Source organism: Mercenaria mercenaria, chromosome 13 (genome assembly GCF_021730395.1).
Source record: "Mercenaria mercenaria strain notata chromosome 13, MADL_Memer_1, whole genome shotgun sequence".
Lineage (NCBI taxonomy): Eukaryota > Metazoa > Mollusca > Bivalvia > Venerida > Veneridae > Mercenaria > Mercenaria mercenaria.
The window spans coordinates 63,198,999-63,271,087 of record NC_069373.1 but is presented as its reverse complement, the minus strand read 5'-3'; the positions used below and the strand labels follow the sequence as shown (position 1 = coordinate 63,271,087).

Below are 72,089 nucleotides of genomic sequence, written 5' to 3'. Positions count from 1 at the left end.
TCATAAGCTGACCCTGTATAGCAAGAAACATAACTCCATCTTGCTTTTTGCAAGATTTATGGCCCCTTTTGTACTTAGAAAATATCAGATTTCTTGGTTAAGTTTTATGTTTAGGTCAACTTTTCTCCTAAACTATCAAAGCTTTTGCTTTGAAACTTGGAATACTTGTTCACCATCATAAGCAGACCCTGTACATCAAGAAACATAACTCCATCTTGCTTTTTGCAAGAATTATTGCCCCTTTTGGACTTAGAAAATCAGTTTTCTTGGTTAAGTTTTATGTTTAGGTCAGCTTTTATCCTAAACTATCAAAGCTATTCCTTTAAAACTTGCAACACTTGTTCACCATCATAAGCTGACCCTGTACAGCAAGAAACATAACTCCATCCTGCTTTTTGCAAGATTTATGGCCCCTTTTGGACTTAGAAAATATCAGATTTCTTGGTTAAGTTTTATGTTTAGGTCAACTTTTTCTCTTAAACTATCAAAGCTATTGCTTTAAAACTTGCAACTCTTGTTCACCATCATAAGCTGACCCTGTACAGCAAGCAACATAATTCCATCCTGCTTTTTGCAATAATTATTGCCCCTTTTGGACTTAGAAACATCATTTTTTGGTTGAATATTATGTTGAAGTCAACTTTTCTCATAAACTATCAAAGCTATTGCTTTAAAACTTGCAACAGTTTTTCACCATTATAAGTGGACACTGTACATCAAGAAACATAACTCTATCCTGCTTTTTGCAAGAGTGATGGCCCTTTTTAGACTTAGAAAATCATGGGTAAGACAATATTTCTATTATACAAAAAAAAATCAGATGAGCGTCAGCACCCGCAAGGCGGTGCTCTTGTTTTGTATTACACCCACAATGAATTGTTCAATAAATAGAATTGAAAACCACTATTCATGTTATTGCATTTTATATTTCGTATCCTTTTTTTAACTATTAGCCTGCTGGCGGCAAGTGATTTTGCCTTTGCGACCGGTGCAGACCAAGACCAGCCTGCACGTCCTTGCAGGCTGATCATGGTCTGCACTGTTCGCTATTCAGTCACTGAATTTTCATTAATAAGTGATGCTGCCCAAATTTGACGATAGACCAGTCCATTTTAGAAATTTAGTAGGGTAAGAGTTAAATATTCATACCGATAAACTTGTCTTTTTTTTTTGGTATTTCAATTTACTTCTTTTGTCCGATCCAGGACCGTAGGAACAGGGGGTGGGGGCACCCAATAATTTGACCGACTATGGTAATTATCTTAGCAATATTTTTACAGCGAATCAATTTTAGCTGATTTTCATAATGTGTGCCCACCCCCACCCCCCACACCCAATCTAAAAATGCTTCCAACGGTCCTTACAAAAGGACGCTAGTCTTGCTACATGATGATGCTTACTTTAACTATATAAGTAATGAATATCTTTGATATAAATATCTTGGCTATAAGTATATAAGTTATAAAAGGAATTTCTGTCTTATGTTACAGTTAAAAATGAAAACTCAACTACTAAACGATCAGTTTATTCCCAGAACTGTAGTAAATTTAAACACAATGCACATTGGCAATTTAAACTTATGATGATACCAACCTTTAGCACTATTTACTTTCGTCTATATTTTTTTTTTGCAATATATAGTACAATGTTCTATAAAATGACACGTTCTACATTTGTTTACTATTAAAATGAACAGAAAATAAACTGGGACGCTCCGGTATTATAGATATAAATATCGAGCGAATACTACCTGACAGTTATTCTCAGCGTATCTAACTATATTTATACTTCTAATATTGAGTGATACCTTAATTAATTATAATAAAATAAAATGGCTACTTACAAAGTGTCTTATTTCCAAGGAAAGGGTGGTGGTGAAATAATACGGCTGGTTTTAGTTGCTGCTGGAGAAAAATTTGAAGATGAAAGGCTTTCAAGAGACGACTGGCTGAAAGTTAAGCAAGGTAAGTCTTTTTTCTTTTGTATGTACATTTAAAGCGACTCGAGCCTCTCGAATATAGCTTTTAATATGACTCGGTTGTACAATAATTTTCCTCAGAAGGCAATTTGTCTGATTAAAATTGGGGAAGAAGTGCGTTGTCAGTGCTGGCAAAGTGGGGGTGGAGTTGCGCAGTTTAAAGAGAATTCCTATAGTTTTTTTCCTTTCATGGAATTTTTTCAAATTCACATATATGATAGGAAAATTTGTGCTGAAAACAATGAACAGATGAACAAATAAAAACAATGGGTCACCAAGCTTGTTTTTGTGAAAAATTGTTTTGAACACACCCACAGGGAAGGGTCTAAATTATTCACCTGCCATCTTGTAGTATAGCCGTATTATACCTGTATTATCAGAATGATTTGGAAACTGCCAACTTTATCTGAAATGAAATCACTTATCTCCCGTTTCCGCTTATGTATAGAGAATCTGTCAGCAGTTTCTGAAATCACTTGTTTCTCACTTCCGCTTTTTTGTGGGAAAGTTGTCAGCTGTATCTGAAATCACTTCTTCTCCACTTCTGCTTTTTTTGTAGGGACACAGCTATATATATATGAAATCACTTCTATATCTTCTTCAGAACCTGTGCATATAATAGGGTTATTATAACAGTAGCTCGGTCTGGGATGCTGGGATTTTGTCAGGGTCCACGAGAGCCGAATACAAAATCGCAGATCTAGCTACTGTTATTATATACCTCCACCTTTTTTGTTTGTTTATTTGTAATCGAACGAAATCTTAAATGTTTGTTGATATTAAAGTGAAATGAGTGATGTTTTTGTGTGCGCTATTTATATAACTGTGTCAGCTCATGCATATTCAATAAAAGTAATCCGGCAACATGCAATACAAAAGGTACAATACGGATTTTTTTCTGCCTGGTCATAATTATTTACTTGTGAAATACAATCAAAATTGTTGACAAAATTTATATAGGTATATAATAAATCTCAATACAAGTCTGATGATCTACTAACGCATTTTTTTTTAAAAATAGTATCCAGTGTCATGATTCGAGCACATTCTAGCCCTTAACCAGTGTAAAGTTAGTCGCAGAATTAGTTAACCGCTCAGATGGCACTACTTGCCAAATAAGGGACAGCAATAAGGTGCACTAGTTTTGCCACTTTTTATTTTAGGGTTACCGTAATTGAACTGTCACGGCTCAATGAAGTTACGTCCGATTGTTATTGCTGTTATGTTTTATTTAACTCAACTGACAGTTGAATAGTGTGTTAAGAAAGTTGTTGAGTTTCAGGGAAAAACAGTTTCAGGGAAAAATGTTTATATATATATAGTAGATATATATATATTAGGGATATATATATATATATATATACTTTTCAAGTAATTGCAGGATACATTTTATGTCATATTTTTGGACTACAGTCGGCGTCAAAAAACTAAAATCTCCTCTATAATCTTTTCAGATTCTCCCACAAAACAGATGCCTTTGCTCACGGTATCGGGAAAAGTGTACGGGCAGTCAGGGGCCTGCGCTAGATACCTTGCAAAGAAATTGGGTTCGTATCTTTAAATAAAATATATTAATATATTTCATGGCTTGTATTTACAAGAATAACAACAGTCTATTCTGTCACAAACTACTGTATAACGTTCTCTGAAAGCTCTCGCAAAAATGTTTCTATCAGACAAAAAAAAACTGTAACAAAGTAGCAGATAACTGGCATCGGTCATTAGTTTCATTCAAAACAAATATTTCTACTATAAAATCCTCTTTAATAGCACTATTTTGAAACATTTACAAAATCTCTTGTCTCTGACTCTAACGACTGTTGAGATGAGCCTAGAGAGAAAATGGTTTTCTGAGAAAATATCAGTGACAGTATGAAGAAAGAAATTAACATTATTATAGATTATTGGATCTCAGCAGACTTTGTAAGTCAAAGTAGCAGAATGAAATGGGTTTTGACAAAATTGAGATATCGCCCGACATGTTGTTTCAGGTCTGTTTGGGAAATCACTAGAAGAAGGATTGCTAGTAGACGAAGCGTACGAATGTGTCATGGATGTACAAAGAGAATTTTACAAAATATATTTTGAAAAAGATGACGCAAAAAAGGTTTGTTCTTACATACGCGATCATTTAAAGTGGAAAAATGCGCATTTTTCAAGTACAAATCAAGCTGAAGTAGATGTGTGAGAAAAAAAGGGTGAAGGAAATTACAGCTTTAAACCCAATATAACAAACTCTTCCTGTTACCAGTACAAGATAATTACTTTCCAAATATGACTTTCTTATTTTGACTGGGGCAGTCTTCTTAAAAAGTCAAACTGCAGCAGAGTTGTTCCTTCAACTCAGAAATCTCTACCTATAGGTAAGGAGATCACTGCGCAGAAGACTGAAGAAAAAAAACTATTATCTTATTACTCTGATTTCTTTATTTCTAGAGCATCAACTTCAAATACTTATGCGGCATTATCGTTAATTTAACACATTTAAATGCACAGCAACCGAAAATTGCTTTTATAAAACATTCACCAAAAACACACTATGTGCAGTAAGATGCGCATAATGCCACTTTAAGTAGTTTATATAAGCATTGAAATATTTGTTAGCAGTAGTAACTGTACTCAAGTGATTAAAGGTACTCAAGTGATTAAAGTCTCCCTTGTAGCTAATGAGATATGTTTAATGTCTCCTGTAGCTAATGAGATATGCCTAATGCTTCCTGTAGCTAATGAAATACGTCTTATGTTTCCTGTAGCTAACGAGATACATCTAATGCTTTCTGTAGCTAATGAGATAACTCTAATGCTTCCTGTAGCTAATCATGAAATACGTCTAATGCTTACTGTAGCTAATGAGATATGTTTAATGTTTCCTGTAGCTAATGAGATACGTGTAATGCTTCTTTAAGCTAATGAGATATGTCTAATGCTTCCAAAAGCTAATGAGATATGTCTAATGCTTCCTGTAGCTAATGAGATACGTGCAATGCTTCCTGTAGCTAATGAGATACGTGTAATGCTTCCTAAAGCTAATGAGATATGTCTAGTGCTTCCTAAAGTTAATGTGATGTGTCTAATGCTTCATGTAGCTAATGAGATACGTGTAATGCTTCCTGTAGCTAATGACATCTGTCTAATGCTTCCTGTAGCTAATGAAATACGTCTAATGCTTCCTGTAGCTAATGAGATACGTCTAATGCTTCCTGTAGCTAATGAGATACGTCTAACCCTTACTGTAGCTAATGAGATACATGTAATGCTTCCTGTAGCTAATGAGATATGTCTAACATTTCTTGTTGCTAATGGGGTATGTTAATGAGATATGTCTAAAGCTTCCTGTAGCTAATAAATTATGTCAAAAATTCATGTAGCTAATGAGATACTTCAAAAATTTCCTGTAGCTAATGGAATACGTTAAAAAATTTCTATGGCTGAGACACGTCTTGTTTTGCCTAAAGCTAATGGGATACGTTTAAAGATTTTACTCTTCATACTTGTGTAAATGCACTCACGTTTTTTCATCATATCGTTTGATTAAATTACATTATTGAATCTCATATTATATCACTAATATGCCGAGTGAGCCAAACTAATTAGATTATATATATATCTTCTCTAGTCCCATTCAGTTTAAAAGACTAAAATGTCATTATTGATTTGTGAGACATGAAAACAGAGATTTCAGTATATATGCAAATGGTGAGCCAGTCCGAATGTGTAGTACAATTCGGGCGTGTATTAAAGTGGAAAAATGCGCATTTTTCAAGTACAAATCAAGCTGAAGTAGATGTGTGAGAAAAAAAGGGTGAAGGAAATTGCAGCTTTTAACCCAATATAACAAACTCTTCCTGTTACCAGTACAAGATAATTACTTTCCAAATATGACTTTTCTTATTTTGACTGGGGCAGTCATTTTAAGAAAAGTCAAACTGCACGCAGGAGTTGCTTCCCTTCAACTACAGAAATCTCTACCTATAGGTAAGGGAGATCACTGCGCAGAAGACTGAAGAAAAAAAAACTATTATCTTATTAGTCTGATTTCTTTATTTCTAGAGCATCAACTTCAAATACTTATGCGGCATTATCGTTAATTTAACACATTTAAATGCACAGCAACCGAAAATTGCTTTTATAAAACATTCACCAAAAACACACTATGTGCAGTAAGATGCGCATAATGCCACTTTAAAGTAGCATCGAAACTAATCTTATTGGGTTAGTGGACTTGCTGTGGCATGTGCATGTTCGTTTGTACTGCTAGGCCCTTTGCCGTAATTGGTCTGGTATATCGTGGTGGTGATTTAGTTCGTATAAATTCTCTACTATATATAATTTATAATGCGAACTTGTATACTAGCGGGTCTCACGTATGGGAAAGTCAACTGTTCTGAATTTAATGATATCCCTTAATGAAAACTATCTCTATATATTCAGTCTATCCTTGAGATCCAGTTAATTTTCAGAGAGAGAAAAAAAATATAGCTTCTCTGGTCTCAATCAGTTTAAAAAGACTAAAAAGTCACTACTGAATTGTGAGACATGAAAACAGAGATTTGAGTATATATGCAAATGGTGAACCAGTCCAAATGTGTAGTACAATTCGGGCGTGTATATAAAGCAACATCGAAACTTATCTTATAGGGTTAGTGGACTTGCTGTGGTATGTGCGTGTTCGTTTGTACTGCTAGGCGCTTTGAGGTAATTGGTCTGGTATATCGTGGTGGTGGTTTAGTTCGTATAAATATATATAGGCTCGAGCGGTCGCCATCTTAATTCTGGCAGGCAGACAACCGGATTTGTGAGGGCAATTTTCCGCCGTCTTCTGAGCAATGTTTAAGAATTGTCAGTTACTTGCGATGAACGAGTCGGTATTGGTACAGAATTCAGTAAAATCAGTCAAATTTCAGCCAATATATTACTGAAAGACTTATAAAAGTCTCGTTAACATGGTTAATCACAAACCAAAGGGACAAAACTGTATTATATACAAATATGCAATTCTACTAAAGATATTTAACGAATTTTGAGCTGGCATTGGAAATCACGCTAGTTTTTATATCGATAATGCCGAATTTCGTGGTGGTGTTGATTTTTTTTTATCTCGGAACATAAACCAGTACTATTTCTGACAGTGTCTTCTCCATCAGTTATTTCTGACCGCGCGAACTTTATAAATTATTTCTGACGAATGAATTTTACCATTATTTTCAGGCTGAAATTGTAAAAAAGGTACAAGAAGAAAATCTGACGAGACTGAATGATTACCTCAAACTCAGAGCCGATAAAAGCAAATACATTGTTGGAGACTCGGTAAGTATCTTCTAATTACAAATCCATTTTAGTATTTGTAATATGCTCACCGGAGGTCACATAAACCGGCCTATGTCAGATTCTGTGCCAAGAATAACCTAAAATAACATAAATATATCTTCACGACTTATATTAATATATCCTTTCCGCAGCCTTAACGTAATAAAACGTATTAGCGTGTGATGGCCCTTTCACGCTTCCGTAGAAACAACATTAATTACACGAAATTTATTTTGAAAATATTTCTGAAATGTCTAGGTCTGCAGCTCTCAAATACGGTTATATCTTACATCCGAGGCATATACTGACACTCAGACAACATCAAAAACGACCTATTGCGCATACATTTAGACGGGGTGACCCCTGCGCGTGACCCCTGACAATCTAGGAATCAAAATACGGCTTTCGTTTTCAAGGTAGCAGGGTACACTTTGAATTTTGGCCCCCTCAATATTTGTTATAAATAGAACTTCATGATTTTGGATGTCTGTAAATTAAGGTGAGAGATAATGATTATTAATTCTTTAGAAAATTTATACAGCCGATACATGTAAAATTCTGATGTCAGTTGGAAAACTAACTGCTGGTAGCTTTGTATGATCAATGAGACACCTTTTCGCGGAAAAATTCAAATCACGGAAGGGTTCTGTGCTTGTTGATTGATACCCAGGAATATTTTCGCTATTTTGTGAAAAAACGAGCTGGTTGGGCCCCCATTCCGTTTATATCCTGACGTTCAGTAAGGACTATTAAATTGAGAAATGCAATAAAATTGGGCATTGTTCTTGCAGCGGGATCATTGCAGGCTGTTCAAAAAGTGCAAAATTGATGATTTTGGCATGCTATTTTTCATGGATGGTGTAAACCTTTCGTTTTGATAACTTTCTTTATTCTTGTATGAGAATCCTGATCTTGCCATTAATTAAAAGCACAAAACGGCCACCCTGATTCTGCTCATAAGGGAAGCGCAATATTGCGACTCGCTACATGTAAGACCGTCCGTGCCCAAATTTTTCGCATCTAAGTCTACCCTGCTACCCCAAGTTTAGCATTTCTACTTTCATTTTCTTTACTTCCGGAAATAGCTGAAGGTCGAGTGACGTCATTTTCTGTGTTGTCAAAAACATATAGCCTATATGCCTGGCGAGATTGCATAAAAATGTGCTGGCCGTCCTAAGGATATAAGATGTGGACTGCACACGTGTACAGAAGAGCGTCAGACTCGGCCTGAAAGGTCTGGGTAGTCGTGTACAGAGCGAAATTAATATAGTTCGTGCGAATCGGTATTTATACTAAGTGAAATAATACACATGTAGATTTTCTGAAATTTCAGATGACACTCGCTGACTTACAGCTGTATAATCTAGTGGATCAATGCTCGGGTATGGTACCGGGTGTATTTTCATCATTCGCAGAAATTCAGAAGCACGCTGATGTTGTGAAATCAGACTCAAAAATAGCAGAATGGACAAAGAAATCACAACAAACGAAACAGTGAACGTATCTAAGATATTGGAACAAATTTACATGAGATTGATAAATATACATTATTTTGATTATTCCGATATCTCCTTAACGACATCAAAATCTCCATCTATTTTTCAATCTTTTTGCCAAACGAAAGAAAGTGAATTACGTTTTTCTATAAAACCGGAGGATATGACATCATTTTAAAAAGTTACAGTACTGTTATATTCTTTGACATTTATTTGTTTATTTTTAGTTATAGTATGAAGTTATTTTTTTTGGTTTCAATTTGATATTGTCGTGCGCATCATCATCGTTGTATTATTTACACCCACTATGATTTTGTTCAATAAAAAGTATTGAAAACTAGTAAACATGTAGTTACAATTTATATTTTATACCTTTTTCAAATATTCATACTGAAATTTTGTCTTTTTATGGTCTTTCCGTTTATCTTTATGGGCGTTTATTTCTTCGTGTGAAAAAACCATTCAGCTGGCTTGCGAAAGGTAAGTGGTTCAACCCAAATGCCCGCTCGTGGTGAAGTAATGTACGGAGGGGCACCTGGGGTCTTCCTCCACCACGAAAGACATAAGCATATGGATTGCAAGTACATAGGTTATAGGTATCTAGGTTGTGCGTATATAGGTTAAAGGTTTCTAGGTTATAGGTATCTAGACTATAAGTATATAGGTTATAGATATTTAGGCTACAGGTATCTGTAGGCTATAGGTATCTAGGTTATAAGTATATAGGTTATAAGTATATGGGTTATAAATATATAGGTTAAACGTATGTAGGTTATAAGTGGTTATAAGTGTGAAGGTACCATGTATATAGGTTAAAATGTTGGTGCGATCTAGTATTTTCGTGCATATGTAAAGATTGCAAAATTCTTTGATACCCTTTAGACCCGGCCAAAATCTTAAACACAAATCATGAAATTAGCTTTCATTGACATAGATCACAGTATCAAGGGTTTAACCACTTGGTTCACGTAATACTAGTTAATGATTTACTGTAAAAAACGGAAAAATATGAGTGACTGTATAATTGCTGTTTGGATTTAAAACATACGACGAGATAGATTATTTGAGCCGCGCCATGAGAAAACCAACATAGTGGCTTTGCGACCAGCATGGATCCAGACCAGCCTGCGCGGCGCAGGCTGGTCTGGACCCATGCTGGTCGCAAAGCCACTATGTTGGTTTTCCCATGGCGCGGCTCATATTTTATTTGTTGCTCGTTCACTCAATTGAAGAGCTAAAGTACAGAAAAGCAGGTTCTCTTTCAAAATTCGTCAGAGAAAAAAATCAGTACTAAAGGTAGAAATGCATTAAACTATGATTAAAGATATGACCCTGTCAGCATATGTATGAATTAAATGGTGATATTAAATGTATGCCATTATAAATTAAATATGATTTATATTCAAAGATATTAAAAGGATTGACTACCAGAAGCAATCATTTACAACCGTAAAAACCGCGATAAAAGTACAAATCTATAGTAGCCCGAGTTTTCCTTCACTGTAAAAAGCTGGAAAAGTCGCCATACGATCTAAATTTCACGGGTGGTAAACGCGCAATCCAATTCCTGCTGGGAATACGCTTAAAATGGGTTGCGCAACGTCCGGTGCTGGTGTTGCGCGTAAAAAAAGACAAAATTGAGGTATGTTAAGTTATGATTTTGGTTAATATGAGACAAGAATAGATTTCCTCGAAAAAAGCAAAATGCTTTTCGACACAAATATGATAATACATCATATATGTAAAATATCTGGTTTGTAATTTATGATTCGGCTCTATTATCACAAAAACTCAGGCGACACGAAACGTGAAAAAGTATGAAATCAACAACAATAGAAGTTTCTGACCTCATATACCTAATCTGAGGACATCTGATGCTATTTATGATAACTCAACTATTATAAAGTAACGAATATCAAAATTATTTGCTTCAAATCCTGCTTACGGGGATATAATTGACAAAAATTCATCAGAATGGGGTTGCGCACCGGGAATGGAGTTGCTCTATACATCATGTGTATATAATGTATAGGCGCAACTCATTCCCGGGGCGCAACCCATTCCCGATTATCTTTTGCAATCTTTCCCCCCCAAAGCAACATTTCATTCAAGTGTATGTAATATTCATGACAGTTTTACACGTGTTTGATCATTAGAAGCGTCACATTTCCAGAAAGAAGGCACAAGAGTTAGAAAATTTTCATTTTTCATAATTCAATGTTTTTTTGACAGTTCGAGCCAGCAGAGTTTTCGTGATAACAGTGCTGATTCTTAATTTAATAAGTTGGTATTTCACACATATGATCTTTATTCATTTTTGTGTCGAATAGCATTTTGCTTTTTTCGAAAACACTCGTAAATATGTCATTATTTACAAAAACAAAAACCCACCTACCTCGATTTTGTATATATTAATGCGCAACACCAGCACCGGAAGTCGCGCAACCCATTTTTAGCGTATTCCCAGTGGGAATTGGATTGCGCGTTTACCACCCGTGAATTATGTCAGTGTGACTGTAAACCCAACAGACTAAATAAAAATTTCTATAGTATCGAAATGGCAATAACGCGAGTGCTTGGTAAAAATTTAATCAGGGTGCGAAGGAAAATAGCCCTATTTGACAAAGCTACTTGAAATAAACTTGAGTATTTAAAATTTTCTCTCATATATCGGAATATGTTAACATATAACGCCCTGAAAGGTCAACGGACATCGAAATGCAAATAAACACACAAAGGATGTTCTATAAATTGAACTGTAAACTAGGACGCGACGTTGCATATTATCATATCAGTTCATTATTGACGGGTGATATTTAAAATGGCTACTTACAAAGTGTCCTATTTCCCGGGAAAGGGTAATGCGGAAATAATAAGACTCGCTTTAATTGCCAGCGGACAAACATTTGAAGATGAGAGGTTAACCAGAGAAGAATGGATAAAAGTCAAATCAAGTGAGCATGATATTTTATGCATGTCCTACATAATATATTCAAGATGTTTGTAGATAGATAACAATTTACCCACTGTGTGCGCCTGGCATGTGTACCGAGCGTTACTCCATATTTATCTGTATAAGCTGCCTTGCTTCTGATTAGTTTGGCCAATGGTTTGAAAATGATTGTTTAAAACATGAATCAACTAAAATTCAGGCAGATAATCAATTCAATATATAATCCTTATTGTACAATAGCTGGTATCAAACAACCTAAATATTTCACCTTTTACCAGCTATGTTTCAAACCGAACACGCTTCAACACCTTGTCATGAACCACTAGACCTAAAATGAGAATATGGATTGGAAACCCCTTCAGATATGAGCATACGCTGCAAACACGAGGGACAGACCTTTCCACAACCCAGCTAGGCCTAAACCTTAACACTGTTTCAAACCAAAAGGCTGTTTCGGACTTGAAGCATGACAATGGTTCTTCCCAAACATGTGTTTCAAACCTTGTCTCAAACAATACCAAGCTTCAGCACTAAAACTATAAACCATCAGCTTATACTGCGACCCGGAACAATATAACAATATAGTTATCAAGAGGACACATCAAACATGCGCCGAAGCTGCAAATATGAAGGAGCCCCGCCTAAGTTATCTATACCAAAGTCCCGGTAATGATTATGGCTTATTATTAATTATTTCTCTGCAAATTCCCTCGATCTTTACTCTTTGAATTCTGTCGACGATCGGACCAAACTGAGTGAGTGAGTTTGTGTTTAAAAAGAGTCCATCTGTTCTTTCAGGCACAGTATAGTATTACGCTGTAAGAGTACAGACCCCGGCATGTCACCAGACATGCCGTTAAAGAGAATTTTTGAAGCCAAATTGTGAAGAAAATTTACCTCTACGTAGTTTCCGTAGAGTATTAAACAAAAAAATCCAAGTAATTTTGAAGCCAAAAGTGGATCACTGTCACGGCCAAAGAAGCCATAAACGACAGAGATACAAGACATGGTTGCAGACAATATAGAAAGTAAGGCGACAGACTCGCCGCTATAAGGGCGGTTGACCACCGCATGGAGCAGGCTGGTCCCTTGTCGCTGAAATAATGCCCTTCCCCTCTTGCATCCCACATTGAGCGTAAGGATTGAGAAACACTGGGTCTTCTCTTCATGCCGTCTGGTGAAGCGCCGGTGTGGTGAAAGTCTTCTATCTGGTGAACACATCCGTGCCACTCGAAGTGTCCCACTAAATGTCTACCGCAGCGTTCATCGTTGCCTGTGCCGTCTATCACAATACATGAGCCCGACAGCACTACACGAGGTCCTGGAACCGGGTGGCCAAAACCTTTTTGTGACAATATAGTTGGTTCCCCCGTGCAGAGTCACCGAGAGTCTGTATGACCCATCCTCGTCGTCCCAGGGCCTTTGTAGAATCACTCCCTCCGGTCTTAATCGGGACACTTACAGCTAGACCCCCATACACTGATGGTCTCCGCAACGAGCACGCTCCGGAGGGAAGGAGAAGTCTGACCAAGCTGGATGTGAAGTGTATATTTATATGGCCGTATGACGTCACTTGCATACGAACATACCTCCGACTTTTACATTGATAGACCACCTTATACCAATAATTTCAACCGTCACAACGGCGCGATGGGAAAACACACGTATACACAGACATGCAAATATTTGTTGGATCTCGTCAATGATAATAATCCTTGATTTCGTGTTATGCACCTATCAATGTTTTGCCCCAGGGAGGGGGCGGCGGGCTAACCTAGGGGAATTTGACATTTTTGTTTTTCGGATTGTAAATCCCCACTCTAGAGCAATGGTAATTTGTCAAAATCCCAACAGTTGGAGACGTTTTACATATCAAGTGACCCGGGGGACTGACTTTAATGAGCATCCATGAATTTATATAAGGTTATTGCCTTTTCACATACAATCATTAAAAGGCAATATGTCAGCAAGTTTCAATTCAATTTCATTACATTTGTATATTAAAAATTTCACTCTGCCTGTATATTAGAAACTGCCTCTGCCATCCAAATCTTGATACACCAACTGTGATACATTGAACCAGAGGCCGGTGATTTCCTCTTTTGGAAACTCAGTTAAAATTGATAATACAGAATGTCAATGATTGTTTATATATATATAAAGAAGAGCATTGCCTAATGGGGTGGGGTGTGTGTGTGTGGAGGGGGGGGGGGGGGGAGGGGCAGATGCCAACACTCGACAGTGTTTGCCCATAAAGGGGTCAACTTTAAGGTCTTTCCCCAAGGGATATTGTGTCAAAATATCATTTAAATCTTATATGGCATATTCAATATGCCTCAAACCTGATTGAGGTTATTTTAAATAAAATATTTACAAAAAAGCGTCAAAACGGCAATTTTTTTCGTTCAAAGGCGTCGTAATTAATCACTCAGGCCTTCGGCCTTCGTGATTAGATTACTACGCATCTGAACTTTAGGCTACTGTTTGCTGATTGATTATCAAGTTTTATTTTAGTTTTTTTTTCCCTTTAGTTGACACTAAATGTTTTTTATGTCTTACCTAATAAAGTCTGTTGCAGAAATCATTTGAATACGAAAGTATCTTGGAACTAACTTATTGACTGGATCTACCGTCTTACACTTAATTTGATATTTACTTTGTAAGATTGGATTCATCCATCATTACCTAAGTTTTGGACTAATTTTATATTTGCAAATTTATACTGGAATAACAGTAACTATGTCATTACAATACTGCCAGTCATTTATTTTGTGGACTAATTCGTCGTCTATAATTGAGCCGTGCCATGTGAAAACCAACATAGTGCGTTTGCGACCAGCATGGATCCAGACCAGCCTGCGCATCCGCGCAGTCTGGTCAGGATCCATGCTGTTCGTTTCCAAACCCTATTGCAATTAGAGAAACCATTAGCGAACAGCATGGATCCTGACCAGACTGCGCGGATGCGCAGGTTGGTCTGGATCCATGCTGGTCGTAAACGCCCTATGTTGGTTTTCTCATGGCACGGCTCAATTAAAGAAAATAAACTTCAGAAACAGCATCACTGTCTTCAGTTTGTGTTCGTCAACTGGACTATTTACTGCAAACAATCACACACCACTATACAAGAACCAATACCTAAGACGAACCAGTATGTAAGCTGTTCCTAATTTGCAGACACATTGCTTCCGGTCTCATTGTTAATAGACCTTTGATCTACCGACCATCAAATTACTTTTATTTTCACGCTTATTTCAGACTCACCTACGAAGCAGATGCCCCTTCTAACAGTAAATGGCACAGTGTACGGGCAATCTGGCGCCTGTGCCAGATATATAGCAAGGAAATTCGGTAGGTTTCTTAAAAAGAATGTTACCAATATCAACTTTGATTGCCAAGACTAGCACGTGTATTCCACATATTTGTATATTGAGATACTTCTCAGACTAATCCAAGGACGTGATGTTGAAAGTTGTAAAACTGATGATGGGACAGTTTGCATACTATGATTTGTTCAGCACATTTACAGCTAAACTGCTGAGATACATTTTGCTAGGCCTAAAAAAATTCTTTGTTTCCGGTAACATGCTCAAAAAAATTAGGGTAGGTAGGTCGGATTTTTTTTTCTGTCAAAAATGAATACAAATGGGAGGGAGGGCGGGTTATGCCTTTAGAGCATCAGTAAGTTGATTTCTAACATCACTGGCCATGTTTAAAGCATAAAAAGTGCAGCTATGCAACTTTTTGTCAAAAAGTTGAAAAAATATTCTCCAAGGCCATAAGAACATTTAGGGTCGGGCCAAAAATTTAGGGTAGGTCGGGATACCGGAAACAAACATTTTTTTTTTCACGCCCTACATGTATTGTATTTTGTAATTAGCCTACACTATAAAAGACTATTAAGTCGCACCATAAAAAAACCCAACATAGTGCATTTGCGACCAGCATGGATCCAGACCAGCCTGCGCGGATTAAAAGCGAACAGCATGGATCCTGACCGCGCAGTCTGGTCTGGATCCATGCTAGTCGCAAACGCACTATGTTGGTTTTCTCATGGCGCGGCTCATTAATACTTGTCGTAAGCGATTCTTTTCACTGTTATATAGTGCATCTAATATATAGTATGGCCATATCGGACCTTACGTATTTGGATTTATAGAACATCTTTTCCTGCACCTGCTTTTTATACCAAGTTGAAGAAAATATGGAACAGTTCGTACCGAAATGCCATTGTGGTGTGTTACCATAGATAAGCTTAATCTTCCAAAAAATGCTTTTTCTATTTTAGGTCTGTTTGGAAGAACGCCTGAAGAGGAACTGTTGATAGACGAGGTGTATGAATGTATCGTTGATTTTCAGAAAGAAATTGCCAAAGTTATATATGAAAAGGACGACACAAAAAAGGTTAGCTTTTACATATGCGTTCATTTAAATCTTAAAACAGTGTCGAGATTGTCAGCTAAAACAGTGTCGAGATTGTCAGCTAAAGTATTGTCGAGATTGTCAGCTAAAACAAAATGTCGAGACTTACAGCTTAAAACAATGTCGAGAATGACCGCTTAAACAATGTGATTGCACTAAGTTTTTTGTGTATTCTTTGTATATATATATATATATATATATATATATGTTACAGGCATTTTCTAAATTTAGGCATTTTGTATAATGCCTGAAACTTTTAGGCATTTTGAAAAATGACTGTAAGTTTTAGTCATTTTACAAAATGACTGAATTTTCAAGGCATTTTGCAGAATGCCTGAAAATATTTGTAGGCATTTTGTAAATTACCTAATTGAGATAAAATAAAAATAACACAGTTTATTAAACAAGAGTGTTTATTTACACACATTTCTCGACCTTTGGATACTGTGCTTTTAAAGAGTCACTTATTTTTACATGACAAATTAGGATGACACCTGCTGTTACAAAGCTGTCCTGACTTCCGACATAAACACCGTTTAGTGTTACACCGAGACTTTATATTTGTACTGCATCCACATTTAGCAAAGCCTTGTCCATCGCATAATGAACCGGACTTAACAGCCTGTCTCAGAGAAATTTCATTGTGCATATTCACATGTAGGCGTCAAAAGCATACTATCAGCGACATCAAATTGATTCCTAGTATACTTTCCAATCAATTCACCTTCTTTCGTACCAAGTTTATAACCTGTTTCAGATTTTAACAGAATTATAGTCAGCACATTCTTTGGATCACCCTTACCGAGAGCGACTGAAGGTATTGGAATTAGAACATTTGTACCAATTTCAACGTCTGATAAGATTTTTTCTGACAGACAGACAAACAAACAGACAGTAGGGGCACAGGAGGTATTTATTGAACGTGATTAGGTATAAAACAATTTTCAAAGCTTACTCTTATACTTATTTAGGCAAATACAAAATAGTAGCGTATTTACTTTTGACTGTGATAATAATCCGATGTACAAGTTTACTTTCCGGTAAGAAGTTTTGCTACAACTTCATCATATTTCGGCCTAGGCCATACAACACTCTTGTTATTTTTCTCTATGTTTTTAAATAAATTAGTTGTAAACTTTTGTTCATTAGACATGCCAATCTGTGCCTGTGCCATTTTGTCTAGCACTGAACATGTCAGAATGAGAAACTACAGTATATTTTTTTTTTTATTTAACAGTAAATGTGATTTTACATTATGCACATGTAAGGGGAAATCTGCCCTGAAAACATCTCACTCAATGACCAGCAGGTATACAAAGGTCATTAACGAGGATTAAAATCTTATAATCGATATGAAAATGGTCATACATACTATCGATACCAATTAATATGCCTTACTGTAATGACAGTCAATCTAACAAAATTTAACAAATTGCCGGAGTATTATCAGGCAATATCTTAAATTGGCCATTGATTTTCTAGGCATTATACAAAATACCTTAATATTTTTAGGCAATTTACATAATGACCAACAACTTTAGTCATTTTGTAAAATGCCTTAAATTTTAGACATTATACAAAATACCTAAATTTAGAAAATGCCTGTAACATATACATACACTGAACTGTAAAAAATTTTAAAATGCGATAAAATGAATAAGAAACAGGACTTATAAATTATTACAGCTTCAGGCGGTCTTTAGTATTTTCCAAAACGAGCGATGTTAATTTATTGCTCTTATTTTAGGCCGAGTTGAAAGAAACTGTGATGACTCAACATCTTCCTAGACTTAATGAATATATCACACTAAGAACCAAGCAGTTTGGCGAAAATGGATACATTATTGGACCAACGGTATTTGAATTATGCTTCCTCTAGCCGCAGTCTAAAAACAAAGGAAAAGAAAATGATATAGTCGAGAGAGAGAAATAAGTGCAAGGGGCGAGCCCTTTACATAACACGTTGGAAATGGACGAAGTCCAGCTCCTGGAAATTTGCCGCCCTTACAGCCTTTACGGTGGTAGTAAATGCACGTACTAGATCTAGCTATCTAAATGGTGTCAGTAATAAATGAACCTACTATTTAAGGTGGCGTGGGTAGCAAATGAACATACTATATAAATGGTGGAGTACTTATATGTTATTAGATTTGTATCGAGAAATATGTGCGAATTCTGCAGTGGAAATATTGCGCGTCTTTAGGACCGCGGAAGAACGAATGCATATTTCTGGATATAAATCTAATAATCTTTACCACACACACACACAAAAAACATCTGTCATCAATCCATCCTTGATCATGTCGCATTACAGCATCCGTCACCCATTCCTTCTTGACCAAAACTAAAAAAACACCAGCCTCCATTCCTGCTCTACCATACCTAAAACAATCGTTCGTTTCCCATTCCTAATGTACAATAACACAAACAACCATCCTTCATCCATCCCTGGTCAAGTTAACTATAACAGGAAAACAGCCGCCTATCCCTGCTTTACCAGACTAAAACAATAATTCGTCCCCCATTCCTGTTCTAGCATAACACAAACAACCACCCGTCAACAATCCCTGTTCGACCATAACACAAACAACCACCTATCAACCATTTCTGCTCGACCATAACACAGACAACCATCCGTCAACAATCCGTGTTCGACCATAACACAGACAACCATCCGTCAACCATTCCTGCTCGATCATAATACAAACAACCACCCGTCAACCATCATGCTTGGCTGATGGTTACACAAAATTCTGGACGACTCATCAGCTTCCTCAGTGCTTTGATTTTTTCTTATTGTTCTATCTTGCAAATTAGTTACCTTTTATACGGACATTTGTCAACTTTAAAATACGTTTTTTATTCTTTCGTTTCCCTAACTTATGAGCTGACATAGTTATATTATACTGTATTTATTTATGATCTACCTTCCATAGTTTCCATTGCGTTCCGCCAATTTATTTCGTTAGCAATTAATTATTGTTACTTTAGATGACTCTGGCTGACTTACAGTTATATAACACAGTGGACCAGGTTGGGGACAGAGTAGATCTGGGTGTTTTCTCGGCATTCCCAGATCTACAGAAGCATGCAGACCTCGTAAGATCAGACCATAAGGTTGCAGAATGGATAAAGAAAATGCCGGCACCACAGAATTAATCAGTGAATGTCAATGAGCTGAAATCCTGTTTTCAGTTTTATAAGAACTGACAAAGCTAATGTAACGATCGGTTTTATTATATAACTATATAAATTCTTTCAAAAATACGGCATGTATTTCACATGTAAATTTATACGAACAGGCAGGAAAAAAACGTATTTTACATTTTGTATTGCATGTTTCCGGACTATTTTTATTAATTACGGGATTAATATGCATGACCTTACCCAGTTCTAATGAAACACACCAACAACGATAGACTTTGAAGCAAAACTTTTTTTACCGTTCATGTTACCATTCTGTTAAATAGATATTATTTGTTTGAAATTGCAGTAGACAATAAAATTAATTTATCAACAAAATTCTTCTAGAACCGTAAACACACGAAGACGCGTGCCACCGATACCAGTCGAGAAACATCGGGTATTTCCGTATTCTCAACATAAAGCATAAAGGCCGAAGTGACCAGGTTATGGGCGATCCTTAGTATGTAGGAGGAGCGATGATATTATGATTTAAATTGTCATCGTTTAATGGGTGGCAACCAATGGCTGGAAACAGTTCTTTGATCAGAAAGACGTTAAAATATTTGAGCTCATTGAAAGGATATATCAATGATATTTAAATTGAGTTAAATTTGAATTTCAAAACTGATCACAATTTATACTTTTACATTCCTATAAAATTAAGGCTCCGACACGACAACGATTTTGAACGGTTGGCAAACAATGCTTTCACGGACCACGGTTTTTACATCATAGTTATATTAATCATAATATAGGAAACTTTGAGAAAATTAGAAACTTTGAGAAAATTAAAACTAAAACAAGGGTGTGTGAACGGGGCGTGTGTGTGTGTGTGGGGGGGGGGGGGGGGGGGGGGGAATGGCCATTTTTGGAATCGTCAGGGGATTGACTAGGGTGAGTTTACGGGGGTCGGTTGCTTCACTTACTAAATATGAAAGAGGCGCTACTCATCAAACGAAACGGCAAACAGTAAAACGATAGTTTTTCCCCTTTACGTTGAAGCCCAGTCGATCAATTTTACTAAAACTTCAAGACTGAAATTGACCATTAATACTGAAAAGTCTTTTGAAAATAGTTATTAACTTAAAAGTTAGTTTTAAACATGCTAATTAGATATAAATGGCAAAGTTTCATTATCAAACTCATCTAAGACTGAAAATGTTTTGTGAACACGGGACCAGGAAGGGTTGATGAGTAGGGAAAATATCTCTTTTTTGAAAAATAAATTTGAAACAAAACAAATCTTTTTCGAGATACTCTACGACCATTCCTATCTTCGAAAGTGAAACTATCTTTCTAGATGAATCTGTTAACTTTCATTAAATCTAAGATAAAACGTTTTTTGCCTTGTTTATTGATAGAAACACTTATTGGATTAACTATGTGTGGAGTGAAAGGGGTTTCTATTATGCAATGATTTAACAGTACCTTCTCCACAAAATTTTCGACGAATTCAATATTTTCTCGTGCAGATTTATTGTTTTAAGAAAACGAACGTTTCTAATAAAGGCAATCTATACCCATACTGAATAGTTCCAATAATATCTGCGTTCGAGCCAATATTTTCAACAACTTGACTTTTCAAACGACCCTTGACTTTCTTGCTCCTTAAGAAATTCTGTATCTGAAAAATAATTAAAGTACTTATCATATTCTTTTCTGTTCTTGTGGCTGTAAACTCTGGTTCAGACTGCGTGTCTACCTCCGCTAAAAGTTTGCAGTCTTTCCGATGTCCCCTTGACCACAGCTGAAACACACATCTTTTTGGGTTTTTGGGTAGCCTGCCTGGAGCTTCGAAAAAGCCAGATGGAAGTGGTTCTAGTGGGTGGACCTGAGAATCTTGAGGTCGTGTACATAGCACTTGCGTTGTTTCTCCCAATGAAATAAGAGACACGCATGTATGGATTTTAAAAAGGAGGACTCTCTAGGAATAGAAGGGGTAGATTTAACCTTTAGCCTGCTGGCGGCAAGTGGAGACCAAAATATCGCAGTCAGTAAATTTTCAGTGAACACCCCTTCGAATAATAAATGGTATTGCCTGAACTGAATGATGGACCAGTCCATTTTAGAAATTTAGCAGGCGAAAAGTGAAGCCTATTGACTGCTCTATACTTTGTTTAATCTTCTTATCGTCACCGCTATCACTGCCAAGTTTAGGTTTACAGTCAACCAGCTCCCGGGGGGTGGGGAGGGGGGGGGGGGGCACTATCTGCAACATTGATTAATTTAATGCTGTGTTTGAGTTTAGCAACTACCTCGTTCACAATCTCTGTAATTCCTGGAGAATTTGACAGCCCTACTACAACTTCCAGGCTTTGAAGAATGTAAGAGTTGAATTCCTATTGAATACGGTTGGATTCCTTTTTGAACTGATTTCTTCAGCTTTCTTTACAGATCTGACATTTAAATCTTTCTTGGAATCTTTAAGGTGTGAGTCAAGATAAGTCCGAAGTAAATCGAAATCTTCAAAAAGCTTCAGAATGGCAATTAGCCCACGGGGACTTACCGTTACGGTTATGAGAAGCCTCTGTGTCGTTCGTGTACTCGTTTCCGCTGTTTCTGTCGTCTTTTGAAGACCCTTCCTCAACTAATATACTTCTCAAATGCTGAAGTTCCTCGTACTCTGGCAAGATCAACGTATAGAACTGGAGTTTCCCCTCCCTTCATGTCTGCTATCCATAATTCAATTCAATATAACAAAACTGTTCGCCCGTTGAACCTCGAATAATCTATTCCCGCCTTTTCTGTATCTTAAAGACACGCAACAGAATAACTGTATTCTTTTGTATTTCCATGATGGTGATTATACATGATTTGTCTGAAAAAATAGAGAAATACAAGTATCAAGTTACAACTTAAAGGCAACATATATTAGACTAAGGCAATTTGTTTAATGTCTAAACATTTTATTGAATGAATGTAGCATAATGCAGTTTTGTTTCTACAGGGTACTATACTGTAGGGAATTATGTATTTTTTCGGCGAACGTCGTCTAAGAACGAATTCGTGACCTGGACTAAACCCATACCACGTGACCTATGTTTGCAAATCAGATTACTTGATAACGCATTTAAGATAATTTATCAAAATGAAAAATTTATGCAACACTCTTGCGAGGGTGTCTATTTTTTCACTCTGCTGATTGTGCAAAGCTGAGTGAAATGTCTTTTAGCGTTTATCCTTAATGACGCTGTTTACAGTTTTAAAGCTACGTTTCGCTCAGTATACTTAGCAAGAATATTGATAATATCTAAAATGATAAGTAAGTTTAATAAATATAATAAAAACCTGTTCAGATACCAACAGATATCAATTTGCTGAGAGAGCTGAATACGGTCTGCGTATCACGGGAATAAAGGTGAGATTAGACGAACGATTAAAGTCTTCTAGACAGAGAAGTGTCTTCCACACCACTGCTGTAATTATTCGTCGTAGAAAAGAAACGAAACAAAATTGCACCCTTAACGAAACCTTTGTGAAAAATGAAAAGAGAACCATTTAAACTGTTAAAGTGTCGTGTTTAGTTTTGCTATTTGCAAAATGTTAGATAAATGATAGAATAACACAAATGATATGAACACCTAATAAACTTCTTGTCTTATTACAATTTGCCGACCATCTTTTTTAAAGATATTTTTTGTTAAAAATATACTGAAAAGAGATTGACTTATTTAGTTTACAGATAAAGTTGTGAAAACACATTGATTCAGGGAAGGCCTAAATTGTCCACCGCCATCTTGGAGTATAGCTGTTCTAGTTTGAGAAGAAAGTAGATCACTAGGTTGTGGTACTTTCTTTATAAGGAAATTAATGAACCAAGAAGAACTAGTTATTTCTAAAAACTATTTGATCGTAAAAACGAAATATTGAGTCGTCGTAATGAGACCGCATCTCGTTGTTACGTGATACCTGTAATTATATTGTAATCAGGATAAAAAAACTCGTAATAACGGGATAAGAAGCTCATTTTCCTAATGAAACTTTTCGACTTTCATAAAATGTGTAGGCCTACTTTTGAGACTGAGGCCAAAATGCCATTTTCAGTTATTCGAGATGCATTTAAAATCTATGGTGTCTGATTTCTGCCATTTCGTGTTGGCGGGGCGAAAACACGACAACAAGAAAACACGAAAACGCCCTTTAAACGTTGAGTTTTCGGGTTTTCGTGTCGGTGTGGCGAAAACACGACAACATGAAAACTCGACAAATTAGGTATTTGTCGTGTTTTAGTGTTGTCGTGTTTTCGCCTCGCCGACACGACAACATGAAAACTCGACAAATTAGGTATTTGTCGAGTTTTCATGTTACGTGATACCTGTAATTACACGAAAACACGACAAATTCTTTTCAGACATCTCTTATAAAATGTAGAGTAATATGAAGTGTATGTATAATTGACCTGCTTCCAGAAATAGCGGGGAGTGGCAACAGTTAAAGTATGAAGGCGGCATCGGCGAGCCGAGTAGGGTTAGGTACGGAAAGGGTTAAACCCTCATGTTAGTTGGGTCAGGGCGTATCTGCCTTTAAATGTTTGAAATATATGTATAAAATGGTCGCCTCTGCTGCATTTTTGAGTCCAAATTTTGAGGTACGGGGGTTGGGTATTTCGTGTGAATAAGTTAATCTTCATTGAAGCCCACGCATATATGTAATTATTTTTCTATTTGTACAGGCTCGGGTCCTGGACAGGGGCCGATGGCCGTGCCATCCCTCAACTTAAACCCCCAAAGTGACCTATACTCGTCATAGTTGCACTCAACCCAACTAATTTGGCAAAGGAATAATTTTTTTTTTTCACAATTTAGACCCAAAAATGCAACAGAGGCCATCATTTCATACCTATATTTCAAAAATGTCAGTGAGGATACCCTCTGACCCCCTAAATCGAAGGGCATGACCCCCTATCGTATCTCAAATTTTGGAGAAAAAAATGCAGCAGGGACCACCATTTTATACCTATATTTAGAAAAATGACAAGGGAAAGACCCTGCGACTCCACTGTCAGGAGGGGGTTAACCGTAACTCAAAATTTGCAGCAGAAGCCAACAATTTATATATGTATTTCAAAGATTTAAAGGTAGACACGCCCCAACCCACCTACACAACTCGGCTCGCCGATGCCGCCTTCGTTCGTTAACTGTTGCCGCTCCCCGCACCCCAATGAAATATTTCTGGAACCAGGTCAGTAATACATACACTTCGTATGCTTAAAACGATAACTGACATCTGACATGTTATTGTACTGTTTTACAATCTCAAATCTCCTAATGCAGCTTAAAGGAATATAAATAAATTTTGAATTGGCGGTTCGTTCGAATAGAAAGAAAAATGTTTCTAAAACCCTTTGCCACGGACTTCAGAATAACTCTACATTTTATAAGAGATGTGTAAAAAGAAATTTGTCGTGTTTTCATGTTGTCGTGTCGGCGAGGCGAAAACACCACAACACGAAAAATCGACAAATACCTAATTTGTCGAGTTTTCGTGTTTTCGTGTCGGTGGGGCGAAAACATGACAACAAGAAAACTCGACAAATAATGCATTTGTCGTGTTGTCGTGTCGGCGGGGCGAAAACACGAAAACACGACAAATATAAGCGGTCGTGTGTCGGATCGCGACAAATATACCGACAAAACAAGAAAAACCGACAAGATAAATCTGTATCGTGGTCGGCGCCCTTTAAACGTTAAGTTTTCGCGTAAAATTTGTCGTGTTTACGTGTTTTCGCCCCGCCGACACGACAACACGGAAACTCGACAAATTAGGTATTTGTCGTGTTTTTGTGTTTTCGCCCCGCCGACACGACAACACGAAATGGCAGAAATCAGCCACCATAAAAATCGCATTTTTTTTTGTTGAATTTGATTTTCTCATACAAAGTACAGTCAAAACAGTAACAAGTAAAACGTTTGTATTTTTTTTTTTGTAAAACAGAATGTAGCAATTTTCATGAGATTTTCCCTTGAAAAGTACATTTGCCTATATGTGCTTTTCCTTCATTATTTAACGAAGAAAAAGAAGAAGAAAAATGTATAATCCCTGTTACAGAAATTTTAAATATTGAAAGGTTTCTCTCCTGAAAACAGAATTTAAAAACAAGAAATAAATTGAACTCTGTTTCTACTTTTTTTTATAACTTAATACTTATAATTGAAAAGCGATCTTATGATAAAATAACTTTTTCTGAGCATGTCTGTTTCATTGTTTAAATAAAAATGTAGAGTATGTTTTGAGAAATATAACTGTACATACATATTGAATCATATTTGAATATCTTTGCCAGGATCCTTTACTTTATTAAATATCTTCACTTACATAAAACTACGGTGGTATGTTTAGGACATGCAATTATTTTTTTAGATTAAATTATCTCGTGCGCACGACATCTTATTTCAAGCGCTCGACATCTTATCTCGAGCACACGACATCTTATCTCGAGCGCTCGACACCTTATCTCGAGCGCTCGACATCTTATCTTGAATGATCAACATCTTATCTCGTGCGCACGACATCTTATCTCGAGCGATCAACATCTTATCTCGTGCGCACGACATCTTATCTCGAGCGATCGACATCTTATCTCGAGCGATCAACATCTTATCTCGTGCGCACGACATCTTAAAACATATGGCACCCTGTATATTGCGCTGTGATGCTGGCACAGAAAACTGTGTTGTTTGCCTTCTACAACAATCTTTTGGCATTATGCAACCGACCCCTTTGCTGGGAGTCGAAGCGTTATTATTGGAAAAAGCACTTCTAACCAGCGCATTGAACGATGTTGGGGCACTCTACGGCAACAAGGATTACAGTGGTGGATGAACTTCTTTCAGGACTTGCATGATTCTGGACGTTTCAACGAGGTCGATCCGATATACAGTGCGAGAATCTAGTTTTGTTTTATGCATCTGATACAAACCCATCTGGATCGAATTGCACAACAATGGAATGTACATGATATACGACCCATAACCTTATTAATTGGGCTTATAGGGATGACTTATTTTATGATCTGTTACTTTATAGTTGAGCCTTATCCGTATCTGAACATACTGAAGAACTGGATAAAAATCGATTCTATTATCTTCCCTTGTTTATTAAGATCAACGCTATACATAGTTGTCTCCCTTCCACCGTCTAACTCAATAAACAGATCAATATCGGATGTTTTAAGCTTGCCGAACATAAATAACAGGATTATAGATACTATAAAAATGTGGGAATAGGGAATTCATTTTATACCAATTTTTAATACCGGTACAAAAACAAATACAGTCTTCTTTAAAATGATTTCTACCAGGTTACATACAGTATAACAACATTTATTAAATTAATCATTTTAATTTATTCAATTCGGTTTTACAACCCGGACCATCGGACAACCCGGACAAGACAACCCGGACCATTATATGGACAACCCAGACCACGTTTTATGACGACCCGGGCCATGTTTCTGAAAATTGTAGGAAACTATTTACTTCAAAATATATGTTATTTTAATGTCTTAAAATTACCAGCAGAGTCATAGATGAACATTATTCATTGTCACTAACATTTTCCAGTTACCGACAAATGTTATGCACGACCTATATAGACCATCATTCAATATGTATTTATTTATATACATTGAAGTTTTAGAATCTTTTTTTTTTTTGTAATCTTGTAAGGAAGATAGTCATGTGATCAGGTGAAAACAGCAGAAAATTTCAAGCTGATGGATTCTTGAACAAAAACTTTGAATTATTAAAATATATACATCCCCTGCTTTTATTATATTTCAACTGGCATATCATATATGGTAGGTTGTCGCCCATAATCAATATTGGTTTCCTGATTGATTAAACTTTGAGCAATAGATCATATAGGAAAATTATTTTCAATGGTTAATTTCAAATATTTCTTTACATTGCGAATGTTTTTAGCAGATATGACATTATATATCAATATCGTCTCTTCATATAAAAATATTTGAGACGTGCCATGAGAAAACCAACATAGTGGGTGTGCGACCAGCATGGATCCAGACCAGCCTGCGCATCCGCGCAGTCTGGTCAGGATCTAGCTGTTCGCTAACAGTTTCTTCAATTCCAATAGGCTTTAAAAGCGAACAGCATGGAGCCTGACCAGACTGCGCGGATGCGCAGGCTGGTCTGGATCCATGCTGGTCGCAAACCCACTATGTTGGTTTTCCCATGGCACGGCTCATTTATTCTAACTGAATATCTTCTTGCTTCAAGTTTTGCTTTAAAAGTATCATCATCACTTACATTGAGCAGTTAGTGAAAATCACTACAATTTCTTTCACTTTAGAGGCAAATAAATCTTTTTTTTTCCAAACATGATAACTTATTATCACATATGTAGGTGTTCTTGACTTAATGAACCTTATGATGACATATGTACAACTTTAAAAAGATAAAAGCTTCTTGCTTCCATTTAACGTCAACGTTATTCAAGAAGATTTCTCAAAGCTCTTTTGTAACTTACGCGGTGTTGATTTACAGAACTACACATACAAACAACTGACAATTCTATCCAGAGATGTGAAATGATAACGCTCATAATATGAGGAAAGGGAACAGAATATAACATTCAGAACAGAACAGAACCATGTCCAGAAATGAGACTGTGTTTTGAAGAGTACTGTCCCTTAATTATTAAGCCAAATTGTTTCCCTTTATACCATCTTAACGCGAGTATCGATTTTTGTGGGCAGCGAAGCGTGACCACAGATTTACCATACCACAAATTTACAGTCAAAATGCTTATCCGAAACCGAAGAACAAGTAGTTCTATGTCCTCCATAAATTTTACGTAATTCAAGTCAGTTTAACTTTCAGAAAGCTTCTGAGATTCAACTTTATCAAAAAATGAACTGCTTAAGTACCAATTTGCCGTAATCTATATTTTATAACAAAAACGCGTATGAAAATGAGCATGCTTGCTTTGATCACATGACCAAAACAATTCTTCGTCACGTGACCAAAATAAACTATAAATAACCTACGAAAATATAGTATAGTAGGCTACTTCAGCACCATCCGCGTACATCTATAATCGGTATTAAAACCAAGTGATATTTTTGTAAATCCCTGAAATGGGATTGAAAATACTGCATTGCTTTATAATACAGATGCTGTATAATAAGCACTTTAAATTGGAATTCAATTAAATTTTGATAAATGCAAGTTGTTGTCAAGCATTATCTATAAGAAATGATGGACTGTTTTGATCAGTGTTGATTCACTCTATTTTGATGAGGATTTTTATATTTCTCATAAACCGTTCTTGTTTCTAAGGCTCTCAGATTTTCTACCTAGTGTATGAAAAGTACAGTACTGCTGTTGGAAGAGGAGCAAACAGTGTGGTATCTATGGTCCACCATCACTTCAAGCATCATGGCTATAGATAAAAGAAGGTTTCATTACATATGGACAATTATATTGGACAAAATAAGAAAAGTGTTCTAATAAGGTAAGAATTTCCAATAAATAAAGAAATATTTATTAAGCACACAGAACTTCATGTTGAAATATTTAATTTCACGCTGTGATCATACACTTCAAGTTGGAAAGTCACTGGTTTCCAGTTTATATATATAATGTGCATACTTTTATGTAAATGAAACATCATATCTCCACTGATAAACATTGATTTACAATTTGAATATTGCATACTTACATAACATATTGTATTAAACAAGAGCTGTCACTAATGAAGACAAATGCCCCCGTAGCGCCTTGACCTTTAACCTTGACCTTTGACCTGGTGACCCCAAAGTCAATAGGGGTCGTGTACTCAATAAGTATTATCAGCATGTGAAGTTTGAAGGTCCTGGGTGCAGTGGGTCCCAAGTAAAGTGCCTTCATGCAAAAAGTTAACATTTTGGCCCCTGTGACCTTGACCTTTGACCTGGTGATCCAAAAGTCAGTAGGGGTCGTGTACTCAATAAGTACTATCAGCATGTGAAGTTTAAAGGACCTGGGTGCAGTGGTTCGCGAGTAAAGTTCCTTCATGCAAAAAGTTAACATTTTGGCCCCTGTGACATTGACCTTTGGCCTGGTGACCCCAAAGTCAGTAGGGGTCGTGTTCTCAATAAGTACTATCATCATGTGAAGTTTGAAGGACCTGGGTGCAGTGGTTCGCGAGTAAAGTTCCTTCATGCAAAAAGTTAACGTTTTGGCCCCTGTGACCTTGACCTTTGGCCTGGTGACCCCAAAGTCAGTAGGGGTCGTGTTCTCAATAAGTACTATCAGCATGTGAAGTTTGAAGGTCCTGGGTGGAGTGGTTGGCGAGTAAAGTGCCTTCATGCAAAAAGTTAACCTTGTGAGGAACAAACGAACGGATGGACAGTTGAAAACTAATATGCCTCCCTTCGGGGACATAAAAATTTAACTGTGTAGCTGGCATTTAATTGTTGTATTAAAGTGATGCTATGTTATATTCTAAGGACAACACTATTGCTACTTAAAAGTTATTGTCTAAGAATTCATTGTTTAAATATACCCTTATTTCAGTTCTGGAATGTGGCTTGTTATGATGGGTCTACATGATTGACTTGGAGTACAACCTGATGGAGGCCTGGCTTGCAGAATTCAGTCCTGAACATGTTTAGGTATATTTGGCTTGTCACCTCTTTAAGCAGTTTTTTTTGTAATAATCAAGTATTGATACAACTTGCGTTCAGGTCTGTAAATAGGCCACTTATATTAAGATGCCACATTTTCTGTTGCTTTTTATGTTGTTAAAGGGTGTCTAGCTCACTGCAAGCCAGTTCAACAGAAATAGCATAATTGTAATACAGTAACTGTTTTTTTCTTATCAAGGTTAAAGAACTATTTGTTAAAACGAGATCAAAATCATGGCCCTTACCTGATGTAAAATATGTGCGAAGGTTAAAATTTTTGATGAAAAGAGGTTGTCATTACTATAATAAAATTCTAAAATGTAATTTAAAGTAATTATGTGTGGGCTGTCTTACGGATAGCTGTTGTTCAGGATTGAAAAAAGGGTTATTAGTGTTCTTCGTCTTAAATATTTGATACATTTATCATTACAGAATGTCTTCTGCATGACCTGATATAGTATTCTTGAAGGATTATAACTTCAACACAGAGACAGAGATTAATATTTTAGGTAGGGGATTGGCATGACAAATTCTTCAGCCGTATTACCATTCCCGAGCTGGATGCCAGTCGACAGTGGTACCTGTATAATGAAATAGCGCCCCTTTGCAGCAACAGCAATGTATGCTCAAAACTAGTAGTGCCAAAGCCATTAAAATTGAAAACTCAGTCATTTAAAACGAAGAAGGAATGGAAAAAAGTGTATAACATTTAAAGTAATACAGAAAAAGAACTTAGCTCATTTGGTACTTTCTGAAATTTTACTTAATTTGAAAGTGTTTTTGATTTTTTAAAGGTGTACTGGACCAAAATTCCATATATATGAATATGAACAAATGCTGCATATAGGTATGTAAACAATTGAATTAACAAGTTTATGGTGTCAGCAGTAGTATGCATTGGTTAAATATAGACACACTGTATGTATGTAAGGCTGAATACAGTATAAATGTGAAATTCCTCTAAAACACTGGAAGATTTTTTCAACGATTTACTGTTTAGTACTGCATGACATAAAATTATGAATGTAGCTCTACATACACAGTTGATTTATACATTAAGCAAAGTTAAATATATTTATTGATGATTTTCTACATTTGAAGTAATTACCTAAATATTAAATATTTTAGTGAAGATATATTTTATGCAACTATGTAAGTTGAAAAAAGCTACCCTCCAGGAAGAATATTTTGAAATGATACTTTTACTTGAAAATTTTTGTGAAAAATGAGGAAATAGATGTTAAAATGAATTCTTTATTTTATAAAAAATGTTGTTGCCATGGAAACAGAACTTTAGTATTAAGTTTATCTGCTTTCATACCAGAGTAATATGAATTTTAATTATGATTATTTAAACAATTTAATGTTACATAATCATAACTGATTCTTTTAATTATCAATTTACACTGTCATCTTAAGTACATTTGAAGTTGAATGACACATTACAAATATTAAATATTTATGGAATTGCTTTTAGATACATTTTGTGTATTTCTGAGATGAATATAAATCAGAAAAATCACAAATTCTAGTTCTTCTAGACAACTAATATACATTTTATAAATTTACATTTTTTTGTATCAAATGTAGGCTAAAATGTCTGTTAAATTGACATTTAAAGCCATTCTTGTATTTTGTTGCTATGGAAACATGAATTGTGTCAATTTTTTTAATATAAAATAGCATATTTATAGCAAGAAGGCATTATCAACTGTGCTAATCATGTGAAATACTTTTGATATTGATGTCAAAATATGAAATTAAAATATATGATAAAAGTAAATGATTTTAGTATTTGTATTATTATTAAACAAAAAATGCAAGTTTGCGATGGGGAGTTATTGTACAAAAAATGCTATAATTTTGTTATTTTAATACATGCAGGTCTAAAATTTTGAGTTTATGTTAAGGATACATGTACAGTTCAGAATATGTGAAAAACTCAGTTTCCATAGAAATGTTATTTGGGACCATTTTGTCATGGCTTGTCACATTTGATGATGGATGTTGGCCGGTCTGTAGACAAACCAGTTTCTGGATGATAACTTGAGAACGCTTGGGCCTAGGATCATGAGATCGGGAGATTTGTCATGACCAGCAAATGACCCCTATTGGTTTTGAGTTCTGTAGGTCAAAGGTCAATATCACATTGACAATAGAACTCTTTTGCCAGAAAACTAGATTATGCTTTGTCTAAGATTACATTTGATACGGAGGTCATTTAAGACTGGTAAATGACCCATGATTACTGATTTAAGATCAATACGTTAATTGTCCAGTAAGCAGTGACCAAATAATTTCTGTTCCTTGTCAGTTAAGTCATGCAAGTGTTCTACAAGCTCTTGTTATAACTAGAATCTCCAAATAACACATAATTTTATCAATTAGTCGATGACCTTTGCTCACATTTACTGTTATTCCCCTTGTTCCGGTAAAAGCAGGGTGTTTCCCATTGATTTGTTTAAAAAACGCTTATAATTCAAAAAAGGCTTTGAGCAAAATTAACCAAACCTCACAAAATGTTTAATAAGCACATGAGCTTTGCTCATATATTATTTTATCCCTTTTGGCACAGTAAAAGCAAAGTTTTACCCCTTGATTTTGGTAAAAGAAAGTTTGAAAATGCTTATTAATCAAAAGTAGTTTAACTAGAATCACCAAACTTAAGTTAACTTTTCATGCCCATTACCAAAAGCTGCCAACCGCTGCCCACATCAGTCCTCTCAGTGCTTTGATTGTTAATCTCTCTTATCTTGATGATCTTGACTTTACAATGGTTTTGTTTATTAGAGGTATACAGAACAAAACAGAACCGTGAGAGCATTTGTTTATTCCACCTGTTTTAATAAAATACGACCATGGAGTCTAAGAATAATACGAATAATCACGAATTAATTCGGATAAAACATTTAGAAACTTTAGAGTATTTGACGATAGGAGAAAAAAAGGTCGATAAGAGTTAGATTATGAAAAAAAGTGTTATCTTATTTGTCATTTCGGCGAACAGTAAAAGTTATGAGTAGGAAGCGGAATAGGTATTTTTATTTAAATAAAAGAAACAACGTGAATTCCACAGATGTACAAATCAGTGGAAAATAACAAACAAGCAATACCACGCCCATTTTGATTGAAAAAAATATTAAAGTTGTGTACAGTGAGATTGTCTAGACCTTAGTGCGACTTTCATTTTTCTCACGTTTTTTTTTTCGTGAAAAGCATGCAAAACAGTCGCAATTATGCATGTTATAGCTCAGGTAAATTTTATTTCATGACTGAACTGTAAAATCAGCCCAATCAGGAATTGCACTTTAGATTTGCAGTTTGTCAAACTTTCTCACAATTAAAATTTCATTTTATTTATTTTGTTGGGTTTAACGTCGTCCCGACACAATTATAGGTCATATGGCGACTTTCCAACTTTTATGGTGGAAGAAGACCCCCAGGTGCTCCTCCGTGCATTATTTCATCCGTCGAGCGGGCACCTAGGTAGAACCACCGACCTTCCGTAAACCAGCTGGATGGCTTCCTCGCATGAAGTGATGAGGGGCAAGTGATTTGAAGTCAGCGACCTTAACCACTCGGCCATGGAGGCCCTCCCACACTATTAAAAAGTAGACAGAATGAATCAGAACTATTTTTTTTTATAACTCAATGACATTTTCTAAAGGTTCATGATTATCATATACCAATAGATTCATTAATAGAAAAGTTTTCTTCTTTCCTCTTTTTATGTAAAACCTTGCAGTTTACAGCTATCTTGCAACAGAAGGGATCAAGTCAAGTTAAATTTGGTAATCAGTCAAATGTGTGTTCGTGTTTTACTAACATGTCTGTTTAATCAAGTTTTTTTATACTGTTCGAAATTTTTAAATATGTTAGATACAATATTGCTTAATTTATAACCCTTTTTTCATGTTTAAATGGGAAAACCTCCAGGCATGTGAAGTTACATAAAAATACCGTTATATAGACAAGAGCATGCAAACAAAATAGGAATATATTGTGTCTTTATATCAGTCCCGTTTTGATCAAGGAGGAAACGTACTTTACATTTTGTCGTTGATTTTTTTTCGAAATATTTGGCCATCTCCTCATGGTGGACTTTAAAGTTTCAAAACAAAAGGATATAAATTTATATGTATTAATCAACATTTCTGTTACATGAAAACACGAAATCCATAACATCGTAAGCTAACATAATGTTTTATAAATTATATGGTTTTTTTTTTTACTGAGTGTTTTATGTTTTTACAGAAATAATCTTTCTATACGAATCCATTAAGTAACAGACTTTATTTCAATGTATTGTCCAAGGCAATACCACGCTCAGTTCAAAATATATGAAAGTACCACTTTAACTAATGTAAGGGAGGCAATCCAATAAGGGGAACTGTTTTAAAACAATCGATACTCAAGGGAGAGAAAACTCGATAATTCTCAGCATACCTGTCCATGTTTAAAACTGGTGAGGAAAACAAGTTATAAGATGGATATTTAACATTGTTTAGAAAGTCTAGCGGATATATGGGTCGCAAAAAGAGAAGTTGTGAGAAAAGCGATAACAGTGTAAACAATCAAAATACACCTAGAGCGGGAAAGTGTTCTGTTTCGCCAGATGGGTATGTTTAAGTAATGTTCTACAGGAAACTAACTCTGTTCTTTTTGATGACTTTGATTGTGTATTTAATCTGCAGAAAATTTTTGATGAAGAAACTGGCAGTTCCCGGATAAAAAGTGTCCAAATATTGATTACTGTCAAATAAGTAACCACGAGAAAAACACGAGTCAAGCAGCGGCCGATAATTCCGAAAAAGCCAAAAATAATCCACCCGGACATACAAATGCGGATACTATGGCTTATTTGTCAAAAATTCATAAAAAGTTGGAAATTTTAGACTCAGTGGAGAAAAAATGACAAACGTTAAAAAAGAAGTTACCATATATGGACATACATAGGGGATCATAATAAACAGTGTAATGAACGATTGTCTATGGTGGAAGATAAAGCAGAATGTGTGGATTTTTCTCTTGATGTAGTTAATAGTTAATAGTAAGGTGAGAGAAGTGAGATTGTTTACCTCCAGTCGCCATCAATGCGGGACAATCTAATATTTGAAAAAATACCGGAGGCGCGACCGGGGGTAACGGAGGAAAAAACAGTGCGTGATTTTATGGAAGAGTTCGTAGAATGGGTCAAAAGGGCGACGCGAAACGTGGAAAACCTAGGGGTATCGTGGCGAAATTTATGGAGTACAAAGAGAGAGAGAGTTTACTAGAAAGCAATGGAAATTTAATTGCTTCAAGGGACGGACTATTCAGTTCATGAGCAGTTACCAAGGGAAATAGTTGAAGTGCGGAAGAAATTACTACCAAAATTGAAGCAGGCCAAAAAGGACGGGAAAGGGCATGGCGTTCCTATGATAAGCTATACATCTATGGTGAGCAGGTTAAAATTGATAATAAGTAGGGAAACGAAGAGGATATTTTGCGAATTCTATCATGGAATGTAAATGGGCTATCATAAGTTAACTTTTGATAAAATCACAACTATTGACAAACTACACGTAACTTTTTAAAATGTGCATGTAAAAATAAGTCTTAACACATATTTTAATTTCAAATCATTCTATTTGATTTTTAAATTTTAAAACTCTTATATAATGATATGGAACATTTTCATTCTATAACTGTGCATTTTCTTTTGGCAGCTAGGCCAGAAAATAAAGAGGAAACTAGTGTACTTGCTCATTTTATGGATTTCCATGTAAAATATGCACCTTTGGTTGTGTACACTACGTCCGGCAATGAACGGCTTGCTCTCCCATCTTTCTAAGCATGTGCTCAGCAACCAAGACATTTTCATCACCTTTATCTGATCGAACTCTACGTGGTAAACCATATGTTTGTACAGCCTAAAGGAAAGCATCGAGGACTGTCTGCACTTTCTTGTTGTTGCTGACTTTTAAAAACACTGGCATTCTAGAGAAGCCGTCTATTTCCCCAATGTATAACCATACGCCATCTGAAATAAAAATACATTCCATTTCAAACCTTACATGTGATTTTAAAGCCGTCTTATTTTTAGTATGGGGAAAATAAGTTATACGGTAGAGAAACTTTTTGTCAAGCACTCTAAACATGGTTCTAGTGAAAATACGTTTTGCTCTTGCTTACCGTCTACATACCTGTCATATCACATGCACTGCGCATGTGTCACTCTCATTAAAGACCTAAATTAGTTATTTCGTTTAAACGAATAAGTTATTTCGTTGAATTAGTTATTTCGTTTAAACGAAATAACTAATTCGTTTAAACGAAATAACTAATTCGTTTAAACGAAATCATTTCGTTTTTATTTCGTTTAAACGAAATCATTTCGTTTAAACGAATTAGTTATTTCGTTTAAACGAATTAGTTATTTCGTTCAAACGAAATGACTTCGTTTAAACGAAATAGTTATTTCGTTAAAACGAAATGATTTCGTTTAAACGAAATAAAAAATGTCTCACATTACCTAAGTGGAAAAAAAGTGCGTAACATGTCTCTTTAGGGGCACCGTATTATCCTGCTTGAATTTAATACTTTCAGATAAGATCTTTATAATGCTGGGTATGCATTTAGATACCATCTTACTTGAGGTGGCCATGTGTAGTTCTATACCCAGAATTTGGAAACTCTTGTTCTTTTTTGCAACTTTTTTTTATCAAGTTCAGCATCTGTCATACTAGTATATGATTCTCTGACTGACAAACTGTATTCCTGCAATATTCTTGCAATAGTTCTAGCACCAACATTAATTTATGGTAGAAGCTATATCATTTACTGAAAATCCATTTTCTATGTAATATTCTAATATTGTTGTTGTTTTTGTGTGTGTGTGTGAAATTTCATAAAAGGGACGTCCTTTACTACTTGTACAATGAACTTGCGGTTTCTGGCTTTGATCTCTATGGTGATAGGCAAATTGCGTAAGATTATTGGGATCAGTTTTCAGCGTTGAAATATGACCTAACTATAGTTTTTCACGCGTGGATGGATCATTAAATAACGGGCGGGGTCAATTTTCTACGTTGAAAATTGATCAGTCATCCGTCGGAAAGGATCCATGGGGTCAATTTTCAACGGTGTCAATATTTAATGTTACACCTGTCCTATTTGTTATAAATTTGGGAGCAAAACTACTAATTTTGTGGAAAAAACATCTATGTTTCAATTTTGAAAGATAATTACATTATGTTTCTGTCCGGCCTTACCTAGAACTTTTTTGCGATGTCACCCGTCCGAAAGATACAATTTACGCTTTAATTCGACACTAACTGCTATGTATTAACCCCTTTTTTCAGGTGAGAAACTGCAAACGCGAAACGAATAGGACGGACACTGCACATAATCTGATCTGGCAAGGAGTTGCAGGACGGACTATTAGATCTGTTGCTAAAGAGGTTAATAATAATCCAGAGACATTTGCAGACATGTCAAACAGGTTAAGGTGACGATATCCTGTGACTTTAATATTGGATATAGATAATCCAATCAGGTCTTTACGACAGAGCTTCTTCAGAGATTACCACCAGTTCATCACAGAGAGATTCGCAAGAAGACAATCCAAATTGTGACAAGGGAAACTGAGAAACATAATCAGCACACTGCTCTTACCATAGTAAATGCCCGATTGAACCGGTAGGTTTCAGATGTTCTTGGGGATGGACATTGACGATCTTTTTGAATGGCCGAAATATAATTGGCGATACTGAGCACTAATTTAGATAACAGTGACACTGCATACCTTATTTTGTTGACTATTTGTAGCTGCCTTTGCATCTGCCATCATATTCTGGCGATATAAACATCATTGCAATTTGTGTAGGGAGACCATATTCAGAAGATTATATACCTTGTCCCCATTGGTGTGAATGGATATGAACATTTCCATGGCGTCAAGAAAATCACTTTGTTTGGTGTTAATCGTTCAATGCAGACATGTATCCAGTGTCAGGGTTCAAAGAATTGCACTGATGTCCCAACAAACAGTATCTATATTTGTCATCAGCGTGAATGTAATGGAATGATGGAGATGTTTGGATTATGTACTATAACTGTTCGTCCCTGCGTGTGTCCGTCCTTCCGAAATTGAAAATGCTAATAATTCAAAAAGTATTTACCTATAATCGCCAAACCGCAAATAAATATTAATAAGCACATGACCTTTGTTCAAGTTTAGTATAACCCCCTTGGCCCCGTAAAAGCAGAGTTCCCCACTTGATTTGGTAAAAAATAGGGATTATGACTATTTAAGTAACTTACATAAATGTAAATCACTATAAAAAAACAAACAAAGACAAATATCAAACAGGGGATGCCACGCACCAAAAACGCAGCCTCCCAAAAACGAAACCCACAGCACGCAGACATGCACACCACAAACACACACACACACACACGCACACACAAACACTCGCACACAAAGCCAACACACGAGGACAAAACGAACAAACAAAGAAACACAGTGGGGCACCGCCTTGGAACGGTCAGTGGCAAAAACACCACTGGGGAGCTTATAAAAAAACGGGTTTTGAAATACCTTCTCGCAGAAGTGTCTTTAAATTACTATTGAATTTTCAAACCAAATCAGAATTACGAAGGCGAGGGTACATGCACAATATTTGACAGGATCGCTTCATCAACTTGAGAATTATTGTCTTTTAATTGTTTTACCCTAATTTTCCATATAGCAAAGTAATCAATTGATAGATCTTCATGAAATCTAATAGAAAATATAGATCACTATAGGGCGGTGGTGCACACATCTTTTGTCGCGATCACTTCAGTTACTTCAGAGTTATTGTCCCTCAATTGTTTCAAATAGAATATAAATTCCCACATTACAAAGTAACCCACTGATGGATACTGATTAAATTTAATACAAATAGATCACAAATAGATCACATTGTGCATATGCAACTATTGTCAGGATATCTTAACCAATTTTAGAGTTATTGCCTTATTTTATATTATCTAAAGCAAATACAATCTCAGCACGCACAGTCCTGCTATAAATAACTTGTGTATATCTGGAAAATAAAAAAAAATTCTAAATAAAGTCCCCTTATTCATTAAACAACCTAATCGGTGGGGATGTAAATTCACTGAATTTGCTTGTTCAAGCAAGGTTTTGTTTAGAATTTGTTGTCTCATAAACTCGGTGAAATCTTGGACGAAGATAGAAATTACTACAGGTGAAATGATTCATTTTATGAGTTGAAAATGTGTGAGTAATACTTGGTATAAATAATTTGAAAAACATTGTATGATTTATTGTTAACTGTTGTGTTGTAAAACTGTAAAAAAATGCAAATTGTTTGTAAAACTGTAAAAATGCACATTGTGACAATTTGCCCTAAAAATCTGTAACAATTTACTCCAACGGTGGGGTAATGTGTCACACTTCACCAACATGATACTGCTTTTTTTATCATTTATTTTAGACTTACCGATATGAAAATTGCAATGCTTGAGCTTTACAAAGATATAAGCCGGGCAAAATCGGCTAATTAATTCATGCCAAGAAATCTAAGCTGATTTGCTGGCTTCTGGCCTATTTATTGTAAAGGAACCAGCGTGGGAGACATCTGGTCTAGTCGCGTAATGATCCCTACTTTTTTCTTTTATATCAGTTTTATCATAACTCTTTAAAAAGAGATAAGGATTTATTCTCTGAAATTGGTCTAGCTATGTTTGTTAGCTCTTTAAAAAATGTCAGTTTTATATAGAATATATAGGGAATACTATTTAGTGTAGTGTGACCTTATTGGCTAAATAGTCTTCCTTGAAAATTGTTTAGTGTATCGAATGTATCGATTAGTCGTTATCGGTCAATGTACGCCTATTGAAATATAGAGGGAGGATTTTTTTAACACATCAAATGACATCAAAAGCATTTTCAGAAAATATTTATTAAGTTAATGAAGTAATCTGCAATATTTGCACTTTCTTTCAATATAATTCTTAATAAAACAAAATATGATCTTCTTGCTTCCCTAAGCGTTTGAAATAAGTACTTATTTTTGATCCCGAGTCCCACTGATTTCTGTAGGTAATAACAGATTTTAAAGTTTACATGGTCTTTTTAAAAGATATATTCTCATATCTATACTCATCTCACGACATTTATTAAGTTATTGAAGTAAACTAGAAAAGTAAATATTTCTTTCAATGCGTTTATTTTAAAAGGGCAGAAAATGCCTGATAATAAGTTAATTTCGTATGAAAACTGTTCTCAAGCAATCATAACACTGAAAGAATTTTTAAACTCGAACCACTATTGCAAAAGATATGGCAGTTTGAAATTCAAGAAAATGATTGATCATGGAGGAAGCCATTTTAGTGTGTTTATGACGTCATTTACACACTGCTGAATTCTTAATTTATCAGCAAATAACCTTTTAAATAGAATTATTTCATATGCCTCTTGAGTGTAAGATGTGAAACATGATAAAAAAGTTTAAAGTTCAAAGATATATCTAGAAATTTGGTAAATCCGTCATTTTGGTTTTGTTGCCATTGAAACAAAATGGCCGCCATTTTGGTCAAAGATTTAAATGTACATGGTCACACACAAGTAAATATTATTCCCTAAATATTCTATATAAAACTGACATTTTTAAAGAGCTATCAAACATAGCTAGACCCATTTCAGAGAACGAATCCTTACCTTATTTGAAAGAGTTATGATAAAACTGATATAAAATGAAGAGAAAAGTAGGGGTCATATATCTTCTATTAACGAGATTTCTCTTGTTACATTTGCTTACTGTGAAATCACATCAAAATCACACTGCTGTGACCTGGAAGTACTACTCATACTAAAATTGAGTTTCACTTCACCAAATACAACTTTCTCTCCCGTTCATTTCTACCGAAATGTCAAAAATACATCTACAATGAAATGTAAACAGAAACCAGCTTTAATTTAGACCTCTCTGGCCATGCCAAGTGAAAAAATAGTGTTCAAAAACCTGACCGCCATTACGCGCAGATGGCTCCCACGCTGGTTCCTTTACTATAGTTAGGCCTCATAACTTTTTAATTTTTAAGCCGGTTTTTAAAAATTATTTCACTTCTGTAAATGATTTTAGAAATCCTAGTAGACAAAATTATGTAAGAACAGCATTGCCTTTCCCTTTAAGTTATTTTTATGTCTTTAGCGTTTGAATATCACTGATTTTACTGATTTTGAAATATGTTCTATTGTATATTACGTCAGCATTTAATCAGATACATACAATAACAGGTCTCCCCATAAATTATGACATTAAATGATCATTAAAATTAATATCAGCAGATGATAAAAGCCTGTTACGAATTTTTCATGTTTTATATCACTTTTTATTTGAGGAACGTGACTGCGTAAATAATTTGAAACTTAAGATATTTTACATTAAAAATTAATAAAACCCAGTAAAACAATTTTAATGTATATCTGATTTCTTATTAAAACACGGTAGTGATGTAATCCTTTGTTAGTTTTGTCCATTATATAGGTTATTGTACCGATACCGTTCTATACACATGGTTATTCTACTATACCTGTCCATCATTAACCTGTAACTATCCATTCTTAAAATAATGGATACTTTAAGAATGGACAAGTACAGGTTAATAATGGACAGGTATAGTAACAACTTTGTACGTTGAAAGGTGTGCGTACATCAACCTATGATATTCGAAAGTTTCAAAATATAAACTGCAACGTTTTACAGAACTTGTAGCTGCAATAAAAAAAAACATGAAGGGGAACGTATGCCTTTAACCCAAACGCCCCACAAATTATCAGTCAAATGAAAACCAAACAATGTGCAAAAAGTAATTACAGAAGGTTAGTTTAAATCTTCAACCGTTAGAAAGTAGTATACTGGTAAATCGCAATAGAAAGGTATCGCAGATATACACCTGGTATGGCATTTTCAGTCAAAAATAGATGAAAATAGGCAACGTAATTTAAAAACAAGAGCTGTCGGAGGACAGCAACGCTCTACTATTCAAGGCCTTGTCAATTGAATGAATATTAAAGTCAAAAAGTGGGCATAATTTTGTAAAATTGCAAATTGGATAATTTGTATTCAAATTTCATTTTTATGAGTAAATAATACCTACCTAATATACGGTACGGATTCCGGACGTGCGTCGGAATTTATACTCGCCCTAGAACGGAAGTGAATTTTTACCCTAACACCGTTTCACTTCCGAGAAAGTCATTCCATTAAGGCGTATTCGAAGTCGCCTAGGAAGACTTAAATACTGTGGGGATGGAAGGGTGGGATAGCCGTATATTAGGTAGGTATTATTTACTCATAAAAATGAAATTTGAATACAAATTATCCAATTTCATTTCGTAAATAAGCCTACCTACCTAATATACGGTACGGATTACTCCTGATTATGAAGCAGTATACTGGAGGAGGGTTATTTTAAGTCTTAAACTCTTGAAACCCTTTCTAAAAATAATATAATTAAAATAGTAACTTACCAGGTTTGGATCAACTCCACCTTAGTAAGTTAACCATCCCAATGTCATTTTCATCTGGTAAGGTGTAGATCTGTATTTACACACTTGTATGTTTATCAGCATTCTTATAATACACTAAATGAATCATCCCCAACTATACAAAATCCTGTAAGTTCTGGTACCCACAGATATACATGTATATACATATTATACATTGAAACTTAGTTTTCATCTGATAAACTATCTCAGTATATCAAAGCAAACTCGCCGAAAAATTGTACTTACAACAGTTACTCTAAGTCTTATTCACAATCCTTGTGAAAATTCACTTCAATACATGAGTATCAACTGTCCTCAAATAATACTTTACAAATGTGGTCTCCCTTGACCAATCCACAGATTCTAGAACACTCTTGAAAGATGCTCCCTTAAATAGTGCCCAAGAGGGTCCGATACTTCTGGTAGAATGACCTTTTAGTTTGCTAGAAAGTACAGGTTTATTGTTCTTCTTGTAAGCGTACCTGATTAAATTTACAATCCATTTTGAAATGGTTTGTGAAGATACTGGCTGATGTGGTTTTTTAGTGGCAAGAAACAGTTTCACTACATCTTTACCCTGAACATTTCGGAATTGCTCAGTTCTTTTCAAATACCAATGGAGGCACCGTTTTGGGTCCAACATTTTATCTTCAGGAAAGGCAGGAACAAAAATATGTGATTTTTCATGATTTGGTCGATCCTGCTTAGACAATCCTGTGCGAACAAAAGTTATACCTCTTCTGTATACATTAACAGAGCTTTCCCCAAGTTGAAGAGACTGTAAGTCGCTGCACCTTCTGAAGGTTGTGATGGCTACTAAAAAACAGGTCTTCCACGTTAAATACTTCAAGGAAATGTCTTTCAAGGGTTCAAATGGATGTTTCTTGAGACAGCCTAAAATAAAAGAAAGATCCCATTCAGGTGTTAAAGTTTTAATAGGTGGTCTTTCATTGAATACACCCTTTAATAAGCGAATTATATAAGGATGTTGACCTATGGGACACTTTCCAACAGGAGGTAGAACAGCAGATAGCATAGATCTGTAACTGCTTATTGTTCTGTATTTCAAACCCTTATGAAACAAAAATGTCAGGAAATCAGCACAGACATTCAGAGATGCATCATAGGGATCAACTGATCGTTCAGTACACCAGCCACTGAAAATTTTAAACTTTGAGTTATAGTCCCTTTTTGTGCCTTTACGCCATGATGCTGCCAATAATTTTCTAGTTCCTTCAGAAAATCCTTCTGAAGACAAGTGTCTGTCGACAGCAGCCATGCCGTCAGTTTTAGTTTCTGAGGTTCTAGGTTAACAATTTGACCCTTTGACTGAGACAACAGGTTTGTTTTCTGTAATTGTACTGGAAATGCTATTAGCATCTGTAGTAATTGTGGAAACCAATGCTGTCTCGGCCAAAAGGGAGCGATCAGAATAAGCTTGCACCGATACTGTTTCATGTGCTGCAGTACTGGAGGAACAAGATGCACTGGCGGAAAGGCATAGGCAAATATGTTCTGCCATGCAATTGACAGGGCATCCCCAGAAAAACTCTGTTGATGGGGTATCCATGAGCAAAAGACTGGTGTTTTCTTGTTTTCGAACGTTGCAAATAGATCTATCAAAGGATGACCCCAGAGACTGAAAATTTTGCTCACTACTGTTTGATCTAGAGACCACTCGGTCTGTCTGACACTGTATCTGCTCAGCCGATCCGCCAGTACATTTTTCTTGCCTGCTATGTAACTTGCTTTCAGACATATTTTGTTCTTGAGAGCTAGAGACCATAATTTCCAAGTCGGATTCCACAAAGCTACCGATTTCGTACCTCCCTGACGATTGATCCATTGTACTAGTCGTATTGTCTGTACGAATCATTACATTTTGGTTCTGGAAGTGTGGTAGAAAGTGTGTCACTGTCAAAATTATGGCTTCCATCTCCAAGCAATTGATATGTTGTAGCCGTTGGAGATTCGTCCAGCGGCCTTGCACTGTATAACCATTCATGTGTCCCCCCATCCGTACAGACTGGTATCCGTTGTCAATGTCACTGAAAAAACTGCCGACTGAAATGATCGACCCTTTAAAATATTTGCTTCCTGCAACCACCATTTCAGGTGTGGGACAAGTGAAGGTGTAACAACAATTTGATGTGACATTGACATTCTGGATGGGCTCCAGTTCTGTAACATTTGTATTTGGATAGGACGCATGAAAAGTCTGGCATTGGGAATCAAATCCAGGCATGAGGCTATTTTTCCCAACAGGACCATATAATGATGTGCTGTGTTCTGACCATTTAGCAAGTTCCATACTGCACATTTGAGACTCTGAACTCTGTCCTGTGTTGGGTAAACTAGTCCCAGACCAAGACTGAAATGAACCCCAATATATGTCATTTCTTGACAAGGTACTAGATTTGATTTGCTTTTGTTTATTACAAAACCTAGTTGAAAAAGCAGACTGAGAATTGTCATGCGGTTTTCCAGTAATTTTTGTCTGATCTGGTTTAAATTTAACCAGTCGTCTAGATAAGTGGCTAGTCGGATGCTTCGCTATCTGAGATATGCTGCTACCACAGCTGTTATCTTTGTAAACACCCGTGGCGCCACTGTCGGACCGAAACACATGGCTCGAAACTGATAAACCTGGCCCATGAAACTGAAACGAAGGTATTTTCGGTGTGATTTGTGAATCTTTATGTGAAAATACGCATCCTTTAAGTCTAGTTTTATTGACCAGTCTGCTTGTTCTACTAGATTTATCACTTTTGACAATGTGTCCATCTTGAAATGTTTCTTCACGAGATACCGGTTGAGAGGGCGGAGATTTATGACTGGACGAAGTTCGTTCGAGTCCTTTTTGGGAACTAGAAATAATGTACTGTAAAAACCTGTCATTGAATCTTTTTTCTCGACTTTTTCTATTGCATTTTTGCTTAAAAGATTCTCGACTTCTTTTGCAAGTAAATTTTGTTGTGTCAAAGGTAATTTTGTTTGCTTTATGCCTTGGAATCGAGGTTTCTGATGAAATTCGAGTTTGTAACCGTCTCGAATAATTTCTAGAACCCATTTGTCTGAGGTCACACTTTGCCATTCTTTTAAGAAAAGTGAAAGCCGACCTCCCACCGGTATCTCGGGACGATTTGCTATAATATCTACCTGGTCATTGTCTAGTTGGCTTTTCAGCTTTTGTGCTGCTGCCTTTGTAAGTTTGAGAGGATCTGCGCTGCCCATATCCTTTTTTGGAGTCTCCCTCTCTGTTTGGTAGCTTTGGAATACGAAAATTATTCCATCTGTCACGGTTGTAACTGCGGAAATTTGTACTGAAACCGCCACCACTACTTCGTGTAGGTCTTGTACTGTCATATCTAGCATGTTTATGCGCTTGCGGCTGAGAATTGTCAGGCAATTTTCTCTTTTTAACCTCAGGAACTAAATCTTCCAGTTGTTTTTTCTTCTCTTTTCTGGATTTCAGTAGTTCTTCTAGACCTTTGCCAAAAACACCTTCACCTGATAATGGGAGATTAGAAAACTGTGAAGCATCTTCCAGTTCATACAAGGCAGTGTCACACATAGCTGTTGTGCGTCTAACAACGTGATGAAAAGCCCCAGAACGCCCTATTTGATCTAAGCACTTAGTGGTCATTGCAAAAATGTTTTGGACATGTTCAATAGTTTGTTCTTTGCCACATTTGTCCTTGGAAATATTTTCAACCAAAGAACCTAAACTCTGCTGAATGTATAATTGCATAACAATACCGAGTCGACTAGCTTGCTGACCTTTATATGCAATTTTCTCAATCATTTTGCAAGGTTGAGAAAAAAGTGCTTTTTGTTTATTCTTAGAAAAAGATGCTTTAGACCCATGTCTTTTTACTAGGCAGCTATCAACTAAACTGTCTAGGGAAGGAACTTCCAGGTACTTGTCAGTGTCAGAGTCTACAGGGAACTGCTCAAAATTATCTTCATTAAAAGCAGTCAAAGAATTTGAAGACTCAGTTCTATAGTTACTGTTCAACACCTCCTTTTGAGAAGTGTCAATAGAAATTCCAGATTTTTCATCCTGTTTCTTAAGAACAACATCCTCACCAAAAATGTCAAACAAACACTTCTGAGTTGCGCTGGACAATTTACTGGTATCACAATTTTCATTGTCACTGACAGGGTCCGACTCAGATTCAGAATTTGAGAAACGTCCCTCTGTCCTAATCGAGATATCATCCTCTTGAGAGCTGTGACTGTCAGACATATAATGTTTACTTCTTGACTTCTGTCTTTGTGACGAAGTAGAACTTGAGGCTGTCTCTGTGACAGCTTATTTTTGCAACAATAAGTCTAATTTGTTTGTCAAATTAGCAAATTTTTCATTCCAAGCTTTTTCTAAACGTTTGTACTTGGATGGCTTGCGTTTCTTCTCTTTCGTCTGAGAGGAATTTTCATCTGATGAAGACGCACGTGGTTTGTCCACGTCGTCCAGTTGTTGACCGGGTGACCTTTGTGCCGGCGTAAGTTCATATTCTGAATCTCCTGCCCCGTTGAAACGGTTCTCTTTCTCCTCCGCCATCACAACTTACCCAAACTGATATCTAATAACGTAGTTAAACAAAAAATGTTCATTTACTAGAGCGAAATATTTTCAGAGCTCCGACTTCGAAGACTCCGAAAAATTGAATGACTTTCTCGGAAGTGAAACGGTGTTAGGGTAAAACTTCACTTCCGTTCTAGGGCGAGTTTAAATTCCGACGCACGTCCGGAATCCGTACCGTATATTAGGTAGGTAGGCTTATTTACGAAATGAAAAGGGTTATGGAACATGTATAATGCATATCAGCTCATGTAAATGGACAATTGTGCAAGTTTCAATCCATTCCTATTAGACATTTGGGAATTAAGGCGAAGTGGAGTGTGAACACCCAGGACGATTGATTTTTCAAGGGGGTCATCTCAACATAATTTGATTATATTATGCGCGGTAGGAAAAACAGCCTTTAACGGCAATAAAGTTTGGGTTATTATATTATCACTATGCGGTAGATGATATAATTTTGATTTGTATGTTTTTTCTGTACATCAGAGAAAAGTTGTGTTACACATATCGCCAAAAGTATTGAACGATCGTAACGATCATGAAATTGTATAGGAATTTTATTTAACATTAGGAGTTGCACATCGGACTGATCTGAGTGCTCAAGTTGCACTGTGTCCGTCGTCCGACGCCATCCGTCCTCATCCTTCGTACACTGTTAACACTGTAGAGGTTAAACTTTTAGCCACATCGCAATGAAACTTGGGCATAATGGTTTGAGTGAACAAATTCTCGACAAAGTTTGAAATCGGGTCATCTTGGCTTTAACACTAGGCAACTAGGTTTAGATCAAAGAAAAGCTTTGTAAATATTCTTGATTCCAATTTTTATGCTCCCCGAAGTGGGGGAGCATATAGTCGCCACCTTGCTCGTCCGTTCGTCCGTCACACCTCGTCCAGAGGATAACTAAAAAGTACTGAAGATACCAAGTTGTTACTTAATACAATGGTAGAGTTCATTGATAGGAAATTGAGTGACAAGGAACCATAACTCTAGGTGGCCTCATTTTGAATTATCTACCATATTTTGCAAACCTTGTCTGGGACATAACTCGTATACTATGCAAGATATTTACTTGATACTATACAAACTGATAGAAGTCAGTGAGGAGTGTAGTGACAAGGAATCATAACTCTAGATGGTCAAAGTTTTGAATTATCTCCTGCCTTTTTTTGAAAATCTTGTCCGGGGCATAACTTGAAAGGTTTTGTCTTCATATTTTACGTATTTATAAAGGTAAATACGAGGAAGTTCAGGACAAGATATTATAACTCTATGTGGTCCCACTTTTGAATTATCTCCCTTTATGACATTTCTTGTCCGGAGGATAAACTAAAAAAGTATTGAAGATACCAAGTCGTAACTTTATACAATGATAGACCTCATTGAGAGGAAGTGTAGTGACAAGGAACCATAACTCTAGTTGGTCCGATTTTTTTTAATAATCTCCCTTTTTCAAAAGATTCTCTTTGGCGTAACTTGAATTCTATGCAAGATAGATTTCATACTTTACAAACTGATAGAAGTCAGTGAGAAGGGGTGTAGTGACAAGGAACCATAAATCTAGGTGGTCCCATTTTTTTTAATTATCTCCCTTTTTTGAAAACTTTATACTTACATATTCAAAGAGACCGGTGAGAGGGGTACCACAACTCTTGCTGACCACATTTCTCCTTACGTAATTTCGGAGAGATTTATCGATGTTAACGATCGCCTTGTTTCCACTATTGTTCTTTCTTTTGGATCTTTGATACACCGGGGCAGAATATTTGTCTCTTTATAAATCTATACCAAGTATAAAACTGGATTATCTTGGGTCAAAAATTCATGTCACAAGGCGAAGTTAAAGACATTGTTAACACACTACAGGTCATGATATAATATTCAATCTTAATGATACCTGATTAGAATGTTTGACGTTATAAAATTTAGCTTGAAACTGGATTATCTGGGATTTAAAATTGGGTCACGAGGTTATATATCATAGAGAGAAAAAACATTGTTAACATACAGGAATCAGTTTCTACTTAATCTTTGGAAACCGGGTCAAATGTAGGTTAACTTTGAAATTAGGTCTAAAAGAAGGTTTCGAATCCAAACAAAGAAAAAGAGACTGAAAAGTTGTAGTGTTAATAGAATATTGGTAAAGTCTGAAACTTGGTCATATGCGGTCAATAGGTAGGTAAGTAACCTTAAGCATAGAAAAAAATCTAAACACTCTAGATGCCACATAAAAACAAGAGCACCGCAATGAAAAGCAATATACACACAGAACAAAGTCATGTGACCTTTGACCCCTAAGTGTAATCTTGATCTTGAAGAAAGCCATCTGAAACATGCGCTCTGCACGTCGTCTCGATGTGGTGAACATTTGTGCAAAGTTTCTTTAAAATCCTTCAAACAGTTCAAGAGTTACAGAGTGGACACGAAACAAAGCCATATGACCTTGACCCCTAAGTGTGACCTTGACCTTAAAGCGAGCCATCCGAAACAGGCGCTCTGCACGTCGTCTTGATGTGGTGAACATTTTTGTCAAGTTTGTTCGAAATCCTTCAAGGGGTTCAAGAATTACAGAGCGGACACGAAATTGCTAATGGACAGACAGACAGACGGCCAGATGGACACGGGGGTATAACAAAATACGTCCCTTCGGGCGTATGATAACAACAAAGGGATGGAGACGCAAGATATTAAGTTTTCTACAGTTTTGACAATGTTTTACCTGCTGACCTACATTTTGATCCCAGCTGACCAAGTTTAGATTTTTTTTTTCATGTCGGACGACGACGACGGATGCATTGCGATCAGACTAGCTTATCTTTTCAACTTTGTCTCAGATGCGCAACTTATAATATTGAACATTTTAGGAAAGTGTTATGACGCTAGATAAAATACCTTTTGCGAAATGTGTAACAAAACATTTCTCCGACGAACAGACGGACGGACAGACAAATCCAAATATTATCCTGTGCGGTGGCCTAATAAGCCAGACCTTACCATCATTATAGGAATGTTTTCCTACCGCACATAAATTAATTAAATCATGTTGAGACGGTCCCCTTGAAAAATCGATCGTTTTAGGTGTCCACAGTCCACGTAGACTTAATTCGCAAATGTCTATTAGTGGGTACTGAGATACCAGCTTAAATACAAAAATTTAACAAACAACTGATTAGTCGAAAAAATGGCATAATTTTGTAAAAATGCAAAGTAGAGGTATGGAACCTGAGCACTGCATGTCAGATCATCACAGTGAACAAGTGTGTGACGTTTCAATCCATTTCCATTAGAAGGTACTGAAATACCAACTTACATATAAAACCTTAATAAAAAATTTCTATGTCAAAAAAGGGGCATAATTTTATATAAAATTAAAACAGAGTTATTGAACCTGTGCAGTTTAAGTCAATTTTTCACAGTGAATAAGTGTGCGAAATTTCAATCCATTCCCACAAATGGTTACTGAGATACCAGCTTACATACAAAAACTTAACTAATCGGGACGGCGACGCGTACGCCAACGCATGGATGAAATAAAAAAACCCGGAAAACCACAGGTCGACATAAACGAAATTGTTGCAGGCTCGGTTTGAGCCTGTTCATGGACGGTAGTGGAAGTTCAAGCTTCCACGCCATCTAGCCCCGGGTGGGTTGATCAGAACTCAACATTTACACATGTTATAAGTACCAGAATGTAATTTAGAAACATCCGAAGATCTATTCATACGGCGGTGCACATGGAACCTTCAATGATGTAAAGAGTGCAATTCCATGAAAAGTCGCGTATGTCCTCAGACAAAATAATGGCTGTGTCCTAAACGAGAAAACAATCGGCAGAATTAATCAAACTGGAGTCGTGGATAGCTCCACGTGTTCTGTGAAAAGTCGAGCTAAAACATTTTTTTCTTTCTTTTTCAAATGCTGCAGACCTATCTTTATCATGCAGTGTTCGTGTAAAATTGGTTAAATGTTTGCCATAACTGACATTTGTTAAGTCCTACCCAAAAATGTGCAATTTCATCTTTCTACTACAAAGACAACAAAACAACGTCAAGTTTCCTGAAGTTTTACTACACGTTTTGGTATTACAAGAAAATTTGGCCGTAATGATCTTAATTTAACAATACAATTTTCTTGCAATAACGATGTTATTTATTCTAATAACGAAATATTTTCTCGTAAAAATGAGATATAAGTCATAACGAGTAAAGATCTCATGTAATACGGGTAATATTCTTCTAATAAAATTGATAGAATATCTCGTATCTCGTATTGTTTTGTAATAACGATATAAATTATATATATACAGTTTAGAATGTCTTCACCTGGACCCCTCATTTATTAAATTACTTGATTTATACAAAACTGCAAACACAGCACGAACAAAGCATGGACAACTATTGAAACATACATCATACGGCCAAGTTAAATTTTACTTTTTGTAAAGGTACTTCAAATCATTCATAAATACGACAAAACGAGATATGTTCGAAACTTTCCTAAGAATCACCACTGGATATCATTAATGTTTAAAAAACTTTTCATTGCAATAAATATTTGTTTTCAATCTGATTTAAACTCCATTTGACTTGGTATTTTATTTAGTACAGAGACACAACTCAATGAATTGTCTTTGCCTCAAAGAGGACAATATTAGAGACATTTTATAATATCACGACTATCTTGATTTTTTCGTGAGGACCGTGTTTTAAGTCAGAGAAAAGTGTTGTGCAGCTGAAAATCGGTATAATTCTTTTGTAGAAAAATAATCTGAATAAAAAAGTATTCGATGAAGATTCAATACAGAAATTTAATAACTTTTGTAAAAGACCAGATCAACATAAAACAAGTGTTAAATATCTAATTATGTATAAGTTGCAATTCTTTCAATTCTTTGTTTTTATGACAGATGTCAAAACTTTATTGTTGTCTCAACTTTGACACATTTATGCACTTTAATATTTTGATAGTCCAGAATGTGCTAAAGGCTTCTAAATGTATTTATGATAAGATCTTTGTGACCTATGCATAATTTAACTGTTAAGACTTCCTAACAGATAAGGTGTTGATTGCTGTCAAAACTTGCTAATATTTTAAATACTTGTAATTTTATTACCATGTACGCTTTCTGGAATATGATTGGTTTATACTGTTGATTACAGTGACAATAAGGGTCATTTTAATTGGTCAGTTATTATATGTTGAGAGAAAATATATTTTGAACACAGCAGGTTTCGAGAGAATAGATTTTGGATTTCCAAGTAGAAACATCGTGGTTTTCCACTAGAACGCTAGAATTGTTAATACTTAAATCTTTTTTCTAATTGTTATATCTACGGATAACCGTGTGAAAATTGTTATTTGTTGGCTGTGTGGCTTTCCACTGAAGAAAAATAAAGAGGATAATCTGGAACTGTGTTTTAGTATTTGGACATAATAAGTAATGCTGTAGTGCCATTATATTTTATAACATTCCATCGTAATTTTCGGCATTACAAAAGCCTCAAACTATCCATTATGTGAAAGAATGGACAGTTTGAGGCTTTTCTCCTTTACATAAGGAAGTGTCATATCTGGAACTAAATTTTCTAATGGTTATGTTAAATGTCATAAAATGTAATAATTGTGAATTAAAAGGTTACATGTCTATATGTTTATTGGAAGATGAAAGTAAATATAGCGAAAACAAAAGTAATGATTTTTAAAAGAGGTGGTACTGTTCCTAGAAATCTTAAAATTTACTATGATGAGGATCAAATTATTTAGGGATTGTTTTTTAACTGCAGCACAGGGTACACTATCTGGGCAAGCTCAGAAAGCTATATTAAAGTTAAATAAGTATTTATGCAAATTCAACATACATTACTCCTAGAAGCATAAATTAGATTTATTTGATAAATTGGTAGCTTCTGTTTTGAATTATGGAAGTGAAGTGTGTGGCTTCGCCAAAGATTTATCCATTGAAAGGGTCCATTTACTTTTTTGTAAGAAATTACTTGGAGCAAAAAAGATCACACAAAATGATTTCGTATATAGTGTATTAGACTGAGTTAATTTTAAGACTGTGCACTGTTACAATATCATAAAGTACTGGGTTAAAATATTGCAAACATGCGAAAATAAATATGTCTCGTTAGTATATAGGTTGCTAAAATGTGACCTAGACACAGATATGGTAAATTGGTGTTCTTTGGTGAAAGATATTTTGTTGCAACAAAGTGTTGATGATATTGGTATGTTTCTATATGTAGTTAAACAAAGGTTACATGATCAGTTCAGGCAAAATTGGCACGAGAGATTATTAACTCTAGTAGAACATTATTGTACAGGAACATTTTGCATTTTAGGTTCCAGTCATACTTAAACTATTTTACAAACGATAAATTTTGTCAATCATTGGTACGATTAAGAGTTTTTTCTCAAAAACTGCAAACAGAAGCAGGGCGTTGGTCAAGACCTGCAGCTACACCATGGAATGAAATATTATGTCATGTTTGTAACGTATCATTTTATAATTTAATGTTTAATGTATACTATTGTGAACTTAGACGCACATATATACCATCGAATTATTAGAGAAGACCAAACATGTATAAATTTGTAGATTTATTAAATAATGAAAACAAAATGACTGTACGTAAGCTTGGAACATTCATACACTATGCTTTTAAGAAACGCAATGAATTATTATATGATAATAATTAATAATATAGTATTTAATGTTATAATTCAGAAATTTAAATTAATTTTATAGAAATGTTGTTGACTATAACAAAATTGTGGTGTTGTGAAAGCGCCGAGAAGTTAGCACTGACATCGAAGATCGAAAATCAAAATTAAATTTCTAGCGAGCTTTGAACTTCGAGCTAGCTCGGAGATCGAAATTCAACAACAAGCATCAATAATTCCGTGCTAGCTTTGAACTTCTAGCCAGCTCGAAGATCGAAATTCATAATTGAATTTCGAGCTGGAATTGAATTTCGGGCCAGCTTGAATATCGAAATTCAGATTTTCGAAAAGTTGAATTTCGAGTTTGGGTTGCATTTCGAGCTTCGGGTTTCGAGCTTTCGAGCCAGCTCAGATTTTCAAAAATGGAGGGATCTGTTACCAAAAGCCTCATAAGATTCCACTGTACAAGAAAGCTAAGTGGCAGGCCATAAAACAGTCGCTAAACGATTACCACCAGGTTATGACATCTCAAGGAAAATATTCCGCACTAAATACAGAAGAGTTATGGGACAGTTTTTCACAAACACTAAATAGCTTAACAGAAAAATGGATTCCATCCGAACAGTCATCAGTAAGGGATCATCTTCCCTTGGTTAATCAGAGCGTTAAGAGAATGATCAGAAGACGTAATAGGGCCTATAAAAAAGTTAGGACGTCAAACAAGTCTTCCTGGAAAAAGTTCCTAGGCCTAAAACACTTAGTGCGGGAAAAAGGTCAAAGAAGCGCATTACCAATATCTTGAAGATATTCTAAATCTACATAGTACTGATGCCAACCTACCAACCAAATTCTAAGAAACTCTACTCATTAATTAAACATTCCAGACAAGACTCTTCTTCCACACCACCCCTACAGTAAGAAACTCCATCATGAGGAAAACGCCAAGGCCACAGTACTAAACAAGCAGTTTAAGTCGGTCTTCAGTCCCAAATCTCCCCTGAGACTTGCTTCTCTCTGTAAAATGAAACTGAAAGACATGTCTGTTAATCAAAATGGTAATTTCATCCCTAACATTCCAGATATTAATGTTAGCTCAACTTCTCAATAACTTAAACCTCCATTAGGCTAGTGGCCCTGATAAATTAAAACTCATCATACTTAAATCTTTATTTAAAGAACTTGCCCCAATCCTAAAGGTTTTATTCCAGAAATCCCTTGACGAAGGATCTCTACCATCCAAGTGGAAGTTAGTTAATGTTGCCCCTGTTTACAAAAAAGGTGAAAGGTCAAACCCCGCCAATTACAGGCCGATTTCTCTAACAAGTGTTCTGTGTGCAAAGTACTGGAACACATTATTTCCTCCTCAATTGTAAAACATTTCACCAGCCACAACATCCTCTACGACCTACAACATGGGTTTCGTGAAAAAAAGATCATGTGTCACTCAACTAGTAATGTTGGTAAATGACCTGGTTAACGCACGCAGTCTATGCTAAGAAACAAGTTGATCTCATATTACTAGATTTCAGAAAGGCTTTCGATAAGGTCAGCCATATTGAAAATGCACAGTTATGGAGTCGGAGGTCAAACTCACAAGTGGATTAAAAGTTTCCTTGATAACCGAATCCAATCAGTTGTCCTGAATGGCACCAGTTCCGATGCCATCCCAGTCCCATCTGGTGTTCCCCAGGGGTCCGTCCTTGGTCTCCTGCTCTTTTTAGCTTATATAAATGACCTCCCACAAAATATCAACTCCAACGTCCGCCTCTTTGCAGATGATACAGCTGTCTACCTCACACTGTCATCTGCAAATGAATCAGTTACCCTCCAAAATGACCTCAAACTGTTAGAAGAGTGGGAGTTGGAATCTATCCACGTCACAACAAGGAAACATCCTATTCCCACCCAGTACTACCTCCATGGAGTCCGACTCGAATCAATCACCTCGGCCAAATACCTTGGCATAAATGTATCAAATAATCTTTCATGGGACGTCCACGTCAATAGGTCAACAAAGAAAGCAAATTAAACGTTAGGGTTTCTGCGCAGAAACATCCAGGTCAAATCTGAACTCATTAAGTCCATGGCTTACCTGACACTCGTTAGACCCCAGCTGGAATATGGTTCCATAGTGGGGTCAGCCTATACTCAAGCCCTCATAGACCAGATAGAGGTTGTCCAGATACGGACAGCTCGCTGGATTAGGCTGACTACTGTCAAATCTCAAGTGTCACAGACATGTTACAATCCCTCAAACTTCGTCGCCTTGATCTCGGACGTATTGATAGTAGACTTTCCCTTATGTACAAAGTCCACCATGAATTAGTTGCCGTCCCCAAAGAAGGCTTCTTAGTTCCCTTCACTCGCCCAACACGTCACTTCTATTCCCTCAGTAGCAACTACAGATTACTTACAGTATTCTTTCTTCCCCAGAACAGTGTATCATTGGAATTATCTCCCTCCTGCTGTTGTCCACCTCCCAACACCTGAGCAGTTCAATGCAGCCATTTGCTGTATTGATCATGTCTCATTTTAAACTGCCCGATAGCTGCTTTCAAACTTTTACTTTTAACCAAGCTATTTTTCTTTCTTTTAACTATCTTTTTAAACTTCAGTCCTTTAATATTCTTTGTGGTTTGACGCGCCAAATGTCTACGACCCCTTAAAGGGAATGACATTATCGGAAGATAAATAGATAGAACCGATAATGAAAAATTCGCACTTCGTGAAAATTGCTTCAACCGATGTAAAACTTGTATTGTCTGATCAAAATTGAGTAATAAACACCATTTCCAGACAAATGGTATGTCATTTGCATATTTTGGGCTAAATGAGACTTTTTCGGAAAGTAGGCAAAATTCTGATTTTTAAGGTGATTCCCCACATCCCGGTTTCGCATCAGCCGCATCATTTTAGGTAAGAATGACAGAAATCAAATAATTTTCGAGTACTTTTACCTGTTTCTTGCAAACGAATGATAGAAATAAGAAAAAACAAGGCCATATGATATTTTATCTAATGGAAAGTTGGCATATTCTATACATCTGACACGTTTATTGCAGGTATGGACGGCCTATCTTAATGGGCATAATTCCGACTGTAGCCATTCTTTTGGACTAAAAGTTTTCAAAATTCTTGACGATTTACTTACGTACAATTATTGATGGCAACAGAATGATTTTGAAAACTTTGACATTTCTTACAGGCATGAAGGTAGTAATTCGCCGGATATGCCTCCATGGTCCACTCGAATGTAGTCCATATCAATATATAGTGCAATTTTCCCGCCTAGTAAAGGCCATTTTTATGCCAGATATAAGCTTTATCGATGCTCGATTGCAAAGAGAAATGTCTGCGGATGATTTTAAAGCGGCATGCCTCCAGGTCGTTCGACAACAAAAAAAAAATATTTTTAGATATCTTGAAATAAATGCTATATTTCTTAAGAAGGCTTTAAAACTTTATGTTACGGAAACACATGAGAATTAGCTTTTTTACTACTTTTAACGATGCAAATTGAAAAGCGTTACTCCAGGTAAACTGTCACGATTATAAATATCTATATTTTGAAGTCATTATTCACTATTTCAGCTATAGCGCTATTGATTACGACGACGGGAAAATGTCTTTACTGCCGCGGCGGTCCGGGGTTCGATTTCCAACGCGGTCATCTTTTTTTTCTTGATTTGGAATTTTTAAAATATTTTAGAAATAAAGATTCATATTCTAATGTTCACAATATGACCAAACTTCAATTTGAAAGAAAGATTATTTTTAGTGCCTTTAAGCTACGTTATATGCTTCAAAAATTAAGTCGAAGCTGTTTTGTAGAATGAAAGTAAAAGTAGGTATTTCCTGATATCTACCTAGCAATATTAGCGTTTTCATCCCGTGTCTCAGTCACGTGATTATGGTTTCCCTGCATTATGGTCAACCCCATATTTTTGGTATTTTTTGATTGCCAAAAGACATACCTTCAAGACAAGTGTAGTCTCACAGGAAATGAAAGACTAGAAATGCTGATAAAAACATGTTATAAATTGTTATTTTTACATAGAAAATAGTAGCGGAGGCATTTAACCCATTCTAACCTTCAGCGATTTTCGCCTAAAATTGGTTTTGGATAAAACAATGCCACTGAAACGGGTCAAATACGGCGGTCGGGAGACAATTCCGGTGGCCGCTGACCGCGGATAGGAGGTGACCGTTGAATAAAGTGTTGAAATAGATGAAAGCCCGACGGGGGCTTCACAAAATAACCGCAGATCAGAGGTGACCGTTAGTACAGGTTAGACTGTATATGTACTTTGCAGTTATTTCAGTCACAGCACTACCTATGTTGCACTGATTATTCAGGCTAGTGTGGTATACTAAACAACCTAATTGGCTCAAGAAGTTTCGTCTAAATGGCTTTAAAAAGCACTTTTTGTCTTGAAGAAATTCCAACAGTTTATAAGTACATAATACATATTTCAGCAAACATGGTTTATACGAGCCTGCAACATTTTCGTTTATGTCGTGTTGGGCGACCTGTGGTTTTCCACTTTTTTATTTTATAGAATCAGTGTTTTAATTTTCTTTTCGTTTGTCTTCTCCACAGATAGCAAAGTTATTTGAATGTGTACATGTATGATGATATATTTCTTATTAACAGAAGTAGCTTTTTTCTTAAAGTATGTTTAAACAAATATAATGTAAGCTGCTCAAATTTGGACAAGATCAGAACTATGGTGGCTGATTTCTGCCATTTCGTGTGTTCGTGTCGGCGAGGCGAAGTTTCCTTACACTGTGAATGGTACAAGCTGCATGGAGGATTTAAATGCCCCCAGGCTTGAAGAAATAACACAGGAGTTCGGTAGGAGGTTCCAACTAATCACTGTCCTCGGGAAAATGTGTATTGATAAGTATTTATCCATGCCTGATAAAGAATAAATTTTTAACTATGGCTTTTGCGTGTTGATTTGACATTTGCACTAACTGGATGGTAAGAGTTCGGAACAGTTACGAGGAAGTTCACAACTTTGTACATTAGTGTAACATCTGCCCAAAAACGTCTTTGTTGTAAGCTGGGTCATTGCAATCTTTTTATTAACTCCGTCACACTGGTTGGATTGTGTGGATTAAAAGGTTTATTTATTACCCATCGAACAGCATTTCTTTGGACTTGTTATCAGCTATGTCATTCACGTAAAGTAAAAAGAGTGTAGGACCCAATACAGAACCCTGTGGCACACCTGATGTTACTGGTGTTGTTTCAGATTTAGCATTGTCCACAACAACTTGTCGAGTTCTGTTCGACAAAAAAGAGTCTATCCAACGCTTAGTTTTACCAGATACACCGTAATATTCCAATTTTAAGGATAATCGTTTGTGACTTCCCTTATCGGAGGCCTTTGAAAAGTCTAAAATGGCCATATCAATTTGTTTACCACAATTTAGGTGTTTAGAGATATCATCAGTTGTCATTAATAATTGTGATTTGCAAGATCTTTCTGCGCGGAAGCCATGATGGTTTTCGTGAAGTATATTCTGCGAATCCAAATGATCCATCACTTGCGATACAATGATATGTTCTAGCATTTTTGATATTACAGCAGTTAAAGAAGCAGGTCGATAATATTCTGGTTTTGTTCTGTCACCTTTTTCGAATATTGGAACAACATTCGCTTGTTTCCAATCTAACGGGATTTCCCCAGTTGATAAGGATTGCGACCGGAAGTCGGACATTTTGATGAAGCAAGTGGTTAATTAGATTATGCAGTACATATAGAGCATCGCCCGTACTGCACCGTTTTCTGAACTTAAATTGGGCATCAGACAAAACATTATTGTCGTCAAACCATTTTTCAACATGGGATGTAAGAAAACTTGTATATAGTTTTCCTATGTTACTTATTAAAGTTATCCCACGCAAGGTCAGCTTTTAACAAGAATTTTCGAGAATTATCTCCCTTAATTATTGACTGTGTTAAAGCTATTCCCTTCAAATTGGATTGTCTCCCTTACATTAGCTAAAGTCGTGTCATTCATGACCCATATTAATAATTCTTTGTTATAGATTTACCATTTATTTTAATATATTGCTTTGGCCAAAATAAAGCTCGCATATTACACCATAGAAAGAAACAAAACCTGTAGGCATTTTTTTTTTTATATAAATCATGTTGTTTTACGGATTCATAGAGAAATATCATTCTTTGTTTAAACATATTTTATCCCCAACAAAATACATAATTATATTTAAATACAAACATTACGAAAGACAAGTCTTAAAGAGTTCTTCTCCTAAAATGGAGAGGTAAATAATTGTTTCGCAAAAGTACAATGAAGCTTTAAATATAATATCTATGGGAATTTAGTCTAGTATATAAAAAATAATGTTTCTGGAACAACAATATGAGCGCTAATGAGAGTAGAGCAGTTAGAAGTAGTTCCTTAAATGTTCTAGAGTAAGAGAACATGAAATAACAAGGGGGTAGGGGTTATAGTGTCTCGTTGAGGTTCAGGATATCATTCTTGTAAAGATATAAAACATATTTCTAACTTCTATACTCTCATTAGCGCTCATATTGTTGTTCCTGAAATATTGCATTGTTTATAAAGTTGTATACTGTCATATGTGTTAAAATATTCACAAACTAAAATACATATTTAAATTAATCATTGAAAATATATTATTTTCAAGGTATGATAAGCCAGTCAAATATAATAAAAGCTAGGGATGGTAGTTATTAGGGTTATCTCGGTCGCCCTTTTTATGCATTGGTTGGTTGGGTTTAACGTCGCACCGACACATTTTAGGTCATATGGCGACTTTCCAGCTTTGATGATGGAGGAAGACCCCAGATGCCCCTCCGTGCATTATTTCATCACGAGCGGGCACCTGGGTAAAACAACCGACCTTCCGTAAGCCAGCTGGATGGCTTCCTCACATGAAGAATTCAACGCCCCGAGTGAGGCTCGAACCCACATCGATGAGAGGCAAGTGATTTGAAGTCAGCGGCCTTAACCACTCGGCCACGGAGGCCCCTTTTATGTATTGGTATTATATAGCTTAGGCACTACAGTTCAGGGAAACAGCCAGCATTAAACACTGTTAAACGTATCAATGATATGCCCAGACAAAATATCTACTGTTTTTATGATATATTCATTTAATATGTTGCCGCTGGGACAGTGGGCTTTGTTGCGCTTTAAATGTTTAATTAATAGCTTTTTCTACTTCCGTTCTGTATTAAGATTACTATGCTCGTTAAACGACTCGATCTCTTCCATTAAAATGTCACAGGGTGAGAAAAATGTGCAGTCAGTCCGGGGCTCGAAACCGGGACCACTCGCTTACAGGGACTGAGCTAACCGGCTGCCTGTCACATCTTCTCCCCTAACGTGACAAAAACATTTTCTTTCATCAATAGGAATTCTTACAGGTCTAAACCACCTTCCAGCTTCAATTTGTAATCTATATGAAGAGACTCGTAATTTAGTTAACACTTGACAAAACTTATTGACCGTAAAATATTCCAAATATGGTTGAAATTGAAACACAGAAAAAGTTTTATAAAAACTATAAAAAACGGGCTCTATCTGAATTATTCAGTCTAGAATTCCAAATTTGGACGAATTGGTCATTCACTCACTGCTTAACAATTGACATAAACATTTTAACGTTGCCGACACCTTAAAATATCCAAGCATCTACTACACCTAGGGAACATAATAAATTCTTAAGTAACGTAAACCAGTTTGCATTATTTGGATATCTTTATACGTTATATACAATAGATACATATTTGTGCTCCGAGTGATTCATTTGTAAAATAAAATTCTCAACCAGTATTTAACTATTCTAAGCAGCTGTACAGTTTTAAAAGACACACGACCAAGCTCTCCATAAATGAAATCATTATGTGTTGTTTTCTTAACTCCTACAATTTTCTTGCAAAACTTCATTTTAACTCTTTCTATTGATAAATCGTTCACAAAGCCACATACTTCACAACAATAGTTCAAAAGAGGTAAAATTAATTTATCAAATAATGTAAATTTGTATTTATTCACCTTGAAAAAAGTTTCCTGGCTTGACAAGAAAATGTATGTTGCGCAGTGGTGAGAGAACCACCAGGGGTAAACACTACCCCTAAATAACTAAATTTAGACACTATTTCAATTGGTTCAGCCTCATAATAAAAACTAACATCACGTGAAACTATACCCCTTTTTCTAAATATCATAATTTTTCTCTTGGTAACATTAACACGAAGTTTCCATTCATTACAATACTGCTGCAACAAATTTATGCTATCTTTTAGTTCATTAGCTGAATTAGCAAATACAACAATATCATCCGCATATAATAACATAAATATCTTTTATACCATTAAAATTGTTATGCACATTTTTCTTCTTCTGAATCATTAATAAACATTGAAAAGAGAAAGGGAGATAAATATTCATACAAAATATACAAATAAGGAATATTTTTTACCCTTATCTAATGAAAACATAAGTTTTTGATGAAGCCGAAAATGTAAGTATACATTTTTCATTCTCACTATGGAAAGGTCATACTGGGACGGGGGCAAAACTAAAAATGTACTGAGTCATGATCAGATTACATGAGTCACCCAATATGCGTAATATTTTCAAAATGAACACTAAGTCAATATTTTTTCAACACGTTGTGTAAATGTTGATTTAAAGAATATCAAACTCAATAAAACTTAGGAACGTTGACAGAATTTTGAGGTTTTAAAATTTCGACTTTAATCTAGTAAAGCAGATAATCTTATTACGCTCTGCTATGATCCTATAAAAATACTCTTTGATGATGCCGCTAAATTAAACAGGAGTTATTGTAGACACCCCGAAGAAGCTTAAAGTCCAGTAAAGTCAATTTTGAGTCACCAAAGACTGAGAGAAATGTATTTCAGGTTAATACCACAATGTTCACCAGGCAAATCGTTTTGCCTTATTATGCTTTATTATCCCCGTGTCTTATATTTTGTGCATAATTTATGATCAAAACCAAAACTTTATGACGTTATTTCCGGTCGAATGCTAATGATGATGATGATGATAATAAATAAATAAATGAATAAATAAATAATGATTATAGATTTAACTATCTTTAAGGATAACATACTGTCTAAATTATGATCCTCTAAACACTATGTTTTTAACACTTACCCTGCTAAATTTCTATAATGAATTTGTCCACATTTCAATTTGGACAGTACCATTAACTTTTAAAGGGGATGCTTACCAAAAGATACTGACTGAATGGCGAACAATGCAGATCTTGATCAGATTGCACGGATGGTACGGAGAAGAACTAATGTAATGGTTGTCCGTGCGTAAATGTATTAAAACGGCAACGTAACTATCTATCTAAAGTTAAAGTATGATATAAAACATTTAACGGCGGCCTGATCGTATTTTGAAAAAGAGATGTTTTCAGCTGAGTTGGTAGAACCGTGATCTAAATATTTCTCATACCACAAAGAAGTTTTAATATTATCATTTAACTCTAATACTCTACTGCGTCTCTTTGTAAAGAAATTGATATAATATCTTTCTTCGGAAAGAAAACACGCCCTCCTTATATTTTTCGTAAGTAAAATCACACTTTTCCTACAAAAAAAGACGAGACTAAACAGGTTAAAATCTAAGTTCATTAATAAGTACGTCACTATAGAAAAACATGATTTTTTTTTTTCACGAAGTGCACATAAAATGCCCCTAAAACAATTAGTCAGATCATATAATATATTGCGATAAATTGATTGACACAGGGTGTAGCTTGAGTGACAATTTATCTATATTTTAAGAGAAATATTTTTACTTGTGGTTTGTATCAGAATCCATTAATTTTGCTTATGTAAATGATGTATTTGACCAATCTGTCTTAATATGGAGACAAATTGTGTATTTTCGGACTGAACTGAGAAGGACGCACACTCACACAGCAACCACGTGGTGGCTTGGAAGCCGGCCAGGGCTGAGACCTTGCGCTGTGCACAGTCTTAGACGGAATGGAGACAGAGACAGTGAATTATGAAATGCTTAAAGGCTTACTTGTGATAGATGGAATTTTATTAGCTCTGTCAGTAAGAAGTTATACTACTGGTGACGGAAACTAAACTAGAAAGAAAAAAAAAACAACAACAGTGTATTAATTTATCTATACAGGAGCGCTACGCTATATCTTGTCTGACTGCCACTGAACAAAACAATCCATCATTCTTTCCTTAAACATAAAAACAAACTCTTTATTAACCAAATTAGGCTGTTCCCACACATAAAAGAAACCGTATTCGCTTAATAACTGTTTTATATTTGACTTCCAGTTCTTTTTACCTTTAATACAATCATCATATGATATTTGGTACACTTTATGCAAACTCACATTATCTGTATTCAACAACTTGTACCCGAGTGTTTAATAATTCTTATATAACGTGAAATATACAGCGGATACCTTCCAAGTTCTCCATAAATACCAGCTGTTAACATTTAAGATACTTTCACACAATTTTAAATGTATCCTCTCTATTTCTTTAGATTTATTAAAGCCCCAAACTTCAAATGAATCCAACAAAGGAATCAAACAGTTGACAAAGCACAGTAGATTTTAATTTATATTTACGGCACTTACTTAACAGTACATTCAATGCTTTTAAACCTTTCCCAACAAGCTGTTCTTGGTTTTAAGCGAAGTTACCAGTTTAATTGAAAACTTATCCTAAATAATTAAACTCACTAATAACTTCTAAAATTTCGCATTGTATGAAATAGATTCATTACATAATACCGGACCTCCTATTCTAAAAACCACAATAACGACTCAATAAATCTAGATGTTTCTGCAACTCTTCGCGAGAATTTCCTAATTATACCATATCATCTGCAAATAACAACAGAATAAGAACTATATCGTCTATTATTAGTTTCATGTGAATATAATTTCAAGTCCTCTGCAATAAGGCAAAAAGGATCCCACGCCTGCATATTGGAAATATTCATAGTAGCTATTGCATGATGGTACACACGACTAAACTTTTTGATACATGTCCCTGATTATACGCAGTACTTTTCATTGTATATTACTTTTATACAGCTTTAATCATAGTGTCACCGAATCAAATGCCTTTTTTAAATCAATAAAGCGCCAATACAAGCCTTTGTTTTCATTTAAATACTTTTGCACTATGGAAAATGAAATATACAATGCTTCAAAAGTAGATTTCCCCTTTCTATACCTTAAGTTACATTATTATCTTTACAAAAAGTACATATTCATTTATCTATAACAGATGTAAATATTTTAGACAGACAACTGACTAAGGTAACTCCGCTATAATTATTCACATTGGATTCATCTCCCTTTTTGTCTATCGGTATAACGACATCCTCCATCCATTTATCAGGAAAATAACCACTCTCCAAAATTGCATTAAAAATGTCATAAATATGTGCAGCTGGGATATCGGGGCTTTCATTCAATATGTGTTCACTACCTGGTGATTTCTCACACTTGAGCGATTTTACAGCATTAATTAATTCTTCTAAAGTACAATCAAAATTGTCAAAATTATTATTCGAAACAAAATAATTTGCTTCAACGTTTTCTGTTTGTAAATTTTCTCCACTTAACTTCGAAAAATACTCATAAAAATCTTTCATTTGTATATAACCGTCTTCTATTTTTGTTTTGCTTAAAATATTTCCAAAATTTTCTAGGTTTGGAACGCCGAAGATTTTCTATTTCCTGTATTTTTTTTCTGTTCATATTGTCTGCGTCTAAGATTTTTGTAATTACGTTTGCATATCCAAAATTGCTCTGCTAAGATCTGATTTACTAGCATTGAAAATCTTCTGCGCTTCCTGATACACACGTTTTGCTTCTAAACATTCAGCATCAAACCATTCCTTATTGTTACAACAAGAATCAGAAAATGCCGGATTTTCATGTGCTACATACTGTTTACAAAAAGCGGATCTGCAACATCTCGGACAATTTCGGTAAATTTATTTACAAGATTATTGACAGAGGACCTATTTTCTATCACTAAGCTATCGGTCAGTTGATTCAAGTCGGACAAAATTATACCTGCCCTAAAGGCTTCCACTTATGTATGACATTATTTCTTTCCTCTTTTGTGGATACATTTACAATACATTTTAAAGAGAAAGACAGTGGTGCATGATTGCTACATTTATTGAAGGACTGCACATTAAAATCACAAATGTTACTAAACTTTTTTTTTGTCCACGGACGCTCCGTGCCTAGAGGCATATGTATACATTCCGCAACCTTGAACACTGCCTAGACGACAGTTAACTATTTTCAAGCTGTAAGATTTGCAAAGGTCAAGAGGCTTTATACCATGTCATTTCATTTCTAGCCTCCCCTTTATTTAAACGCAACTTAAGTGCCAATTCTTGCAAAAATGACTATGTAGATAATAAATGGTATACATCAGAGTGTGAAGAAAAAAGGCTTTCATTTTATAATGCTTTAAATATGTATAGGTCTAATAAAAGTGAAGTAAATAGATTAAATATGGTATGTAAAAGATCGCAGTACAAAGCATGTATACGCAAAGCTAGACTTAATTATGACAGAAGTGAAACACAGAAGTTGTTAGATTCTAGAAAGAAAAATGCTAAATTATATTGGAATATGTTAAAGGGTGCTGCTGGAGTAAAAGATGCAAATATATCCCTTGATACTTTTGAAAAATATTTCAGGTCTGTTAATAATCCCGAAGACAGATTTTTTACCCCGGATGACGATATATTGTATTTTATTGAGCGATATGAAAATAATGAGTTTAATATTATGTTTGAGGAACTTAATGTTCCGTTCACTAATTCAGATATTATTACGGCTATAAAACAGTTGAAAAATAATAAAGGTGGCGGTCCGGATTTATACTTAAATGAATTCTTCAAAAATGGCAAAGATGTGATAGTTCAGTATGTTCTTCCATTATTTAATAAAATATACGATATAGGATACTTTCCTACTGTTTGGTCTGAGGGATATGTCATCCCGCTTCATAAAAAAGGCAGTATCAATGATGCCAATAATTACAGAGGAATCACTCTACTTAGTACGTTGGGTAAGCTATTTACAAGAATGCTAAATAACCGTCTTTGTGATTGGGCAGAAAGTTATGATGTATACATAGAAGCTCAAGCTGGTTTTAGAGCAAAAATGAGTACAGTAGACAATGTATTTGTACTACATGGTTTGATTAATCATATTATTAATAACGGAACCAAATTGTTCTGCGCTTTTATAGATTTTAGTAAAGCTTTTGACTATGTTTGTCGTGACAACTTATGGTTTAAAATGATTAAATTGGGTCTTAGGGGTAATATCCTTAATATTATACGATCAATGTATGAAGGCATAAAATCGAAAGTCAAATATATGAATAAATTAAGTAACAGTTTTGAATGTCAACTAGGTGTAAGACAGGGTGAATGTTTATCTCCCCTGCTTTTTTCTGTGTTCTTAAATGATATAGAAGACATGTATGTAACCAGTGGTTTAAATGGAATAGATGTTGACATGTTTAAAATGTTTCTAATTCTATATGCAGATGATATTGTCTTGTTTGCAAACAGCCAGTATGAGTTACAAATTAGTTTAGATATGCTGCATGAATACTGTAATAAATGGAAATTATTAGTTAACCCGCTTAAAACTAAGGTTATGATTTTTAGAAAAGGTGGGCGTTTACCCGCAAACATTACTTTTCATTATGGTAATAATACTATCGAAATAGTGGGTAGATTTGTATATCTTGGTGTTGTATTTACAACAGCTGGGTCATTTACTGAAGCACAGAATACCTTAGCGGGTCAAGCGCTTAAGGCTATATTTCAAATGAATAAATATTTGTATAAATTTACGTATATCTCTGTTAAACATAAACTAGATTTATTTGACAAACTTATTGTACCTATTTTCAATTATGGTAGCGAAGTTTGGGGTTTTCACCATGGTAAAACATTAGATAGAGTGTATATGCAATTCTGTAAACGTCTCTTAGGCGTAAAAAAAGGTACACAGAATGATTTTATATATGGAGAGTTAGGAAGAATGCCTTTACAAAATATAAGATATATGAACATTATCAAATACTGGACAAAATTGTTACAAGCTGATGATAAGAAATATGTTAAAAAGGTGTATTTAATGTTGTATCAAGATATCCTAGATTACCCCACAAGAAAAAACTGGTGTTCATTACTTAGAGATTTACTTTATTCATTAGGTTTAAATGATGCATGGATATTTCAAACTGTTGGCGATGTACACTTATTTTTAGAAATGGTAAAACAGAGGATTAAAGATCAATTTGTACAGAACTGGCAAGCAAGGCTAAATGAGTCGAGCAGAGCTCTATTTTACCGACATGTAGCTGTATTCAGGTTTCAGCCTTACTTAAACATATTGAATATCTCAAAATTTCGTATCAATTTGTCACGTTTACGTGTGTCATCGCATCGCCTTTGTATTGAAACTGGTAGATGGAATCAGCCTGTTAGTACTCCCATTTATGAACGTAAATGTACCTTTTGTGAATGTTTGGAAGATGAGTACCATTTTGTTATTCAGTGTAATATGTACGCAGATTTAAGGAAACAATTTTTACCCTCAAGATTTTGGAAAAGACCAAGTATGTTTAAATTTATCGATCTTATTAATTCAGAAAACACTGTTATAGTAAAAAATCTTGCAAGCTTTGTAGAAAAAGCTTTTGAATTAAGATCTCGTTTACTTTATATAAGACAGTAGTCTGTCACATTCTGTTATATAACATCAGCATCAATACAGCAGCTGGAATGATAATCCAAATATTAACGTGATTTATTAACTTTATTGTCTCAGTATTTTGTATAACTATTATGCAGGTAAATTTCATGCACTTAGTATTTAGGTTTTGTAGCATTTCCTATGCATATGAATAACCAAGTTGTTTAATCTTGTCAGTTTTCGCATCCTGACAAGGCGGACTTGTCAACTTTCGCATTCGGACAAGATGGACAACATAATGGTAAATAGTGTGTTGATGTTATACATGATCTAGTTTGATTGTGATGTATGTTTTTTGAGATTTTCTTGATATTTTGTAAATATAATTCAGTTTGCAAAGCATTTTGTAAACAGATGCATGTCTCACTGTTGTTATCTTGTCAACTTTCGTTTTCGGACAAGGTTTACAACGTAGTGGAAAGTTTTGAGTGTTGATCTGAAGTAAGTTTTCATGTCTAGCTCTTCTGTATTAGTATTCAGATATTTAATCATATGTTTCAATTGTAGCAATAAGTTTATCAATATAATCATTTTTAGTATAGTTAGTATACTGACACTATGTACTTGAAGTAGTAGATACTATTATGTTATTAGTGCTCGCATTCAGGTACACAAATACAGAGTACATTACAACCGATTATATTTATTTTCAATTTCAGTGTCTCTTTCTGACCAGTCCGTGGCGATTTATTAAATTTCATTCTAAACCTCTATACTACTAATTGTCTAACGTTTTACTTGACGTTATATTTGATATGACCAATGTCTATATTGCTACAATCAATTGTATTACTAGTTATAAACTTTAAGTCACGTTTGATATGATGACTGTATATACTGTTAACTTTCGTTTGCTGTCACCATATACTTATAAATGCTGTATTTTGCCACATGGGTCTATGACCTTCTGGTTTGTATGAAATAAAATCTTGAATCTTGAATCTTGAATCTTTCTATGGCAAATCGGCATTACAAATGCCTTTGACCTAATCAATATGATCAAGACATATACATACATAATTATATGATATAAACAAACACACAAAATATACCACTTCAATAAAGCACGAATACTGTGCATACATAAATTCAGCTAAAAATTATATAAAAAATCTAAGAAGCAGCTAGATCTTCAAAAGTTTATTCACGAAGTTTGAAACTTCGCTCATATATTTCGTACGTTTTATCAATCTTTTCTTACTAGTAGAGGACATGATACATATGACTTTGTTAACAGACGATCAAGCTGTATTCATACAATATTTCTGTCTAATATGTGAGTACTTATTGCAACAAAACATAAAATGGTATTCAGACTTCTAAAACTCTTATATTGTTTTCTCAGTTTGGTAAAATATCTAAATATTTCTCATAACAAAATTCAAGTTTATATATCCTATAATATTCAAGTTTCGATACATTTTGAATTGACGATTTCCAACCTTGTTTGTATTGATCACGTAGCCGTTGCTTAAACATAGCATAATAGTTAAAGTTTGAATCAAAGTTCAACCGGACATCACTAAAACTTAAACTAATTAACAAAAATCTAATTTTATGTGACCATGAATGACTATTTAGCCATTGCATTGCTCATTAAAAATTCTATACATAGGCATTTCCTGGTTTTTCATGATTTTATCCAATATTTTAAGGCTCTCTCTTTCATAATAACAGATAATGGAAAACGACCAAGTTCGCCAACGACAACTATGTAACAGTTACATGCGTTATCTTATAGGCCCGTTTAAGTGGGGTATCAGGGACATAGTTATCAAAGTCGATATCAACAAAATATATCTATCACATTCAATAAAATCGTTTCTTATGCCGACCCTGCTGTTCAAGTCAGCTGTTAAAAGTAAAGTATACCGACACAGTCAAAATCTGAGATATCACATCTCAAACAGATCAACATTAGAAATATTATAAGCTGGTGAGTCCTCGCCACTCAAATAAAGCCCGCACAAGTAAATATCTTCTTCCATATGAAAAAAATACCTGTCTAGTTTCAACCATATTATTGCGTCACAATGATTGCGGACTATTTCAATGCCACCTTTAATCGTATCCTTATAATAAACTGCTACTCCACCATTTGCCTGCTTAGCATTATGATTTTGAAATTTCCGGAAGAAGTTATGTAAAATATATCCATTTAAATATATTTCTCTTTGTATTCCGTAAATTTCGCCAAGATACTCCTAGGTTTTCTACGCTTCGCGTCGCCCTTTTGACCCATTCTATGAACTCTGTCGAATTTAATGTTAGCAATGATATCTTTCGCTATCTTCATTTTGTTTTCCACAAAATCACGCACTGATTTTCCGCGTTCTCCGTTTCCCCTGGTCGCGCCTCCGGTATATTTTCAAACATTAGATTGTTCCGCATTGATTGCGACTGGAGGTAAACAATTTTACTTTTCTTGGCCTCTCTGTCCTTTTCTAGTTAGATCACGTTACTATTAACTACACCAAGTGAAAAATCAACACATTCTGCTTTACCTTCCTCAATCGTTCATTACACTGTTTATTATGACCCATATTTTGGTAATCTCTTTTTCAAAGTTTGTCTTTTTTTTCTCCACTGAGTCGAAAACTTCCACCTTTTTATCAATTTTTGACAAATAAACCATGATATCCGCATTTGTAGGTCCAGATGGATTAGTTTGGGCGTTTTTCGGAATTCACGGCCTCTGATTGACTCATGTTTTTCTCGTGTTTACTTATTTGACAGGAATCAATATTTTTTGGACACTTTTCATTGGAGGAACTGCCATTTTCTTCATCAGATTAAATATACAATCTGCATTGAAGTTCTCAGAAAGAACAGAGTACAGAGTTAGTTTGCTTTTGAACATTATTCTAGCATAAAACTGCTGTTCTTGTAACTTTTCGGGGATGTTTTAACAAGAGAGAAAACGTGTGTTAACAGAAAGATTTTCGCGCTCGCGTGCTGTTATAACACCTTTTTACATATGCGCGTTCCGTGGCAAAGCGTAAACGTCATTCGGCCCCAAAACGGATTATTCAAAACGAAATGACGTCAACGTAAAAAACAACCCAGACATTCCCGCGCATTTTGTGGAAAATTAATGACGTTGAGAGACATTGTACCCATTTATCAGTTTATACGCGTCTTATGCTAGAATAGCGTTAGCGCATGTTCATTTCGTGTTATAACATTTGCAGAATCCCTGTTTTCACCTGATCACGTGACAAAGTCCCGGACTGTTCATAAGAAAGAAAACAAGTTTACCAACAACAAATACAACAACAAATAATGCTATTGCACATCATCATTCACATGACTCTATTACTTATTAATCTGTGTTATTTCTAAGCTTTTATACAGCTTTTAAAACTTTTCCGAACTTAATATTGGTTCTCTGGTTTTTTATTTCATAAGTGTAATAAACTTTTTTAGTTGTTGGCCAATTCGTACAGTATTTTGGTAAAAAAAGCTCTCTATATTTAGGACAATACATAATAA

General features: G+C 35.4%; 3 protein-coding genes and 1 long non-coding RNA gene across 4 annotated transcripts; 3 read left to right on the top strand and 1 right to left on the bottom strand.

Moving 5' to 3' along the window:
* Positions 1–1,696: 1,696 nt before the first annotated feature.
* Positions 1,697–9,126, top strand: LOC123528787 (glutathione S-transferase 1-like). The gene is made up of 5 exons (XM_045308784.2): positions 1,697–1,964; positions 3,433–3,525; positions 3,970–4,085; positions 7,187–7,285; positions 8,619–9,126. The coding sequence occupies exons 1-5, from the start codon at positions 1,832–1,834 to the stop codon at positions 8,781–8,783; spliced, it is 606 nt and encodes a 201-aa protein (XP_045164719.1). The 5' UTR covers positions 1,697–1,831; the 3' UTR covers positions 8,784–9,126.
* Positions 9,127–11,465: 2,339 nt separating this feature from the next.
* On the top strand, positions 11,466–20,146 carry LOC123528786 (probable glutathione S-transferase 8). Its single transcript, XM_045308783.2, has 5 exons — positions 11,466–11,735; positions 14,993–15,085; positions 16,023–16,138; positions 17,904–18,011; positions 19,148–20,146. Exons 1-5 carry the CDS (start codon positions 11,603–11,605, stop codon positions 19,313–19,315), a joined length of 618 nt encoding a protein of 205 aa, XP_045164718.1. The 5' UTR covers positions 11,466–11,602; the 3' UTR covers positions 19,316–20,146.
* Positions 20,147–27,552: 7,406 nt separating this feature from the next.
* On the top strand, positions 27,553–31,690 carry LOC128547677 (uncharacterized). Its single transcript, XR_008366630.1, has 3 exons — positions 27,553–28,816; positions 29,860–29,957; positions 30,402–31,690. It is a non-coding gene; the product is annotated as an uncharacterized LOC128547677 (long non-coding RNA).
* An 11,581-nt stretch (positions 31,691–43,271) lies between these two features.
* On the bottom strand, positions 43,272–47,169 carry LOC123522864 (uncharacterized). The gene is made up of 2 exons (XM_053520752.1): positions 45,673–47,169; positions 43,272–43,407 (listed from the first exon to the last, which is right to left on the bottom strand). The coding sequence occupies exon 1, from the start codon at positions 46,760–46,762 to the stop codon at positions 45,677–45,679; it is 1,086 nt and encodes a 361-aa protein (XP_053376727.1). The 5' UTR covers positions 46,763–47,169; the 3' UTR covers positions 43,272–43,407; positions 45,673–45,676.
* Between the last annotated feature and the right edge of the window lie 24,920 nt (positions 47,170–72,089).

Coding starts and splice junctions, on each gene's coding strand:
- LOC123528787 (XM_045308784.2), top strand. CDS start 1,832: ATGGCTACTTACAAAGTGTCTTATTTCCAAGGAAAGGGTGGTGGTGAA. Junction 3,526..3,969: donor ATACCTTGCAAAGAAATTGG/GTTCGTATCTTT, acceptor ATGTTGTTTCAG/GTCTGTTTGGGAAATCACTA. Junction 7,286..8,618: donor AATACATTGTTGGAGACTCG/GTAAGTATCTTC, acceptor CTGAAATTTCAG/ATGACACTCGCTGACTTACA.
- LOC123528786 (XM_045308783.2), top strand. CDS start 11,603: ATGGCTACTTACAAAGTGTCCTATTTCCCGGGAAAGGGTAATGCGGAA. Junction 11,736..14,992: donor ATGGATAAAAGTCAAATCAA/GTGAGCATGATA, acceptor CGCTTATTTCAG/ACTCACCTACGAAGCAGATG. Junction 18,012..19,147: donor GATACATTATTGGACCAACG/GTATTTGAATTA, acceptor TTGTTACTTTAG/ATGACTCTGGCTGACTTACA.
- LOC123522864 (XM_053520752.1), bottom strand. CDS start 46,762: ATGTCTGACAGTCACAGCTCTCAAGAGGATGATATCTCGATTAGGACA.